The sequence below is a fragment of the Gossypium arboreum genome, chromosome 3 (assembly GCF_025698485.1).
Source record: "Gossypium arboreum isolate Shixiya-1 chromosome 3, ASM2569848v2, whole genome shotgun sequence".
Taxonomy (NCBI): Eukaryota; Viridiplantae; Streptophyta; class Magnoliopsida; order Malvales; family Malvaceae; genus Gossypium; species Gossypium arboreum.
The window spans coordinates 133,856,122-133,928,210 of record NC_069072.1 but is presented as its reverse complement, the minus strand read 5'-3'; the positions used below and the strand labels follow the sequence as shown (position 1 = coordinate 133,928,210).

Genomic DNA, 72,089 nt, shown 5'->3' with positions numbered 1-72,089 from the left:
CAATGAAAAATATAAATTCTTGGACTTTAAATGTGTTAATGGTACCGATATCTTATGATTGTCGTGTCTAAGTTTTGTTTGAGAGCAAATGTTTTAATTAAATAAAATAATAATAACAATAATTGTTGAAATTTGAATTTGTTAAATGTTGCTATTTAAAAATTGAATCTTAATTTAGGCATAGGTGTGAAAGAATTTTTTTATTTATGAGTTAAAGAAAAAGACAAAATTAGGTACCTTAAAGTAAGCATACCTGTCGGTAATGACTAATGAGAAATGATTGAATACCCTTTTTCCCTTGCCATTTTGCTTTCCATTACCAATTTCTGTCTCGTTGGGACTAAGCACTTAAACTTTTTTCTGTCGTGTAATGATAATTTCTTTTTAAATGACAATACAATAAAAAGTTTGTGTGGTACCAAATTAAAATGAAAATGTAACCCGCTAAATACTTGTAATTAATTACAAATTGGAACAAACATCAAATTAACAAAAAAAAACTAGACAAAAATGAAATTTAAAACAAAAAAAAACTAGACAAAAATGAAATTTGAAACTACCTGTTCTCATCGTTGTAATAATTATATGTCGTGACTGTCATAAAAGTTCAATGAAAGAGAAATATACATTCGAATGATTGCTAAATTTGTAGTACCGATAAACTAGAAAAGATGCATAAAGTTGAGCGCAATCGCTAATAACAGCATCTTAGTCTTGCTAACATGGGAAAATTGAGCTCCCACTGGTGTCAACTCCTCTTTCTTAGTATTGATCCCTAAGTGTGACTACCCCACTGGGATTAAAGACTATCGTCCCATAACCCTCGTTAATTCGCTGTACAAAATTCTTGCTACATTGCTTGCTTGCAGGTTAAAACTGGTGATTGGGAAGCTGATCGGTGACACGCAAATTGCCTTCTTGACAGGGTTTCGATAGCAAACGAGATTATGCACACAATGAAATCGAATAAGGGCAGCCAGGGATCTATTATCTTGAAACTAGACTTCAAAAAAGCCTTCGATAGCGTCAATTGATAATTTAATTTTTACTTCATATCTTTGATCGCATGGGGTTTGGCGAGAAATGGCGAATGTGGATTAAAGAATGTATCTCTAGGGTACATTTCTCTATCCTCCTTTTTATTATTGCTGTTGTTGTACAGCTTAAGGTTTATTCCAAATAAATAAATTCGAACGGTTTTCACCAACCAAATCTCCATGCACCAAAAAACCAAACAAAATCTCTTTGAATTTGTCGGTTATTTAAAAATACGATTTACTCATAAGCTAAGAAAAGAGAGAGAGAGAGAGCTAACAACTCCAGAAAAATTAATCAAATTTATAATTATTAAACATAAAACTCATTCACATACTCAAATCCAAAATAATATTTATATCTATACACTCATATCTAAATACCCAATACTCATATAAAAACCCAACTCAACTAAAAAACTACCCAAATAAATACACAATAAAAATTTTAAATGATAATATTATTACTTTTGCAGGTAACCTTTGTCAATATTATTCTAACAACCTCTTAACCTAGTGGTAAGAATATTATGTTGTAGCTATGAGAGTTTAGATTCAATCTCCAGCAATTCTATTCCGTTCCCATAATTAAAAAAATAGGGTAAGTATTCTCGGCTTTAGAGGAGGTGTTCATGAGTTGAGCAGCCTGCCTAGCCCGATTTGGGTTGGGTTTGGGTTTGAATCCCTAATCCAATTTACCGTTAAAAATTAAAAATATATATAATGTCGAAACCCTTTTGAAATCGACTTTTTATTTTTTAAAATGAAACTGAAGTCGCCACCAATCTCTTTTTATTTAGGTGTGATCAGGTCACCTTGATTCGATCATTTTAATAAAAGGTTAAATTTACTAAAACGATGATTTTTGGTCGACAAACCTGGGAAATAGGTTCGGGAGTCGGTTACGCATGAGGAAGGATTAGCACCCTCATAATACCGAAAATTGGTACCTAGTTGATTACTTGATGTCTTAACATCGAGACTAGAAGAAAATTTACAGTACGATCCCCTTCTTCTTTTTTTTTTTTTTGCATGATGTTATTTGATTAAAATATCGCTAATTAAATCCAATTTTATAAAAAATGCCCTTGTATTTCAAGTTAATCGGGAAGAAAATCATGTGTCGTAAGTTAGGGCACGATGTCTCGAATTCCCAAAAATAAGAAATTAAATCAAATTTTATGAAGAATGTCTTCGTATTTTGAGTTAATCTGGAAGAAAATCATGCCCTATAAATTAGGGCACGATGTCTCAAATTCCCGAATATAAGAATACTCATTTTTTAATTATTTCCCAAATCTTATATATTTTTAATTACTATTTCTTCCAAAAAAAAGGAGGGACGTTCGATTATTTTGGTTCGAGGAGAAAATTGTACCCCGTAAGTTAGCGGCACAATTTCTCGAATCCTCAAAATAAAGAATATCACCCTACTCTTTATTCTTTTATGCGATTATGCCGAAAAACAAATGTATGTAGCAATTGTTTACAATGTATGATAATGGAGAAAATTATGGTAAGATAACATAAATAATAAAATATAATGATAATAATATAATGAGTACAAATGAAAAACAATAAAATTATTCAATTAATAATATTATCTAATAATACTAATAATGAAATAATATAAAAATGCATGATAATAATAAAATTAAGTTCATAAAATATTGGTTCTTTGAGCGAATTTTAACAAAATTAATATCAATTAACAACAATAATTACTTAATAATGTTAGTAATATCAATAATTGATCAAAATAAAATAATAAAAAATCAAATGGTAAAAAAAATGAAAAAAAAAGTAAATATATGGACTTAATTAAATGTGTAACACCTTAAACCCGGCCTAAACATGATGACCAAATCTGGCGATGTCACATGAATTAGAATTTGAAATCAATTGTATCAAGTTAAAACCGTTTCTATTCATTAGCTTTTATTTATCTTTCATCCATCTCAAAACTACTTTCTCGTTAATTGATTCGTTTAAAAATACATTTTGTAGCGAAAGCATTTAAAATCATGATATTTAAAGAAAATCATTCGCGTTTAGGAAAATGTCTTTTTGAATTAAACCGAGCTTTTGTTGAGTTTGCAGTTTAAAAATCCATGAAAATAGTGAAAATTCAAAGTAAAAGCAACAGTCCAAAAGTCCAATTTACATAAAAAAAACCCAAAAGATAAATAGGAAATAAATACCATAACTGAAATTAAAATAGTTCAATAATCATGTGATCACCTTTGAGTCCTCCACCACTCCGATCCGTCTAAGTCTGGGATTACCTATACAGGTAAAACAGAAAGGGGTGAGTTTATGTAAACTCAGTGTGTAATCCTCACAAAAAACATGCATATAGTCAAGCAACAGTTATCAGTCAAATGAAGTCTGGGCCTAAGCCCATTTAAGTTTCAGTAGCAATTCGGGCCTTAGCCCATTTTAGTTTCGGTATTAGATATACATTAATCAGTAAACAGAATCCTACCCAACCAGCCTCTATACACCATCTCCGTCTATCCATACACTCTATGTAGGGTTTAAAACACCCACCCATCCCTACACTCCAAGTAATACCAGATGTGGCACAAAATCAATAAATTGTAGCTGAGCTGCCAGATAATAGGCTTAAGAGCCTTTCAGTACACTTCCTCCAAATGTCAACATCTCAATCCCATGCAATGCAACATACAATATATGACATGCTAATACATGAATATTAGTTATAAATACAGTTTAGTATTCATTCATATAATCATCATGCTCAGTACATACATCATACATACAGTTCACGCATTTAAGGGTCTAAGTAGTGCTTACCGACCCTACAATAGGTCCACAGTCTACTTGGGCAACCCATGCAACCTTAGAAAACATTTCTGTTAAATGGACTCACACACCCATGTGGCCCGCCCGTGTGGCCTATACGGCACAATTTGGCCTTGATTGTGGGGATCACACGGCCTGGCCTAGAATCTCACACGCTTGTGTAGACTTCCCGTGTGGACCCACACTCCAGCGTAGCCCACACGGCCAAAATCAGTCTAGCCCGTGTGTTGTACACGGCCTACCTGGCCATCACACGATCGTGTCTTGTGTGCACGGCCTGGCCTTGTCGATCACACGCCTATGTTATGGCACACGACCTACCACACGGGCAACCGCACGCCCGTGTGGCGTCGACAATGGGGTTTTTGGCTTTCACTGAAACCCCTTTTTTGCATTTTTGGGTACACACCTGGATCGTTTACACAAACTTAGAAATTGACATTCCAGTGCCCGAATTATTAACACTTACGAAATCACAACCGAACTTAATTTACAATCGACCTTATATTATTAATCAACACGTGCGAAAACTTACTGCTATCGATCAACACCTCAAACACTTAAATCGTTGCAGGAACCCCAGCCAAATCTTACCCTTCACCTAAATCGAGAGTAATCAATACAAAACCCCATTTAGAAAACTATCCACGAAACAAGAAGATAGAAAGAAAACCACTACTTACCGAATGAACGCAGCCCACTGTTGTACAAAAAAATGATTTGGATTCAAAAAAGAGATCAAAATGTTTCGAAAAGAAGTGGAGGAGGGGAACACAAAATTTGAAAAAAAGAATAAATCGAATTATCCCCAAATCCCCTAATTCACTCCATTACCCCACTTCTGATAACCTTCTCAGAATTCTTGTTTCACCGAAACTCTCTCGGTCAAACAAGCAAAAATATATCCCTACGCTTGCGCAGGGATTCGAACACAAAATCTCCAACAAACTTACACTTTACTTAATCACCAGACCAGCAGGCCCATTCTGATATGGTTCTACAAATAGTTAAACATAAGCTCAATCCCCAAACATAAGGCTTAGTTCAGAAAAAATATCAAAACTTGCCAAAGGTAGAGCTTGAACTTAGGACCTCCCACGCACACCTAGAACACTTAACCATTGAAGTAGATACACAGTTGTGTCCCATTCTAATAGAAATAAAAAATAAAATTTTGGGGAGTTACAAAATGAATGGAGGATTAAATTAAAATTCAAACAAAACTTAAAGCACAAATTGCAAGAAAAAAAATAAAGGAAAGGGGAATAAAGGACTAAATTAAAAATATAACAAAACAAAAAGCCTAAATTATAAAGAAATAGAACTTAAAGGATAAATTAAAATAAGATGAAAACTTTAAGGGGTCAAATGGAAATTATCCCCATCATATTGACACGTGTCACTCCTCAAGGGGTTCATAGTGAATCAAGGGACTAAATTGCACAGGAATTTAAATTATGGGGAAAAATTTAAAACAAATAAAATGAGCAGGACTAAATCAAAAATATGAAAATACGGAAGGACCAAAGCTGTAAATTTCCCCTCCCTTAAAAAACACGCGATCCTCGGGGAAAAACGGGTCAGTTTTTTGGTTGAGTTCAAAACGACGTCGTTTTGGGGTTTCTAAAGCCAGGCCAAAACGACGTCGTTTTAATAAGTCTATATGAGTTAAAATTTTGAAAAAAAATCATTTTAGCCTGTTCTTTTAAAAAAAAACTCCGTTCTCCTTTTTTCTCTGAAGTGACTTTAAGTCTGGCCACGGGGCCGGCGAGTCTCCTCTGTGGCAACGGGTCACTGAGATAGAGACCACCGCCTCTTATGTCCAGAGATTGCCTAAAAAAAATTTCGGAATCCTTTTCCGCTTAGATCTCTGATCTGGAGTCAGAATCGCCGAAAACTTAGCCAAAATCCTAGAAAATGAGAGAAACCTATCGGTCTCTACTCTTTCCGACGAGGCCCTCCATGGACCCTAAAGGGTTTAAGGGTTCTCAAGTCAAAGGAGAACTCCGGCAACGGTGCAAATAGGTGAAGTTTCTCCATTTTTATTTTTTGTTTCAAAAAGAGAAAAATCAAAATAATAATAATAATAATAATAATAATAATAATAATGATAATAATAATAATAATAATAATAATAAACAGTAAAATGTTACCTTTTTTAACTTTGTGGTATTTTTATTTCGACTCTTCTAATATTTTTTGTATTTCAATTTCGTTTTTTTATTTCGATGTATTCGATCCCCTTTTTCATGTTACAAAGATCAGTTTTTTATAACCGAAATAATATTACAATATATGTTTTTTTTATTGCTTGTTTCTAGTTCTTTTCCCCTTTTTGTGTTTCTTACAGGGGCGGTGGAAGTCAACAGGGTTGCTGCTGTCGTTTTGGTGCAAGGGGGAAGGTTTTGGTGTCGTGTCAGTTGACATGTTGGGGAGCGGCGCGGCGCGGCAGGGGACTAGGGCAACTAAGATTTCTGTTGAAGGATTAGGATTTTGGGCCATTGGGCCTCTTTTTGTATTTGGGCTTGTAATAATTTTTTTGGGCTCTCGGACCTTGTAAATGGACTGCTATTTTTTGCTGTTAATTTATTATGGGGCCTGGACAAAATTGGACTCTTACATATAATATTATTATATTAATTATATTATAATTAAATTTAAGTAAAAAAAATTAGACAATGAAATGAATTTGATGGACCAGCTAAAACTTAAGCTTAATTTTTTTTTAAATTAGGTTTAAGCTCAAACTAATCAAAACACCTCTAGAAATTAAAATGGCATTAATTAAATTTAGCACTCAATATTTATATATTTTGTTAAAAAATTTAGTTAAATCTAGCCCTAACCTTTTTAAAAAAAGTCAAATTTGACCCCTAACCTTTTAAAAAGAGTCAAATTTCTATTTTTATAATGGAAATACTGACTAAATCTTTAATTTTTTTAAACATGGCATATCGCATGACAATCCACATGTACTTCATGTCTTCTTCTTTTTTAAATTTCTGACGAGCTTTTTATAATTTTTATAATTTTGATTTTTTTAAAAAAAAATTATAAGTTTAATATTTGGGTAAACTTGTAACGCCCCAAAAATTTTAATTTTGAATTGTTAAATCATGTCATGTAAATTTATCTTGTTTCGCAATTAAGTGTTTTGCATATGTGATTGAAGTATTGTGTTCGAATCCCTTTCCTTGATTTTTTTTGTTATTTTTTTCCAACCCCTATTTTTGAACATCTAGCTTATATATTATTTGTGTCCAACTATTGATAAGAATGAGTCTATTGGTTCAATGGTAAGATTTTAGCAAACTTAAAGGTCTTATGTTTGAATCTCATGCCTGTTAAGCAAAATTCTTTTTGCTTCTCCCTAAATGTGCCGCCTATATGTTAGTGGTTAAGTTAGGTTCGAATCTGGACAATTTGATGGGTTATCAGAAAATCAATTCGATTAGGATTTTTTTTTAAAATAATAATAGATTTTTCCCAAAATTCTCCCTTTCACTCTCTCACGTCCCACACTTCCTCTCATTCTTTCCACATTCTGTTTTCCAATTTTTATTGATTGACTTTTCTGTCATTTTCTCTTTTGGCTTTCCTCCCTTTCCACTCTCCTTCTACTCTCTCTTTTCGTTCATTCTTTGTTCCACTTTCTTTGCTGCCATTTGTGTTGCTAAACGTTTGTGATTAAGGTGCTTCTACTTAGTACGGTATTTTCTCTGTAAGCTTCTACTTAGTACGGTATTTTCTCTGTAAGTAGATTTTGTTTACTTTTAGGTGATGTTGTTGTTCTCGTTTCATGTGGAAGGTATGGAACTGTGTGTGTGTGTGTGTGTGTGTGTGTGTGTGTGTGTGTGTGTGTGTGTGTGTGTGTGTGTGTGTGTGTGTGTGTGTGTGTGTGTGTGTGTGTGTTTGTGTTTGTGAGTTTCAATCTAACTGATGGTTTTGATGTATTGTTAGGAGAAGTTCATAAGGCGCACGATGTTCTTCTAGCGAGTTAGGAGATTTTTAGGACTGTTGTTACTATCTGGGTAAGTAATCGAATGCCGAAGGGCTGATTCTCGGAGTTAAAGTCGAATGTTTAATCGTTCGTAGCCGAATTAGTGACTCAATTTCGTATATTGTTACTAATTAGTTCATTTTTAATGTTGCTTTTAGGGTCTACAGGTGTGTCATATCATCGTTTTCCAGAAACAGTAAGGTGTGTGACTCGAACTCGTAAAAATGGTGAACGGTGCGAAGCCAAAAAATCCCACTGTCGATGCCACACAAGCTGGGTTAAGTGGGTTGTGTAGGCTACACTAGTGTGTGTTAAGCCATGTATTAGACTGTGTGGGCAACATGGGCTGGGCCAGATAGGCCGTGTGGGTCCATTTTCTATAAATTTCGATTAAGGATGTAATCAAAGTGCAATTCGAGGTTAGTCACTTTGTAGGTCTGTTGTGTGATATGTATGGCTTCTGTATATGAAATATGATATTTAGCCTCTGTATGTACAACTTTTAATAGCAAGTTAGCATGTTCTGATGTCTAAAGCATGTATGTATATATGTATATGGATATCTGATTAGTGTTTGCATGTGTATTGGGGTGGGATAAGGATGTGACAGAGGAAGTGTGATAGTTTAATAATTTGCCTTCTCTGGTGGTTTTAACCACATATCTGTTCTGGTGGCTTGACCACATTTATCTGATTCTAGCAGTTTATCGCACTATTTCTAGCAGCCTAACTACAATATCCTAAAAAGTGACATACATTCACTCATAGGTGTGTGGGGTTAGATAAGTATTCATTAACCTAATTGGTGAGTCGAAATAGACTGAAATGATGTGTAGCAGATAGGGGTAGGATACGTATTTGTTCTGAAATAAAGTGTTACATCGCATGATATGTCATGCCATCTGTATTTGATATGATTATGATGTTGCATTGCTGATAGGAGCTAAAAGTAACATGTTTTAATCATGTTAATGCATTTCTAGGTGATTATTCGATGTAAATTGTGAATTTTATGCTCTCCATTCTTTAAATTCATGTTTTTAAACTTAGGAGAGCATTTTGTAGCAACAGGAGTGAAAAATGAGCGAAAACCCAAAAATCAGAGCAAGTTACAAGAGCCACACGAGCTGACCCTTTCCACACGACTGTGTAAGCCACACGTGCTGCCACATGACCATGTGGCAAGTTATGTCGATTTCACAAATTGCACTCTGAACAGCGAAAAAATGTTATTTTTAGGGTTTTCAGGCATTCTGATACCTATATATGACAAAAGTAAAAAAGATAGGAGGGAGCCATCATAGAATATTCAAGAAAATAACTCAAAAAACACCATTAAAACAGATTCTAAGGCAAATTTTCATCAAGATTGAAGACTCCCTTTTGATTTCTTTGAAGATTATTATAAGTTTCTTTGTTTCTTGTGGTTATTTTGTATTTTGGATGCTTTTATTTGCTAGCATGAACCAATTTTATAAATATCTAGAGAGATGAACCTTATGACGAATTCTGTCGTTTGATTTCTATTTTACGCAATAAATACTTAGATCTTGTTCTCAATTATATGTGCTTAATTCTTGGTTTAATATTTCTAGACTATTAATCCATAGTTAATGTGCTTAAATCAGAAGAGGAATAGACCCTGTTTAAGAGTAGATATAACACCCCTAACCCTTTTCTAGCACATATTCATTGCCTTAACAAGGTTACAGAGCATTTTAGAGTTTACAGATTAAATACAGTTAATTCATATAATTAATAATCATATCTAAAATTAAACATAATCAATCATATTGTTCCTTAAATGGGCGCTCGAAGCCCAATTATGCATTAGAAATAAGTTGGGACTAAACTGAGAACTCAAAGAATTTTTCGCGAAATTTCAAAATTTTGCCTAAGTGTAAGGGACACAAGCCCGTATGGCCAGGCCGTATAGCTCACACAGCCAAGTGACATGCCCGTGTCTCAGGCCATGTGGGCATTCTATATGAAGCACACAGTCATGTCCCAGCCCATGTCCAATTTAGGTTGCTTACTGACTTGGGTCACACAACCAAGCCACATGCCCATATGCTAGGCCGTGTGATCAATTTAATTTTCAATAATTAAGTGCTAGGTTCACATGGCCAAGAGACACGCCTGTGTGCTAGGCTGTGTATCACACACGGCTGAGACACACACCCTTGTCTCTGCCCGTGTGAAGCTACCTGAGCATTCTGTTTCTCAAATTTTAAGATGCAGGGGACACACGACCAAACCACACGCCCGTGTCTCTGCCCGTGTGGACTAAAATTGGCCATTTTCAATGCCATATTTCTCATCCATTTTTCCTTCCACCTACAACAATATTTAAGCATATTCACCAACCAATTCAAGATATTTAACCAAGCTAAATACAAGTATTATGCATGATATGTCATCATATATATGTTCATGTATTCAAACTTACCTCATTGTGTAATCATATAAGTTTACCAAAAATTCAATCCAACCATACTAAATACCCTTATATTCAACATGATATAGCCCCATACATATACATTAAACATGTTATCACTAGCCATTCCAATGGCTAGATACATCCAACCATTTACATAACCCTCATTGGCCAACTTAGTCTATACATGCCATTATACCAAAATAAGTTTGCTATTTATACAAACACGAGCTGAAGGATAGTGTGATGATGCTCCGACCGATTTTCAAACTTTATGAGCTTCCGAGTACTATAAAACAAAGAAAATCGAGTAAGCATTTAATGCTTAGTAAGTTCGTATAACAAGAATTTAACTTACCAATCATATTCATTTAAACTAAGCATACAAAACATGTATCCAAAACAATTTGACCAATTGCCTAAACACATAACCTCACCAACAAGTTAGTCATGTAATCTACATGAGCTTAAGAAAACAGTTATATAACAATTTTCCAGGTATATACAGGATATTAGAGAAATAATTCATTTTAAAACTCATATTTTCTTATATCAAGATTTTACCTGTTGAATCCTTGAAATATCAATGAATTCCAAGGAAGTACATACAAGGTGTACCAATCAGTGATCCATCAATTCATATTTGGGGGTGCTCTTTAAAGCACATAATCGAGAAGCACTCTCTCGAGCATATAACATGAAACTCATGTGAGCCATGTAACGGGAAGCTTATCCAGGCTATATAACAGGAAGCTCATAAGAGCCATAATTGGGAAGCTCATGTGAGCCTATAACGGGTAGCTTCGAAGAGCCATTAATAGAAAGCTCTGATAGCTATATATTGGGAAGTTCAAGCGAGCCATATTAGGAAGCTCATTAAGAACCATTATCGGGAAACTCATAAGAGCTAAGGTGTGTCCATAACACATGTAGGAGCACAACCTATCAGGATGCTCCGAAGAGCTATAACAGGAAGCTCGCAAGAACATATAATGGGAGGCTTGAGAGGGCTAATAACAAGATACTCTTTTGAGCAATGGTGTGTCCGCAACATATGCAAGACCACAACCAATTCGAGAAACTTGTATTCATCGAATTTCATTCATTCATACGAGATTTTACATTTATTAAGTATGTCAGATATAATTTTTTTCATATAAATGACAAATTCATAATTCATATGTATAACATTCAATTCAAATATGAAAATATACACAATTTGGTTACACGAACTTACCTCAACACTTGCTCGTATGTGAAAATCTACTAATCCGACACTTTTTCTTTTCCTCGATCTAACTCCTTATTTGGTCTTTTCGAATCTAAATAGATGAATTTAATCATCAATTTATTACATTTCATATTCAAATCAACTCAATTCACATCTTAGGCAAAAGTACCATTTTGCCCCCATACTTTTAATTAATTCTAATTTCGTCCCTAGGCTCGGAAAATGAAATTCATGCAATTTAGTCCTTATTCCAAGCCTATCCAATTTTTACATATAACATTTACAGCTCATGTATTTCACAAAAATCATAAATTTTCCATGAATTTTACATCTTTACACTTTAGTCCCTAAATCACAATTTCATCAAAATTCACTCTACAGAAGTTGTTTATCTATCAACAACATTTCATTTTCTACCATAAATTTCAAAATTTCAGCATACTCATCCATGGAAAATTTTAATACTTTGATAACTTTGCAAATTAATTCCCAAAATAGATAGATTAGGTTATTACGATCTCGAATGTAAAAATTACTAAAAACGGGACAAGAAAACATACCTAATCAAAGCCAAATAAGTTTTCTATCTTTAACCTCTTCCAATTCGGGTTTCCATGTCTTTAATTTGGGGAAAGATATTATAAAATGATGATATTTTCTATTTAATTAAAATATCATCTTTTATTATTTCATCTTTCCAATTTAGTCCTTTTCTTTATTTAAATTTCCATGGATGAATCATCATAAATATCTACTAACTTCTCTTATTGGTCTATTTGTCTTATAAGTACCTCAAATTTTGAATTCCATAGTTATTTGATCCTTCTAGCTACTAGAATTCAACTTTTGCACTTTATGCAATTTGGTCCGTTCCTCCTAATTAAACATGAAATCGATAAAATTTTCTTAATGAAATTTTCTTACGTTATTCCTATCATAATGTAGGTCATGCAATAATATTAAAATAATTTTTCTTTCTGACTCGGATTTATGGTCCCAAAACCACTGTTCTGATTTCATTGAAAACATACTATTAGAGTAGATCTAGCGTAATTGAGTGGAGTTGCATGCAATCCTAGAAATAGGATGATATAAATCTATAGGATTAGAGTCAAATCTAATAGAGGAATCCATAGACCAAGTTAACGCGATAATAGGTGTCGAAACCTTTTTGAAATAGACTATTTTAAAAAAAAAATGGAGTTGCCACCAATTATTTTATTTAGGTGTGATTGGATCACCTCAAGAATCATTCTAATAAAATGTTAGACTTATTCAAACGATACTTTTTTAGTCTACAAAATCCAAGAAATAGGTTCAGGAGTCAGTTACGCACAAGGAAGGATTAGCACTCTCGTGACACCCAAAATTGGTACCTAGTAGATTACTTGATGTCTTAGTATCGAGAATTAAAAATTTGAAGAGAATTTAAAACACGATCTCTTTTTGTATTAAGACATTATTTAATTAAATTAATTTTCACGAAAAGAGCTTATTTCAAGTTAATCGAGAAGAAAGGATCATGTCCCATAAGTTAGGACACAATGCCTTAAATCCTCGAAGACAAGAACAAACGCCATTTGTTCGTTACTTGAAACTCGTTTTTTTTTTAAATAGATATTCGACTATTTCGGTTTTAAAAAGTAGTCATATTTCGTAAGTTAGGAATATAACTATTCTAATTCCAAAAATAATGAACATCACCTCAGTTTTGAATATTGTATACATTACATAAAAATGAAGAATTAAGGGTTTTCAGTATGCATCTGAACTGATTTCGAAGTAGTAACAACATAGAGCGCTTCCAAAGCCTAAACTGACCACTCAACAACTCAATCAACTCACTTTAATGACAATAACGTACAATTATAAGCAGAATACCGATGTTGAAAGTTTCGACATGAAACTTTCAACGAAACCTACATTTACCAAAAGATCAAAAACGATTGCTCGAATTGGCGATTATCAGAAAAATCACCCGAAAAACACGGAATGCCCAATTCAAAACATACCAAGAAATGCAAGAAGAAACCGTGAATTCAGTCGAATTTAACAAGGAAACTTACTTAATAGTCTTTCGATCGATGCAACTAACAATGTAACTTCAATTAACCCCGTATTCCTTGCGGTAGTGATCAAAAATAAAGGACAAGGAAGAAAAACCGAAAGAAGAAGAAGAAAGAGAAAGAAAGAAGAAAAAAAAACATAAGGAAAGAAGGAAAACAATACAAAAGAAGAACTAACATTAATTATGACTTAACTTCCACTCAAATTCCTAGCATTTAGCAAAAATGTTTCCTACCGTATACTCCGAGACTTGAACATAAGACCAAACAAAATACAAAAACTTTACTAGTGAACCAGTTAGGCGCATTCTTAACATAGAATTACACACAATTAAACTAAAATGTGTCATTCAAGGATAGAAGTTATCTTAAATTAAAATAACAAAATTCCTAAAGATGTGTGTCAAAACCATTTTTGAAAACAGGGTCGACTTTGGTTTCGAAAATGATAAACGAAAATTGGGAGTCGCCACCAATCTTTTTTGATGAGGTGTGATCGGGTCACCTCGAAATTTGGTCATTTTAATAAAACATTTTGATTTACTAAAGCAACGATTTTGGTCTACGAAATTTGAGAAAACGAGTTTGTGAGTCAGTTACGTATGAGGAAGGATTAGCACCCTCGTAACGCCCAAAATTGGTACCTAATTGATTAATTAAAGTCTTAATGTCGAAAGTTGAAAACATTTTGAACTAAATTTTAAAAATACGATCCATTTTTATGAATGTTTGGATAACTCGAAGTGGATATTAAGATTCTCTTGTTCTGAAGAAATAAAATATCACATCCAGCACGTAGGACACGACATTTCAAACCTTCGATACCAAAATAATCTCATGATTTCCAAAACTTACGCATTGAAACTTTAAAAAGGATATTCGGTTGTTCGGTCAAACAATAAATCGAAACCCAACACGTAGGGCACAATTTCTCGAAATTTCCAAACACGAAATATTGTCTTGTTTAAAAAAACTCGAATAAAAATGCAATTGTATGAAACAATTAAGATTATCTTGTTTCAAAGATATAAAATATCACATCTAGCACGTAGGACACAATATTTCAAACCTTCGATTCCAAAATCATCTCATGATTCCCAAAACTTTACATTGAAATTTTGGAAACGACATTCGGTCGTTCGGCCAAACAATAAATCGAAACCCAACACATAAGGCCCAATTTCTCGGAATTTCCAAACGCGAAATATTGCCTTCAACTTTGATTTTTTTTTTTGAATAATAGAGAGTGCAATACGATGTATACTTATCTTGTTTAGAGTATAACAACGAATAAATGTATCTAAATGCGGTTCAAAATATGATTATAATAAAATAAAATGCTAGTATATGAAGGTGGAATAATCATAAAAATAAAATAAATTGACGAGTGCAATTAATGATAATAATATGACATGAGAGAAGGAAATTTGAAATCATCGATATCAACAACAAATTACATGTGGGAATTTTAAAACAAATAATGCATGTGAACATTTAAAATAGATAAAGAAGAAAATAATAATAATAATGATAAATTAAATAGTAACACATGAACAGGTTTTAAGACGAACACTAGGTAAGTAGGAAATTAAAATACATGGTATGCAAAATGATTTAAAGACAAATAATATCGAATAATTTAAACTAAATAATAAAACTGTTTCAAAATAAATAATATGTCAAGACAGATTAAAAAGGGCAATATATACATAAAGTAATTTTAAGTAAATAGTCATGAACAATTTTATATAATAAAACAGTTTGCAATAAATTATATAAGCACAACTTAGAATATATGAAGCAAATTTAAAAGGAATAGGCAATTTATAATGAAATAATGTATAAAAAAATGAAGCGATAAATACGTGAACAAACAAACAAATATTAGATATTAGCTAAATTAATTTAATAGTATAATCATAATAACATTAATAATAAAATAGATAATCCAACACCAATAATAATGAAGATATGAATAAAATGAGTAACTCATGAAAGGGAATAATAAAAATGAACGAATGATGAATGCATAAATAATAAAATAATAATAGGTAATAAAATAGTAATAACAAAAGTAAATGAAAATTGAAAAGAAATAAAGGAATTATGAAATGATTCCAATAATAAAACGAATAATATATATTAATGAATAAATAAATAAATAGATATGTAAAACAAGAGAATAATGGATATACATATGTATAAAGACATAAATGAATGAACGAATAAATAAACAAACAGAAATGACTTAATTGATATCAACATAAGCTTACAAGGTATGAATTGTAAATAAGTAAAAACAGACAAGGGCCAGAATATATTGCGCTGAAATTAGCAAGGACTAAAAGGGTCAATATCCCTAGTCCTTATCCGTTGCGTTTGGCTAACCAGGCCCTGGGTTAAATTACAAATAAAATAAAATTAAAGAGGCGAATTTAAAGAAAAATAAAAAGGAAAATGGGATTAGAATGAAAATCCAAAAAAACGGAAAGGTCAGGGGCATAAATAGCCCAATCTCCGAAAACACGCAGATCCTTTAGCTTGCGGGTCGGGTCACGTACGGGCATGTCGAAAATGACGCCGTTTCGGCGCTGGGATCCCTGGCTCTCAAACGGCACCGTTTTGTGCTTTTATTTAAGTTAAAAAAAAATTTTATTTTGTTCCCATTTCGAAAGATAAAAAGAAAAACCCCCCCACTCTCCATTATTCTCTGCTAGGGTTTGTACCAATCCATCATCGCCGTCGCTATTGAGGCCACCGTGGACGGTGGTTGAGGGCATGCGAAAAGGGGGGTTTTCGCCTCCGTTTAAAGCGCCCGAAGGCTACATCCCCCCTAACCCGAGAGCTTAAGAGAAGAGACCCTCTTTATTCCCTTTGGAATCGGTCTTAAACAACGGAGCCGGGGCTCCAACTACCCGACTTTGGGGTTTGCGGTAAGTCTCCTTTTCTCTTTTCTTCTTGTTTTTTTTTTTTTTTTTGTTTAAAACAAACTTGAAAACAAAAAAAATAAAATAAAATAGAAAACAGGAAATAAAAAGAGAAGATAAGATTCAACCTTTGTTTTTTTTTTGATTACTTAAATCGTCTCTATAAAAAGAAGTTACATTTTTTACTCTTAGCTATATAGCCGAAGTAATATTCATTGTTTATTACTAGCTTGTTACTCTACCTGCCATTGTTGTTTCTGTTCTGTCTTTGTTTTTGCTTTGGTCTGCTGGCTTCCCTTTTTGCGTATTTGCAGGTCTATGTAGGAGGTCAACGAGGCGAAGGTTTCCCTTTTGGTGCAACGAGACAGGAGAGCCGAGCCTTGGGCGTTGGTCTTGCCGATGAAGCACGTGGGTGGCAGAGGACAAGTACGGCGCACTAGGGGAAACTAGGGTTAGACTTGGCTGAGATTTGGGTTTAGGTTGGGCCTATCGGGCCATCCGAGTTTGGGCTTAGTTGGGTTTAGGTTGGGTAATTTAGGCCTATTAATTGTTCACAATTTCGACATTGGACTCTTTAAATTTTTTGGGTTTCATCATTATTATCGGGCCGGGCAAATTTGGGCCCTTACAATGTGACTTGAACTCCTAACCCTAATCACATAAACAAAGCACAGAACTACAGATACAAAGACTCAATTACAACAAAATCTAACAGTCAAACATTAAAATTTTTGGGGTGTTACCTTGCATAAATCAGTGACTTTGACGGCTTAGTCTCATATATCGGTGGTTTCTTTGGAGGCTTATAAATGGTGGTTTGGGTTTTGAATTTTTCGTTCTTCGAAGGTGTATAAATTGATAATTTAGGCTTAAGCTTCCATTTTTTTTTTTGGTGGCTTATATATTGATGATTGGGATTCAGACTTCTTTTTCTTATATATAAATATATATAAATTTGGAAGAATGATTAAATTTTAGTTTTGGTCCTATTAATATGTCAAAAGTTAGATTTAATTTTTAACATAATTTGGTCTCTAAATTTTTATAATGCTATTAATTAGTCTTAAAAATTAACACAATTTGATCATTTTTTTTAAAGTTCGCAGTCACCTTTTTAGACATTATAAAACAATGGTCAAATTTTAACCTCAAGGCTATACTAAAACTTGATATTGAATCTATACTTTAATTTTTGACATAATTTGACTCATCTACTTTTATAATGTCATCAGTTAGCCTAGATAGTTAATATCGTTAATTATTTCAATATAAATCTTGACGTCAATTCTTCTTAAGAACATTATTTCAATAAAAATTTATTTTAACATGACGATTTCAAATGCGTGTTTTTAAGAAAAACATAATTAATATTTTTAATATTTTTTATTGTTACATAACTATCAAGTGATTTTTTAAAATTTTAAAATGTTACACCAAAGAATTTAATAGAAGAATTATAACGGTGGTAACAACTAGACTTGAATCTTTATATCTGAAAAATAGAAGACTATATTCCTAAAAATAAAAGAGGAGAACTAAATTCTAAATATACGAAGCATATAAGAACTTAGAGCATATTTTAATCTTTAAATTTTTATTTTATAATTTAACTCAAACAAATAAACAACGAAGCGTGGACAGAAAACTATACTAATAATTAATTAGCATATATTTATAAAATTTTATTCACTACCATAAATAGAATTCGGAAGACTTCTAACCGTTTTAAAAGTCGGAAGTGAGTGAGGGCATAATTATACATTTTCATTATTATTAGATCTGGTGTAACTAATTATGAGGAAAAATGAGGTCTCAACATAATTCAAATGGATTTAGTCAGCTTAAGGCTTATTCCAAATAAAACAATTTCAACAGTTTTCACCAACCAAATCTCCATGCACCAAAAACACAACAAAATCTCTTTTAACTTGTCGGTTCTAATTATAAAATTAGTCAATTTTAGTCTTAGTACTTCTCAAAATTAATTTTATATTATGTGTACAGTTGTAAATTCGGTCCATATTCTTTAATTAATAATTTAAGTCTCTTTACTTTTCAAATTTTAAAATTTCAGTCTCGATAGAAATGCCAGTTGTTGATCCATCAACTGAATTTTTAGTGAATAATAAATAAAAATAACTAGTTGACATGACATTACACATATGATAATTATGTTCGGAATATCAAATTTTGAAAATAAAAAAACTTAATAAATTTAACAATTATTATTTGATGATTGAAAAAAAATTTAATTAAATTCACACCTTCCACAAAATTTAACTTTTTGGAAACAATAACAAAACAGGAAGACACAGTGCAGGAAATTCAAAGTAAAAGGCTAATTATTTCACAGATTTGACATTAATTTGTATTTACACAAGTCGCCGCAGGTGACTCTGACTCTTGTTTACCATTTTAAACCTCTAAATATTTAATAAGCTGGAATTTTTCAGCATATTCTCAAACGGAATGGTGGGGTTGTGGGGGGGGGCCGTCCATGGATAAATAGCCCACAGTTAGGCATACCCTTGAAGGCAATTTCATAGCCTTGGTAAGATTTGAAAATTTGCCACATAATATTAATATAATTATAAATGAAGTTTTGGTAGTAATAAAAAAAGTTGAGATCCTACAGTTTTGATGTCGTAAGTTTGAATATCATTCTTCGTAAATCATGTTAAATTGTCTTTATATATATATTGAATTAAAATTCACGTATCTGATTATAAATATATGATTACATTAGTTAATAATTTTTTAAATTTTAGTGAATTACAAGAGGAGGATAAAGTCCTAACAGCAATACTTGAAGCTTTGAATACCTTGACCATCAGGCCAACACATGAATTCAATTTTTAACCTATTTTAAGCCCTCATTTAATCCCTCGCACAGCATGTACTAAATATGAATATTTTAAAATTCTTTAATTTTTTTTTTACCTATTTGAAGGATCCTTAGAGTAACATATTTGGTATTTAAGTAAGATAGGAATGGAATACCTTTGATAAATCATTACTATTTTCGTTATCTTAGACCAAAAATCTGCCCTGCACCATTTCTCGATGCATATAGAGTGGAACATATATAACAAAAGTTGAGATGATCTGGAGCTATTTTGGATGACCAAAAAGGACATGCAAATGCATGAGAGTTTAAGAAAAAAATATCTATGATATGATGCATGGCAAATAGAATATATGTTGAAACCATGATATTCTCATTGAGAAACAAGAAGATACAGAATAGGCATTCATTCCAATGATACCGCCATGTGCATTCTTGCAAGTAAAAGAAAACAATACTACATGACATACAAGAAAACAGAACATGAGCCGGCAGCAGCTCTTATTGCAGTGATAGTAATTTATCTATGTAGCCATAGTAGCTCAGTTGTCGGGAATGGTTAGCCGAGGGAATCTCTCTATTGAGGCTTCTCCAATGGAGGGTGTCCTGGATAGTGACCATATGGTGGTTTTTTGGGAGACTCATGTACTGGTGGTTTAGGTTCTGGCTTCTCTTTTTTTGGTGGTGCATAAACCGGTGGCTTTGGTGGCTTAGGCTCATACACTGGTGGCTTCTTTGGAGGCTTATAAACTGGTGGTTTGGGTTCTGGTTTTTCTTTCTTTGGAGGTGCATAAACTGGTGGTTTAGACTCAGGCTTTTCCTTCTTTGGTGGTTCATACATCGTTGGCTTGGGTTCATGCTTTTCTTTCTTTGGTGGTGTATAAACTGGTGGTTTAGGCTCAGGCTTTTCCTTCTTTGGAGGTTCATATACTGGTGGTTTCGGTTCAGGCTTCTCTTTCTTTGGAGGTATATAAACTGGTGGCTTAGGTTCAGGCTTCTCCTTCTTTGGTGGTTCATAGACCGGAGGTTTATGTTCATATGGTGGCGGTTTCAGTTTAGGAGGATTATGAACAGGAGCAGGGGGCTTCCCATAGTTGGGAGACTCGTAGGTACCAAAAGAGGGAGTGGCGAGAGCCACCACTCCAAGTAGCAATATTAGCAAATGGGTAGTAGCCATCATTGAGCTCTTTGCTTTCCATGTGCTATGAGAAGAGCCCTTTTTATAGTGGTAAAGGAGCCTTATTGTTAGCCCCAAGTGTCAAACCATTTTCTAGTTTTAATACCTTTCGAATTAGTCAGCTAGATGTTATTAAATCTTTGAAGTAATTCATAAATGAAATAGGGTCCATTTAGGTCCCACTTAGTTGACATTTTAGAGCATGGATACATGGCCTTACTCATGGTAGAAGAAATTTATACAATTGTGCTAGTAGATATTGAAGAAAAATTAGCTTTTTCTTAAAACGAAATTTATACAAGTGGTTCTATTTTATTATTTCTTTGTTTTTATAATTTTAACTTTTTGATATAATACTTAAAATTATTCATAATCATTTTCTAACTCATAAATAAGAGGATAATGCGTTTTAATGTACTCGAACTTACGTCCTCCTACATTGACAATAATACTCATACCAATCAAATTAAGACTCAATCGACCGACTATACCATTTTAATTTATATAAGCTTTTAGAAATCATATATAGTTTTTAATTTTAAATTCATATCCCTGTAAATATATAGTTCCTAGCGTCCAAGTGGTATCACGTGAGTGAGTGCCCAACATTTCATTCCCACAAGAAAAGAAAAGAAATACATACATACAGACTGTATGAGATATATTTCTTTTTCTTTTTGAAAGAAAATAACAAAATAGGTTTAGGGTTAGTTGTTGAAATGAAATTGTAGGTACAAATTTGTCAATAATGGAGGTGTAAACTTGAACTACCAGTACCACTCTCATTTCCATCATTCAACACCGCTACAGCATGTGAACTAGCACCCTCATTTCCCTTAGCAATTGCGTGTTATCCAAAGTTTAATAATGTGTAATATTGACAATTGTGTACATGTTTTAGAGAAGGGATTATATGCAACTGTGATTTCACGTCATCCCTACCTCTTTTCAATAGGAAATGACAAATCAGATTTTTCTCTTGATTTTTAAGAGAAAAAATCTGATTTGTTATTTTCCTATTAGAAATGGGTAGAGATGACGTGGAATCATAGTTCCATACAATCCCTTCTACATGTTTTGACACCGTAGATTATGAAAATTGTGTAGAAAGCAAATAGAATTTGAATATAAACACTTATATGTTACATATTTAGATAACTATTATAATTAGTGGTATCATTGAAGTGAATATCATTAAAACATTTTAATTACATTCTTTAATTTGTAGAGGAGCGTGAGAATTAAAATAATTACATTGTAATTAACCATCATTAATTTTAAATTGTTTTAAAGATTTTATTTCTTTTAGAGATATAATTACATTTTTTTACAACTACCTCAGTAGAAAAGGATTACGTGGTACGATTGGATCGAATAAACTCTTATATCCAGTCGTCTATGAACCTTTCAATATTGTTTTATTCAATGTTTGCTCAATTAGTCTTTTACCCGCAAAATATTGGGTTCAACAATAATGATATCCTCTAACATATCAAAACTTGCGGTCACTCCACCAATAGCAGAAATCGTAAGAATTAATACATAAAATAACTTTTTATTTAATTAACAATCATATAAAGCGGAAAATATGTTAACCATTAGGATCAAGCTTAAACTTTTTTCTTGACTCTATGTTATTCAAACATGTTAATAACATTTTATCAATTTCAAATAGTTATCGGACTATGGACCTTCATTTTCCATAGAAATGTAGCCATAAAAAAACTAAGGCCTCATTATTGAGCTAGGTTAAAAGAAAGGCCTCTTGGGGGTAGGAGACATACTCAAAAAGGCTTAGAGAAAAAGATTATATGGGCTTTTGACCTTTAAAAATATTGGGTTAGATGATTCTTGATGTTAGCCTAAAAGGCTAAGAAAGATATGGGTTGAATAATGGCTTCATTGGTGAATTGTGATTCAGCTTTTGATCGATACATGGTTAATGACATTTGCATTGACAGTTTGGAAGTTTTGTTGAGTTTTTATTTATGTATCCAATAATTTATGAAAGGAAGTTCACATATGCAAACACTTTGCTTGAAATAGTAAAGTTTAAAGGAAGGAAGATTTTGAGGCATTAAGCTTATACTTCATATTATATGCATGTTTTTTTTTTAAAAATACTCTAAAAATTATATTTGTTGCTTTATAAAAATTTTGATAATTTCACAACTGAGTTGAGACATGATTGAGAGTAAGATTAACTCGAGCAAAGCTTTAAATGATAGTACTGATAGATACTAGTATGAATATAAGTAAAGTAAATCCCTCGTTAATTTGTCAAGACTTGTTTGAAACAGTGGTTAAAGTTTTTGTGAACTTAGATGACAAATCATATAATCCGTTTCCTCTTTCTGATATTGTAATGATAAAAGGTATAATGATTTATTTGACCCTTTAACTTCATAAAAAAAATCATTTTAGTTTTTCATTTATTTTTTTTTTACCTCTTTTAGCCCTTAAACTTGTGTGACTTGTCAAATCACCTCAAAATAGATAGAACTGGCGTGGCACACATGTAGATTGCCACATTTGCGATTAATTAATTGTTTAAATATAAAAATTCAAAGAAAGTATAAAAATTATAAAAAATTTATTTTAATATTTTTAATTTTAAAAAATTAATTATTCGCTAATGTGACATCTACGTGGCAATCTACGTATATGTCACATCAACAAAGTTAACAGATGTTGACTTTTCGATCCATTTTAAGCTGATTTAACAAACAATACAAGTTTAATATTAATAAACAAAAAATTAAAATAATTTTTTTTATAAAATTGAAGAGGCAAATAAATCATGACAAAAAAAAAACACTTAGTCAATTTAAACATGAATGGAACAAATTAAAGCAGCAAGGGAAAATTTACGTACCAGTGATAAGATTTAAATCACAAGCCACGATTGCTTCATCCTGCCTGAAAGGCTGACCAGATTGAAGGATTGGAATCCTTGTTCCATGTCCACTGAAGTAGAAAAACAAGACATCCTTTGGTTTAGCCTTTTTCGCCATTTCATTAAGTGTGCTTAATGCTTGCACCTGTAGCCAGAAGAACCGGCGTCGAGCCTGGTGCATCAGTCAAGACCTGAACATTGCTTGCTTTCATGAAATCCTAATTTTCCCTCAACCACACTTTTGATGCGATTCACATCGTTACGCATCCCTGCAACTTGAATTCGGTGTTGGGACAATTCATCCTACAAGAACAGCTCTCTTCATCCTACAAGGACCAAGACACTGCCTATCTATCCATCACCACCCTGTCTTTACAAGTTACAATTTGAAAATACAATTGACTTGTTTGATAAAATTATTACTTTACACTATTTGTATTAATGTATTTGATTAAATTAGTGTCATTAATCAGGTTTAAATTCAGTTGTAAAATTATCAAAAGTTCATTCTTTTTATTAAGTAACAGATATTATTTTGAGGGTATATAAGTCTTTCTAATATTTCGATGGATCATAAAAATACATATACATGGTAGAAACCATGGGACTTAAGCACAAAACATCCTCAATGTTATCATTTCAACCAAAGCTACATTTAATTTTTATATCAATTTTTTATAAATTTGTTGCATAATTTTTTTACTCATATTGTAAGTGTATCGTAATCTAGTGTATGTATATATATGTATATATATATATATATAATAATCTTATTATAGGTTTTGTTGCTGTCTGAGGGACGTTGGTTCGAGTGAGCTGAAGTGCATTATCCTCTTATTTATGGGCTGGAGAGGGACTATTGGTAGTTTTAAGCATTGTGTCAAAAAGATCAATTATGATCATAGGCTATAATGAGATTATTTTAAAAAAAGTACACAAGAGAAAACAAACATCCCACACACTAAACAAAAAAATAAATTATCCACAAGATTATTTAAAAGATATTACAATAAGATCATCTCAATCTAAATATATAAAACCGAAGTTTAATAAATAAAACATATGCATATAGTTGTGATTGTGAAGCTTTTAAAAATTGTCTTTTTTTTCTTTAATTTGTTTGTTATATAATTTTTTTCTTTTTTTATTTATTAATTTTGGTACTCTAAATTTTAAAGTTTCTCATTTACCTTGTTTAAATTTGGTTAGTAAAAAATTTAATGTGGATCCTTGGTTTTTCTGCTGCAGGTGGTGTGCTGCGTAACAATAAAGGGGAGTGGATCCTTGATTTTTCTCACTTCTTGGGGAAATGTTCTGTCGCGACTACTGAACTATGGGGCTTGCTAGATGGTTTGCTCATCGCTCAAAAACAAGACTATAATGAGGTAATCATTCGTTCAGATAATCTTGAGAATGTGATCTTGATTAGTGGAAGCAAGGCTGGTGGTTCTAATAATGCACTTATTAAGAGGATACAACAAATTTTGGCTTCGGAAGAAAATTGGTTCTTGACTTATGTTCCTAGAGAAACCGATCGGGTTGCTGATGTTTTGGCTAAAATATCCCTATCAAATGGTTCCTCCCTGCGTATCTTCGAGTCTCCTCCTTCCAGGATAAAAGATATTTTGTAGAATGATAATTTTGTTGATAACTCTCTCATGAATCATTTTATGTAATCAATTGTTTTGTTTACCAAAAAAAAATTATGTTGGTTAAAATAATAATTTTATCTATTTTTAACATTATTCATTCACCTATCGGTGCAACCAGAATTTGTTAGAATGAACCAGTGCAATCATCACAAGCCAAAATTTACACCAATGTAAAAAATAGAATCGGTCGTTTCGATTTATTACTGAAATGGTGCGGACCAACTAATGCAACCGAAACCGACTACATTGTTCGGCAAACCTCACGCTAGAAAATTACTAAAAACATATTGGACAAAATAAAAACCACAAAAAAAATGTTACAGAAACCGCAACCAGTAACTTACTCGAAGACCGATGTTGTACATAAAACAAAATTTTAATTTGAAAAAAATTGAGTAGATAAGTTTTTCTACGAAAAGAAAAGGAGAATAAGACTAAATGATTTCAAATTTAAGTAATTTAGATTTGATATTAAAATTATTTGAATTTCAAACTTTGAATTTAAGATATTTCAAATCTAACTTCTTATTATTTTTTAAATCAAATGAGATTAAAATTAAATTCAGTAAAGCATTTGAATGCTTCCTTTTGACACTTTTTTTCTTTTGGATTTTAAGTCTTATAATCCCTATTGTAATTCTCTAATCAAGTTTATTTTTATTGATTAAGTTTAGATTATTCATATGAAAATTGTAATAAATTAGGAAAATGATGATAATATATGTTTTGAAAAACCATATAAAATACAAAAGATCATATTAATTAAACCATGTTGTTATATATACTGTAGTTGAATATTTAATTGAAATTAAAAAACAAATTAGTGCAATTAAATTCATGATCAATGTGGAGTTGACAATTTTAGACCACAAGTCACACAAAGGTGTCGTTAATAATTAGGTAAAGATTATCTTTGACTTAAAATAGAAGGTCGTTCCAAAATAATAAATAAATGAAAAACCCAGTTTTGGTAAAACAATGAACATGTGGGCAACTTCATTGCCTCATATTCTAAATTATTATACTAAGCATTAAACAATTGGAGTCCTTCCTCAGCTTCAACTATCGGCTTTTGCCACTTGCCATTCTGTCCTATGGCCCCGCCTATATGAATATGCATGTTTTATTTTTTATAATCAAGGAATCTTTTGCTTCCGGTTTATAATCTATGAATATTAATCTTTTCCATATTTATGTACAATATTGATTTTTAATAAAAACTAAACTGGGAAATTTTTTTGAAGCGCTTGAAAGTTTAATTTTTATAATTTTTCTATTATCAGTTTATAACGTTATAATTTCAAGAGGGACTAATTACAATCTCGGTTGAAATGTAATTTTACTAATTCAGAGGGACTAAAACACCCCATTTTAAGAGGTCGAAGGCCTTAGCTTCCCCTCTAAATTTGCCTCCGGCTTTTGGTATGGTTTTTGAATCAATTTAGACAAGCCGATCAATCTAGGAATCAGTCCATTGAGGGGCACTAAATTAATTGCCCTGCGAATTAATACGGGCCAATTGAACTTACTTTTTTTAATATTTTTTAATAAATTTTAGTGATTTATTTTACTAAACCCTAAACATTTATAGGGAATATGCATTTATCGGTTGGTAGATTTAATAGATTATAATTAGTTCTATTCAAATTTGGTTTGTATCTATTGAAAAATTAAAAATTATGCTTAAAAAAGTGTTTAATTATACTCCATTCTTTATACTCTTTATAATATTTTTAATTTAATATTTTTAATCGATTTCTTCTGTTAAGTTTAAATATATGTTATCAATTAGATTTTAATTTTTAATATTAAAATACTACATATTCAAAATCTAACTGAAATTGTTATCATAGTAATCAATTGGATTTTCATTTTCAAATCAATCAAACAAGTGACTAAATTATTAAAAATAAAAACAAAGGACTAGATTTCAAAATTCAAAAACTATAGATGCTAAAAATAAAATTAAACCTTTCCAAGCCATGTTTTTTGTGATTACAACAATTCACATATCTATTATATGATTGAACTGTAAATATACCATGGAACTTTCTACATTTAAATCCTAATTTTTCCATTATCATCATCTTCTTCTTCTTCTTTTTATCTAGTGCATTATTTTTTTTTCTTAGGGGTCCATTTTTTCACCTACTTCGCACACTCTTTTGCTTTATCTAGTTTTTCAATTTTGTTTTTGAAATTCTAAGTCATTTTCTTTATATAACCCTCTCTTCTTATTCTTCTTATCAATCCTTTTAGCAAACAACTTTGAAAGAATATATTCTCATGGTTGCTTTTTGATTTCAAGAACCAACAATCAACCATTCTTTTTCTGCACCATGAACAACCATTTTATTCTTTCTTTCTTTTTTTTAATAAAATAAATATTCTTTTTTCACTTTCACTAGAAAATCATAACATGTAATAGGTGGTAGTAGAATGAAACCCTTCTTTGAATTTTAATCTCCTTGTTAGCTTTCTCTTCTTCTTGCTTGGTGACTATGGAAACTAGGGTTCTTGATGGTATAATCAATAGGTTGCTTGAAGTTAGAGGAAAACCAGGGAAGCAAGTCCAACTTTCTGAGCCTGAAATAAGACAGCTTTGCCTTGTTTCTAAAGACATCTTCTTGATGCAGCCCATTTTCTTAGAGCTTGAAGCACCTATTAAGATCTGTGGTATCTCTTTTTCTTTTTACTCTGTTTTTTTCTTCATTTTAATTTTCATTTCTATGTTGATTTTGATCCTTTTTTAGATGGGTTGCTTATAGTTTGTGTTTGAACATGGAAAGTACTTGTCTTTTTGGTGCGTCTTGCTGTGTGTTCACTGAAATGTTCTAAATTAGACACCCTATAACCTGTTTGTTTTCTACTACACCTTTTAAAGGTGACTGCATGAACCAGTTAAACTAAATTTGAGTATCTATGTCTTAAAGGAGACATACATGGCCAGTATTCGGATCTGTTAAGGCTGTTCGAAAATGGCGGCTTCCCTCCTCGTGCCAATTACTTATTCTTAGGAGACTATGTAGATCGTGGCAAGCAAAGCCTGGAAACCATATGTCTTCTCCTTGCATACAAGATCAAATACCCTGAAAACTTCTTCCTTCTAAGGGGCAACCACGAATGCGCGTCCGTGAACCGCATCTACGGATTCTACGACGAGTGTAAACGAAGGTTCAATGTCCGGCTCTGGAAAGCATTCACCGATTGTTTCAACTGCCTTCCCGTCGCGGCCCTGATCGAAGAAAAGATATTCTGCATGCACGGTGGACTGTCCCCAGAGCTTCGCAATTTAGACCAGATTCGAAACTTGAAACGGCCTACTGATGTCCCAGAATCCGGCTTACTATGTGATCTCCTATGGTCTGATCCTAGTAAAGATATCCAAGGCTGGGGGCCTAATGATAGGGGTGTTTCATACATATTTGGTGCTGATAGGGTGCTTGATTGTCTAAAAAAACTTGATCTTGATCTAATATGCCGTGCACACCAGGTTCAATAATGCAGCTCACATCAAATTTATTCAGTATAAACTCGTATAGTCTCTCGCTAAACTGAATCTATATGGTTGTTTGCTTGCAGGTTGTCGAAGACGGATACGAGTTCTTCGCCAACAGGCAACTCGTAACCATATTTTCAGCACCGAATTATTGCGGAGAGTTCGACAATGCTGCCGCCATGATGACTGTAGATGAAACATTGATGTGTTCTTTCCAAATATTAAAGCCTGCAGATAAGAAACCGAAATTCGGGTTCGGGACATTCACATCAACTAAGTCTCCTACACCTCCATCTAGAATCAAGGTATACATAAATTAACGTACTCGTGTCAGATACATATTATATCCGAAATCAATAGTGTCCTTACTTTGTTCTTTGAATCTTTGTTTTGGCAGTCATTTCTTGGAGCCATGGTATAATGATCGCTACAATTGGATATGGGAAGAATTGCAAAGTAAAAACTGGAAATCTGGTGATTTCTAGGAGCATTTTTATGATTGGTATAAGGTAAATTTGAAGTAGTTTTTTTTTTTTTTTTTCAGCGTATTGACCCTTTTGTAAAATAATAGTTTAACAGAGTCCCCCTCTGTTCCTCTTCTTTCATCTCTGTATTTAAGCTTTTGGGTTTTTGTATTGTAATCAATGAATGAAAATGAAAAGAGGCATTGGTGACTATTTGCAGCAGTTAGTAAATCCATAAGCTTCTTGATCTTTTTGTCTCTATATTTTGATTTAGTTAATCTTTTTCAAATTTTGAAAATTTAGTCTTTAACTCAAATGGTAGCATTTAAATAAGTTAGATCAAATTTTACTATTTGTCTCATACTATATATAAATTGGAGATTTAGTCTTTGTTCTCTAAATTTATTATTTTTTATTTTTATACTTTTTCGAATTTTAAAATTTTAGTCCTGATTCAAACGATCATTGTTAAATTCGTTAACTAAAATGATGTGGCTTTTATATGAGAATTATGTAAAAATAGCAATATGGCATGGCATTACACATGTGATGATATATATTTGTCGAATAAGATTTTGAAAATAGTAGAATTTAGGGATAATATATGCAGAGGTACCTAAATTTAATAACTTGTACTTACTTGGTACCTAAACTTGGAAACCGTAAGTCAGTTTGATATTTTTTTAGGTATCTGACTAACATGGTTAAAAAAGTTGGTGTGGCACTTAACCAATAATACAGTAACACATAATAACCTCACATTTTTACATGTGACAACTTTTCTAAAAGAAACTAAACTTCAATTTTTTTTTGCACATGTTAAATTGTGAGACTGACACGTGTTATCATATTATTGGTCATTTGTGTCATGTCAACATATTTTAACGGTATTAGTTAGGTCACTAAAAAAAGTATGAACTCGGATTGCGATTTTCAAGTTTAGGTCAAACAAAAAGTTTAGGTAGCAAATAAATACAAGTTGCCAAATCCAGGTACCTCAGGATATATTAATCTTAAAATTTAACTTAAAGAATTAATGTCTCTCTTTTGATAAAAGCTGAAATTTCAAATTCGAAAAATACAATAACTAAAAAAAAGGTTGAAAATAGAGTGTAGGGACTAAATTAATAAGAATCAGACGAATAAAAGCATTGAATATGTGTAAATAATGAACACTTTCTTTTCCATTGTGCATTTGGAATGAGTAAGAGGGAACACGAATAAGACTAAATAGCAAGAAAGGGGCAGGCAATTTGGCTGCACTTTCGTTTTCAAGTACATCAATTATTTCTACTAGTGGTTTGATCGAATATCATGATGTCTTGGTCATTCTCATTACCTACTTTTGCTGCTTGATTAACCAATTTGTCTGAATATCAAAGCACAATTTGTTGTTAGTTTATACCATTCATAAATTAGGGTAAACTTCACTCAAGGTCACTAAACTATTTATAAGTTTATGTTATGGTTATTAAATTTTAAAAAGTTACAAATTAATTACTGAACTATTTGAAAACTTTCATTTAAGTCACTAGGTTGTTAAAATTGTTGTTATATAATTTAGTTTATTTTTCACGAAATAGTTTGAATGTCATGAATCTACGAACTAAAATTCCAAACAGTTTTATACTCCAATCTCTGACACTAACCGTCAAATCGACTTGGATCTAATGAATGTTATTCTACTCACCGATGGGTACTGATCCATCGTACCGATTGTCAAATCGTCGCTTGGAGCTCACTAACCAAAATTTTTTTAGAAAAATAAACTTAACATTCCAATGATTTAAATAGAATTTTTTTAAATATTTCAATGTATTAAATGAAAACTTTTGAATAGTTTAATGTCCATTTTATAATTTTATTAAAGTTGAGTGACTGAAACATAAATTTACTAACAGTTTAATGACCTTGGGTGTAGTTTAGTTTTTAAATTATTTGTTTAATACATAATTTGATATTTGACTCACACTTTTTTTTCTAATATGGAATTTATGTTTTTTTCTTCCAATGCGATACATGTATTTAGCAAAAGCTATACATTTTGGTACCATAATTGTATTAAATTTTTTAGCGATTAATTCCGGTTTTAGAGTTGATTTGATAAAAATTCATACTTAGCTAATAATATTAGCAATTAACTTTCATCAAATTAACCCTAAAACTGAATTAAGTCACATTCATCAAACGTATTTGACAAATTAAACAAAGTCATAATTAATACTAAATTAATTCTATTTACAAAATGATGAAAAATTCAAATCTAGTAATATTGACAATTAACTTTTATCAAATTAACTCTAAAACCCAAATTAAACACTAAAAAGTTAACAGTGCTACATTTGGATACCAAAATATATAACTCTTTTTATTTAAAAATATCAACTGAATCATTAGTATTGCTAGCATTTCTCGTCAAAATTTATCAACTTGGCACATGGATTAGGTTGCCTTCATATTATGTAGCATATGATATTTTTTATACAAATTATGTAACATATTGTTGACAAAAATAAATATGTTAAGTTTGAAAAATTTTAACAAAACTACCAATTAATATAATGATTGGACTGTAATTTTAATTTGAAAAATAGGAAGATAAATATTTAACTTTTAAAGTACAATGGCTAAATCTCAAATTCTATTAAAGCATATGGACTAATAGCATATTTTAAGCTTTTAAAATTCATTAGTGCTAGTGCTAATATATTTGTACTTATTATAAAGGCATTGATTGAGTTAGTATCACGAGTTAAACCGAAAGAAAAAGATGAAAATATATTTACTTTACAAAGTAAATTGTATTATTTTAATGGTGTTTTATCATTTTATTTTTATAGAGAAAAATAGACACATATAATAGAATTTAAATGCTATAAATAAATTATTTAAAATTTGAATGCTAATAATAATAACAACAATAATAATAATAATAATAATAATAATAATAATAATAATTTATTTGAACAATATCAAATGATAGTTTTATTTATCTTTTGTGTAATATATAGTATATTTTATTTAAAATTAATGAAAAATATTATAAATAAAAATTTAAAAACCAATAAACCAAACTTATCCAAATAGATGAAATTCAATCTAAAAAATCAATTATATATGAAATTTATTTTTTAAAAATTAAATAAATATTACACCTTAATAATATTTTTCAATTTTTTTGGTAAAATAAGTTCCAAGTCCTTATACTTTTGTATATTTACAATTTAGTCTATTTTTACTTTTAACAATTTAGCTCCTCTACAATTCAGATTTTAAAATTTAAGTCCAGTTATTAATACTATTAAAATTCTTCTATTAAATCTAAAAATAGAAAGATTAAATTCCTTAAAATGAAAATCATACTTTTGTAAAAGAAATATTTAGAAAAAATCAAAGAGTCTAGATACGTAACCAACTCTTTTCTCCTTCATCCCAATCCTCAGTTCCTCATTATCTCTATATTTCTATTGTAATTTCATCCTTTACTTATTGAACCATTAGAAAGGAAAGTTTATTTTTATTTTTATTTTCTTCATTATTAGAGTTGTTTAAAAATTATTTTAGTGATGGCAAAGGATCAATTACAAGTTCTTAATGCACTTGATGTAGCTAAAACACAATGGTACCATTTCACAGCAATTATAATTGCTGGCATGGGATTCTTCACTGATGCATATGACCTTTTTTGCATTTCATTAGTCACCAAATTGCTTGGTGGCATATATTATCACAAGGAAGGTGATTCTACCCCCGGAACACTTCCGTCCAATGTCTCGGCTGCCATTAATGGTGTCGCGTTTTGCGGTACTCTTGCAGGACAGCTCTTTTTCGGTTGGCTTGGTGATAAGATGGGACGAAAACGTGTCTATGGCATGACACTATTGCTCATGGTTATCAGTTCGGTTGCCTCTGGTCTTTCTTTTGGCAGTGGCTCTAAATCCGTGATGGCTACACTTTGCTTCTTTCGGTTTTGGCTTGGTTTCGGTATCGGTGGTGACTATCCTCTTTCTGCTACAATCATGTCCAAATACGCTAATAAAAATACTCGTGGTGCCTTTATTGCTTCTGTTTTCGGGATGCAAGGTTTAGGGATATTGGCTGGAGGGATGATTGCCATTATAGTTTCTGCAGTATTTAAGGCTTATTACCCTGCACCAAGTTATGAAATTGATGCTAACCTATCGACTGTGCCTGAAGCTGATTATATTTGGAGGATTATCTTGATGTTCGGAGCATTCCCGGCTTTGCTCACATATTATTGGCACACCAAGATGCCCGAAACCTCTCGTTACACTGCCTTGGTCGCCAAGAATGCTAAACAAGCAGCAGCAGATATGTCAAAAGTTCTTCAAGTTGATTTGGAATCCTAACCAGAGAAACTACAACAAAAGAAAGGGGACGAATTCGGGTTGTTCACCACACGGTTTCTCAGTCGGCACGGACATCACTTGCTCGGTACCACAAGCACTTGGTCCTTACTAGACATTGCTTTCTATAGCCAAAACCTGTTCCAAAAAGACATCTTTAGTGCCATTGGTTGGATACCAAAAGACAAAAACCATGAATGCCATTGAAGAAGTTTATAAAATTGCAAGAGCTCAAACTCTCATTGCACTATGCAGCACTGTTCCTGGATATTGGTTCACAGTGGCATTAATTGATAAAATAGGAAGATTCAAGATCCAATTGATGGGATTCTTTTTCATGACAATTTTCATGTTTGCATTAGCAATCCCATACCATCATTGGACACTACCCAACAACCAGATCGGATTCGTTATCATGTACCCGCTAACGTTCTTTTTTGCAAATTTTGGACCGAATGCCACTACGTTTGTAGTCCCTGCAGAGATTTTCCCAGCAAGGTTGAGATCAACATGCCATGGAATATCAGCTGCATCAGGCAAAGCGGGGGCAATGGTGGGTGCTTTCGGGTTTTTGTATGCTTCAGACGCTATCGGAGTGAAGAAATCACTAATGATTCTGGGTTTCATTAACTTTCTGGGAATGTTGTTCACATTTTTGGTGCCTCAATCTAAAGGAAAATCACTGGAAGAGATATCTGGGGAAGCTGATCAAGAAAAAGGAACTGAAACACAATCTGGGTAGCTAAATTGATGGATTTTGCTAGCAATTGTTGCCATTTTTTTTCTGGTTTATCTTTGTTTTAAGTTAATGCTATGTTGTCTTCTGAGATTTTTTGTTAATTCTTACCTGATCGGGAAAAACCGACTAATCCACCCAAATTTAAGCCTAATAAAATCCTATTTAATCTGAAAAATTCAGTAACACATATACATATAATGCTATCGTTCCTCATAAACCAACAATAGAAGTAATAGTTTCATTTCATCAAATGTACTACAAGATGTGACCCTGATTGCATAACCGTAACTCAATTGTTTCCAAGAACACGAAAACATAAGTTGAAACCCTAGTTATTTAGTCGATTTCTCTATGCTTGGAACAATATCTAAAAGGGAATACAAACACATATACCATATGCATATGAGAGGAAACTTTTATGTTAGTCAAGCCCTGATGAAACAGTCTAAAAGGAGGGTATTCGTGAACTGACCATTTCGGTTTTCTTTATCAGAACACTGCTGGGGAATACAAGAGAGATACAGGCGACTATTGTCTTAATACTCCTGCAATGCTAATAGTATAAGTGTCAAATCTGACATTAGAAACCAAAGTTCAAACGTCGTAAAAATCCATAGCACAAATAGTACTAACCATTTTTGTTGGAAGTCTGTTCCAAGTCAATCTTTTCATGCCATGTTAGGTTGAGACTGGAAGATTCGTGGTCCTGAAAAGGTCTGCCATTGGATGAGGAGCAATACTGTGGTACTGTGAATGAAATTATGCCAGTGCTAGTACTAATAGTACTCTTCTGCCTCTTAGATGCCGAAGATTCAGCCGTCGAGCATAAGTCTTCTCTTCCTGAGGTCCCTGCTTCTTTATTCTGCTTATTTGGTTTATCCATATGCAACTTTTCTTCATCTACAGGTAATGGTCTCTTCCTAGGCAACAAACCATTGTTGAAGTTTTGAAATGATGGCACCCTTTGATCATTAGATGAATACGTCAGGCATGAAGACTTTTCCTTTGGGATAACTTTCAGGATGGCAGAGGTTTTGATACTATCAGAATTATCAAAAACATCTTCATTCATCTGATCTGAAGTTGCGGATTTTGCAGCTGCTTCCATTTCCCACATTTTAAATATAGCTTCTCTTAGATTTTCTCGAGCTGTATCTATATCTATTATGGGTTTCGGATAGTTTAACCCCAACTCCACACCTGCAGCTTTAAGCACGGTAAGAGGTGCATCCCATGGATGATGGATCCACTCAATCGGCATCCTTGCTAACTCTGGCAGCCATTGCCTTACGCATTCACCTTCAGGGTCAAATTTGGAGCCTTGAATCTGACTCGAAAAACCAACACAATATAAGGTCCAAAGACGGGAGAGTACTGGATTAGATACTTATTTTGCATTTAATAAATTAACTAGTGTACTCAACGCACCTGAGGGCAGTCTAATTGTTCTAGCTCTTGACCATCTGGTAAACTCCCGGAGATGTACTGCCAACCAAGAATATCACATTCCAAATCTGCATCCAAAAGTGTGTCCCAGAAATATTTCATTCCCCACTTCCATGGAAGAAGTAGAAACTTCACCGCGAAACTCGAAACAATCACTCTTATTCTGTTGTGTATCCAACCGGTTGCCCAAAGCTCCCTCATTCCTGCATCCACTAATGGATATCCTGTCCGACCTTGTCTCCATACCTTAAAATGGTTCGCATCAGCATTCCAAGGAAAATACTTCATGTTGCTCAATATTGATCTCTCGTGAGTGAACGGATAGTTGAAACAAAGATAACGAGAGTATTCTCTAAGCCCGATAGCCTTTAAAAATAGTGTCACACTCTCTTCCCCTTGAGACTTCCATTCTCTTCGCCATAGTATCTGTTTCATACGTACACACCGGAAAACTTTCCTCACACTTATCTCTCCAAAATGAAGATATGGCGACAAAAGTGATGTTGAGCTGGCCCCAACCTTGAATCTACGTTTCGAATAGTCAAATAAATTCTGTTCGACAAACTCAGTTAGAGCCCTATCGGCATTGCTCCAACCTGGAGAACATCCTCTTCCTAACAACGCATTGCTAGATTTTTCCAATTCATTGTCAAGGCCCAAACCTTCAATTGTGCACCTTTCAACCGTCCCTGTAACTAATAACAATTCAGCAACAAGTTATTCAGTTTGCAATGAGAATATACATATATATGTACACAAGCAGATCATTCATCTACACTCCATCTTTCCTTTTCATCAAAATCTATGTGCATAGATACGTATAAACTTACATTGTGCATGTTTTGTAGGCTATAACAAGCAAACAAATGCGTGTATACATATACATATACATGATGTTTGGTTTAAATCTACCTGCAGCTGGCACCAATCTCCACAGGGGGAGAAATGAAACCGGTTCCATTTGCATGTTCAAGCACTTGTCCCAATATGCATCAAAGGTTGAAAAAGCTCATCCCTCCTCATCGTATATCTCCCATGGTTCATACAACAAATCTCCATTATAGCTTTGCACAGAGATGCCAACCTCTGCTAGTTTCTCTTTGATGCTATGATCACGAACCAGAGAAACAGGATCTGGAAGAAAAAGGACAACAAACCGTAATCTCAAGTATTTCAATGCTTTCATATATTAACCACAAACATTGCACTGCAATTAGCATTAGTTCAATTCTCAAACTATTTAACCATGTCTAACTCGCCATTTCAGTATAAACAAATTAGAATTCATATTGGTTTAAGAAAGCAGCACTTGATCTGTAGATCGGAATATATACCGTAAAGACGGTTGACTACAACTCTCGTCGCCTCGGTAGCTTTGATGCAATCTAAAAGAGCTGAAAGGGTACTTTGGGTCTTAATCATCACAAGTTCAGCCCCAAGAGACTTCAATGACTGCTCCAAATGAGCAAGAGATTGCTTAAGCCACCATCGCGAAACTCGACCAGGGTAAAACTGCCCTTCCTCTTCAGGACACCATATATAAACTGGAAATACACTACCGTCCCTCGCAGCAGCTGCTAAAGCAGGATTGTCTTCAATCCTGAGGTCCCTCCTGAACCAAACTATCGTCTTACCGCTACTCATGTCAAACTAACAAGATCTTTCGCATAACACCGAAGTATTTGAATTCATACAAAGGCCTAAAAATTCTCACAAAACTTGATACAAACACTTGATGAACATCCCAATTAGATAATTACAATATGCATCCATGATATCCAACCATACCCTAACTTCAATAAAACCTTCCCTACCTGTCTCGTCGTCTGTCCCCAATTCGATCAATCAAAAAACACCATAACTTTCCCAAAATATCTCCAAAATCCAAGACCTTGATGCAGACCTGTACTAGAATTAATAAACCTTAAAACCACACTATGAACTTTCCGGTACAATACAGAATACAGATACAGCCTAATTCCCTTAATAATTGACATTAAAGAATGTTATCTACAAACAATGACAACTAAAACAATTAAATGGACCAAACCCCAATTTTTATTTGATATTAAATTGTTGAAGTTTTACCCCATTGTTGCTAGAAACTCAGAAAGAACAGATAAAAAAAAAAGACCATGAAGGGTTAGGTAAGAAAAAAAGGAAACATGATTGATGATATTTTGTTCATTAATTACAGCGAATTTCCAACAGTGAGATAGAAGAAATGGAACTGCCAATACCCATTTTGCTAAGTGTGGCTTGTATGATATTGATGATGATCGTGGTGGGAGGAGACATGTCTTGTCTGCTTTATTGATCCACTGCAAATTTCTCTCAATGAAAAAATTGGGTAAAAAGAGCTTTTCAATCCCTCTCAATTTCAAAATTGAGCAAATTGATCTCTCTCAATAAAAAATTAAAGTAACTTAATCCTTGTCAGTTCTGAAAGTGAACAACTAAAAATAATTAATCATGATACTAATATTTTTCATCAATTGTACATGATTTTGATTGATATAATAATAATTTAATACCTCAAAGTTTACACATTCTATTAATTTGATCTTGATTTAACAAATTTATCCTTCAAAATTTACGTAAATGTGTAAATATTGAGGCTGAAATTTTAATTTTTTAAATTAAGTCAAAATGACAAAATATATAAACATTAAAGGCTAAATTTATTACTATACCAATCAAAATTATGTATAATTGATGGAAGATATTAACGTCGTGATTAATTATTCTAAGTTGCTCACTTTCGAAATTGACAAAATAAATTGCTCCAATATTTTTTAGCTAGATCAATTTGCTCAATTTTGTAATTTGAGAGGGACTGAAGAGGTTTTTTACCATAAAAATAAGTGATTAATTATCCTAATTTAGTAAGGGTTTTTTTTTCTTTCTTCATATTTGCATGAGCGAAGACTCATTTGTAAAGCTGTTCAATTGAATCATATAATGAATTGGAAATTCCCCAAGTTTTGTAGCTAGTTTTTTTATTGATAAATTACATCAAAGGTCACTAGACTATTAGTAAATTTACGTTTTGGTAACTCAGCTTCAAAAGTTATAAAATGGTCACTAAACTATTCGAAAATTGTCATTAAGTTATTGAGCTATTAAAATCATTGTTATATAATCTTCTCTGTTTGCACCGCCTATACTAATCGAAAACTCTCCTTCCCTTATCTTCTACAATTCAATTCTTTTTTCATAAAACATATTTGAATGTCAAAAATCTGCGAACCAAAATCCAAAGAGCTTTCTTCTTCAATCTCCGACACTAATCGTTCGATCAAAGTTGATCGAACGAGGTATGATCTACTACTTGCCAATAGGTATTGATTCACCGTACCAATCGTTGATTTGTCGCTTGGAACTCACTAAACAAACTTTTTCATTAAAAAAAAAGCAGCTTAATAGCCCAATGTCATAAATAAAAACTTTTGAATAGTTCAATGACTATTTTGTAATTTTTTAAAGTTGAGTGACCAAAACGTAAATTTATTAATAGTTTAATAATCTTAAGTGTAATTTACCCTTTTCTTTTACAAATTGTTTTTATGCCTCGCTTTCGGAAAACAACTTTTCTGGTAGAAGGGACCATAAAAATGGGGGACCTCAAAATTGGGGATATGGAACAAAATAATTTTTTTTAAACAGCTTAGATACATTTAACAAAATGTATTTGGGTCAGATTTATACTTTTTACAGTATATATTTCCATTTCATATATATTTTAAAAATTCCTGATAAAAATTATAGATGATGTAGATCAATCATATAACTCTTTATTTGATTTTTTTGGTATATGTAAATAGCAAGAATTAAACTGTGATCATTTTAGGCACTATAAAATTATCTAAATTTTCATGTAGAGTTCAAAGAATTGTATTTAGTGGTTATGGAAAAACACAAATACTCAATTCAAGATTAAAAGTCATGATCGTCATTCAATCCGCTAATTGATTTCATTCACAAAACACATACTTGAACTCAATTTTTCAATCACAAGCAACTAGTCTTTTTATGCTCCATAGCACAACATTATCATAATCCATCTCACCCTTCATACAGATAAGATCCAAAGTTGTTAACCTGCCCGTATCCCGGAGCACCTGCCTCACTTTCATTTTCCTTGCTAGCATCAATCTATCATAGATACCTCATAATTCAATCTCAACAGTAGTACAGAACCTTATGTCCCGTGCAAAATCAAATTGTCAGACACAAAAACTTTTAAAATTTTGTTGCTTCCATAGCTTCTCTCAATTTGTAATTTGTAAAAATAAAACGGACACAAAAACTTTTAAAATGTCAAGTCATTGTTTAGCTCGATTCAACCTATATAGGAAAGATTAATTTCAAGTTTGAATTTTTATTTTAGATTTAGGTTAGATCAATTCTTCTTAAGGGTATAAATGAGATATTAGTGCTTGCAAATTATTTCAAGTATAACTTGAAAAAATTTCACTTGATTTGATAATTATTGAGTACTCGAGCCAAATTCAAGCTTAATATTAAACTCAAATGGCTTGCAAGCTTTATCGAGTTTTTTATATTTTTATATTATTAAATTACATTATTACCCTATGTATATATTATTAACACTAAGCTTAATTATCGAGTCAAGCTCGAGCTTGAGTACAAAAATAGGTAAATAAACTTAATTGAGATTGGGTTTAAGTAGTTTGATTATATCTCGAATTGAACTCAAGCTTAAAAAATATGTTTGATTAAGCTCGAACCGAGTATTAAGCTCAAATCTAATAGTATTTGGACTCAACTCGACTCGATTACACCTCTGGACTCTTTCTTTATAAAAAAATATTTTAATCGAGATTTATTTAGGTGCTCTTAAATCAATTAAAAATAGTAAAATGGAGAAAATTTTATATTAATTTTATATTAATATTTATATATAATTTTTAAATTAAATATTGATTCAGATCATAAATCTAAATTAAAAATCAAGATTTAATTCCTCTATAAGATTTTAAATCAGAAATTTTATTTTATGTGAGTCGACTTTGCAAGAAAAATTATAACATTTATACTTTTTATTATTTAAAAAATTAAAATTATTTACGGTTTGAAAAAAAAACTTTATGGAAAAGGATTAAAGATACTGTTAAAATCTTCGTTTTCAATTTTCTCTGCTCAAGCTTTTTTATTTTCTTTTTCCTAACGAAAATGTCGTTAGGGCACAAAAGTTCGGGGAATCCAGCCGCCATCCTTTCTTCTCTCATGAACAAAAGAGAAAAGCTTCAAGACGAGCTTCGCAATATCGAAAAGCAGGTAATAGTTTTCCTGCTTCCCCATGGAAAATTTTGCTCTTTCTTTTCCCTCTTTTATGTGTATATATATATTGGTAAAGAAGCTACAAATTCGATGAATTTTGCTATAAGATTAAATTTCTTAATTTAATTCATATTTTTTTTCAGGTTTTTGAGTTAGAAACTAATTATTTGCAAGATTCGAGCCATTTCGGGCATGTTTTGAAAGGATTCGAAGGGTTTCTTTCTTCATCCAAGAACACGGCAAAGTAATTATATTTTTTATTAACCCATATTTTATCTACTGCTGGTAATTTTATATCTGAATTTATTTTTAATCATTTAATTGCCAATTTGCACATTATTGTCAATTGTATGAATTTGAACTTCTTCTCTGGAAAATTTTCTAGTTCTATTGAAAAATTAGGGTGAAAATTGTTACATAAGCTTGTATTTTCATAATAGCTTAGGTTACAATAACAATACTTTGCTTGATTAATGAAAATTTTGTACCTGTTTTTATCATAATTATATGTTAATTGAGACTCCTACTGAATACTCTGCTGGTTGTTAATTTTTTTTATTTTTTATTTTTTTTTTTTTTTGGTGACGGAAAATTCATGTGAACTTGTTTTTGTATGTAGCTTGAAGAGGTCTAGGAAATTTCAGCCTGAAGATAGATTGTTTTCTTTGTCATCAGTCACGTCACCAGTGGTATGTGATGGAATAAGCTTCGGTATTTATACATTAACTGTTCCTTTTACCTCTTTCTAGTTCGTTCTCATGGAGCAGAGGCAACACTTGCGAATTTAGTGTTAGGTAGTTAGAGTTAGGAATGCTAATTTGGTACGTCGAGTTGCTTTTGGCATAGACATATTTGGATGTTACATTTTATTGTGCGGACAGACACTAGGAGAACTTGCAGCGTAATGTAATAGCAACAAGGCATGCTGAGATGGTTAGTGGAAGTTTGGTATTAGGGTTTCGCTCAAAACTTGATTAAACTCAAAGCATAAAGGAGCTTTTTCAGTAATATACCCTTCTAGGACTCATATGCTCTATTTCTACTATCTGTGATCATATTAGAACATAAAAGCATTTATTGAGTGACGAAATGTAAAGTCAGTACCGTTGATTCTCATCTTTAGATTTTCTTCTAGCGTATCTTTCTCAAAAGAATATCCGTTTGCTTATTGTGTTGAGACAAACCGTTATTTACAGTTGGTGAATGAAATTGTTGCTGTTTATATTATCCCAGCCTTACCATGATTGTGCAATTGTGCTGCACCTTCGATTTGTTTGAGCAGAAATCAATTGTGCAAAAATGGACATGTAGTTGAGATATTTATTCAGGTTTAATAAAGACTGCTTTGTTCACTTTGCTTCTTTATGTTCAGGCTGACGAACTTGGAGTTAGACAAGATGGTAAACCTTGTTCACTAAGATACCAATGTTACCCCCCCCCCCCCCAACTTAAAATGCTATTTTTGACATTGTGTGATACGGAATCTTCTCTGTTGCAGATGGAAGATCTGACTTTGGCTCAGCTCGGTCTAAGGGTGGAGGCTTAGCTGCCAATGGCCAGTGAGAGTGCTCATCCATCTTTACTATTTGGGTTTCTATTTAAACAAGTTAAAGACTGAGTTGGTTCATTTATTTATTTTACTTTCAGAGGGAAACAGAAGAAGGGAAGGACCGCCTCATCAGCAAGAGATGGAAAGAGAACGAGGCCATCAAGCGAACAAGATTTTGATGATGAAGATGACCCTGATATGAGCTTGAGATAAGTTATAAAACAACCACTTAAAATGTAATTTTAAATGTAGGTTTGTAGGTGTTCTTTTTATTACAATTGAAGGGAATTCTGAGTATTAGTCTTAGGTAGCCTTGATGTTGAAAGCAGTCGTTAGGGTAGCTTGTATTACTTTTTGGAATGTTGCAAATCTAGGTGTCATGTATCATGTATAATTATTGTATAATTTCCACTTTCCTGTATCTTGATTGATTTCATTGTATTATGTTGTTGAATATTCGCATAGAATTATGTATACTCTAAGCTCAACTCCAGTTGTATTTTTTTAGACATCTTAATTCATGTCGTAGCTGTTCATTGTTTTCAGATTTTGTCGTGTTTTAATTGTGTTTTAAATAATCATTAGTTTAACAAGAGGGGAAAATTTTTAATTTTGCCCTCACTCGTCCTTTACGTATTAGCTATGCATCTGTATATCGTAGTAGGAATTTGGGAACCATTACTACTGTACGGGCCTAAATTTGTCCGGCCCTTTAGAAAACCCAATAATAACAACAAAACCCTAAACCCGAGAGGCCCAAAATCAAAAAAAGTTTTTACCCTAATGCCCATGTGCGCCGTACCCCTCCTCGATCACGTCGCCTATACCTCGTCCCATGGATTCTCGCCCCGAGGCCTGCCCTTCCTGTCTCCATTTCACCGAAACGGCAAAGGGTTGGCCTCTTTTATTCGTTGACCCTCTAAAAACACCTGCAAGAAGAAAAAAAGGACAACAGAAACGAAAGCAGAGAAGTAGAGATAAAATGCATAAACAATAGTAACAGTAGCGAATACAAAGTGTTGTAAAAGCTATAAGAGCCAGAATCGACAATGTAATTTTTTACACGGATACAAAGCAATAAAAAAAAAAAGGCTGAGTCTCGTTGTTCTCTCGTTTTTACTTCTTGTTTCTTTATTTTATTTTCAGTTCTCAAATAAGTTTTTAATAAAAACATATAAAAGAAAAGAGAAAAGAGGATTTACCTAAAGCCCGGAGTCGGTCGTCGAAGTCCCTGCTCCGTCGTTGAGACTGATTCCCAAAAGGAAAATGAGGTCTCTTTTCTCGGGTTCTCAAGCCAAGGAAAGCACCGTCTTCGGGTGCTCCAAACCGGGGTTAAAAAGAACCCCTCACACGGCCTCAACCACTGCCCTCCTGGCGTTGTGCAATGACGGTGATGATGGGTTTCTTTTGAAACCCTAGCAAAGCATAAACCAGGGGGAGGGGTGTTCTGTTTTAGAAGATGAAGCAAAATAAGAAAAAAAAGTAATAAAAATTGGTTTAAATGGTGCAGCAAAACGGTGTCGTTCTGGTACTAAGGTCACCAGTAACTAAAACAGCGCCTTTTCAGTGAAATAACCTGCGACCTGACCCATGAACGGCCTAAGATCCGCGCGTTTTGGACTGAGGGTATATTTGCGCCCTCAGTCCTTCCGTTTTTGAGGCTTAGTTCAATAGGGTCCAATTCTACTTTTTTTTATTTCTAATTTTACCCCTGAAATTTCCTTATTATTTTATTCGGGCCCCTGATAAGACTGTGCGTTTTGAGGAACGGGTTTATTACCCATCTGGTCCTCCCATATTATTCGCGTGTGCAAATTGACCCTTTTCTCTTTTATTTTCTTTCAAATTTGCCCCCGAATTTCTGTTTAAAGTTCAAATTGGCCTCTTTTCGTCCCTTTTGTTATTTTATTATTTAATATTATTGTTACTATAATTGTATTTTATTTTCGCGCTTATTATTTGCTATTATTATTATTACCTTCATTCCATTATTATTATTGTTCTTGCTATTTTTTTTGTTTGTATTATTGTTTATATTATTGTTAGTATCATTGTTATTCCTTAGTTTATTATTATTATTTCATCATTTTTTTGTATTTATCTATATTATTATAACTATTATTATTGTAATTACTTTTGAATATATCATGCATTTTAAATTATTATCAATTTTAAATATTTATCATATATCATTTCTTTTAAATCATCACATGTAGTATTTATTTTGAGACTTTTATATGTATCTTTGTATTTTAAATTATTACATGTATACATATATTTCTTTTATATTTATTTATTTAAACGTTTTTTATACATCATTTTACCTCGAACTTCTCTTTTCACATTATTTATTCTAAATATTTTACACGTCATTTAAGTTAAACCATCTTATATATTATCTATTTTTAATTTTTATATGCTATTTTATTTAAACCATTTTAAACTCTTTTATTATTCTTTCGATTATTATCTCAAGATGTCGTATATTGCTAAACTATTTGGTGAATTTTTTATTGTTTTGTCATTTATTTTAAATTATTCATATTATCTATTCCATTTTTTCTTTAATTGTTGATATTGGTATTTAAATAATATTCATTGTATGTCGCCTTTGCATGCCTTAGAAATTATTTGTTAGTATCTTCATTGACCTTCAATAACATAGCATCTAATTCAACTATCACTATTCCATGCTCCATATTACCTTTCATTTTAACTAGTTTAAATCATATCGTGTGTGAAACGTTACGTTTTAGTTCAAACAAAATTACACTCATCGTTAAATGTCATACTCATTATATTTCAAAAAATAAATTTTCTAAATAAGGCAATATTTGGCGTTTGGAAATTTCGAGAAATCGTGCCCTACATGTTGGGTTTCGACTTATCGTTTGACCGAACAACCAAATATCCCTTTTCAAATTTTCAATATATGAGTTTCGGGAATCATGAGATGATTTTGGTATCGAAGGTTTAAAATATCGTGTCCTACGTGCTGGATGTGATATTTCATTTCTTTGAAACAAGATAATCTTAATTGTTTCATACTATTGCATTTTTATTCGAGATTTTTTAAACAAGGCAATATCTGGCGTTTGGAAATTTTGAGAAATTGTGCCCTACGTGTTGGGTTTTGATTTGTTGTTTGACCAAATGACCGAATATCCTTTTTAGATTTTCAATGCATAAGTTTTGGAAATTATGAGACGATTTTGGTATCGAAGGTTGAAATATCGTGTCCTACATGTTGGATGTGATATTGTATTTCTTCGAAACAAGAGAATCTTATTATCCACTTCAAGTTTTTCAAACATTCATAACAAGGGATTGTATTTTAAATTTTATTTCAAAATCTTTTAAATTTTCGACATTAAGACGTTAATTAATCAATTAGATACCAATTTTGGGCGTTACGAGGGTGCTAATCCTTCCTCGTACGTAACCAACTCCCAAACCCGTTTTCTCAAATTTCGTAGACCAAAATCGTTTTTTTAATAAAATAAAATATTTTATTAAAACAATCAAAATATTAGGTGATCCGTTCACACCTAAGCAAAAAGGATTGGTGGCGACTCCCTTTTTTTCGTTTTCATTTTCAAAACCAAAGTTGATCCCCTTTTTTTTTAAAAAAATAGTTTCGACAGCTTGGCGACTCCACTGGGGACTTAAGAGTCGAGCCATAAATTGATTAATTTTTTTCCTTTGTCGAAAATTAAAATTCGTTTTAAACTTACGATCCCTTCATTGCATTTCATCCGTTTTTCTTATGGTTTTCATCATTTTGTTCCTATTTTCTTTGTTGCTTCGAGTTTTTTTATGTATATATCCTCGCATATTGCATTGCATGACCGTTATGGTCACACCTCTTAAGTGGGAGTGAGAAACTATTCCTTCGTGAGGTTTTCACCTCCGTGTAGGATAGTGAATTACTTTCGGGATATATCCGTACCTATGTCTTCGTGAGATTTTCATCTCCGTGTAGCCATAGGAAAATGTATTTCCCTGAACTAAACTCGGTCTATATGAGCCTATAATGGGTGAGGATTGAGGAATCTACTAGTCCGAGTACCCTTACTCTAGAACCGAACCACATATAATGAGCCCTAAGAGCCTACTCTAGGTAGAACCGCACCAGACCCTAGTGATTACCCGATTAGGTACTTAATATTTCCTGTTTGCTTTAAGTTTTGTTATACAATACTGACTTGTTGTGTTTTGTTGTTATTGCATGGCATTTCATCATAAAAAGGTGTTGATTCCCATTCGGTTACTAAGTAGAAGAGCTTAGCATGGAAAAAGGGTTTCTTGATAGAGTGGAGGATAATGCGGCAGTCCGAGTATGGTCCGAGACGACACAACAAGAGAAAGATGATAGTTTGACCGAAGGATATGAATCAGAATTGTGGGATTTCACTAGCATCGTTGTAACTCAAAGTGACCTACAAGAACTAAAGGAGATATGGGGTCAATGAAGTGACGAGGTCAAGCAACTCTTTTATTGTAATTACGGTGACCTACCCTATTTGCTCGATACAAAGGTGGACAAGCATCTATTTCGAGCCTTCGTGTAATTTTGGAATCCCACCTACAGTTGCTTCATTTTCGGAAAACTTGATTTCGTACCAACTGTGGAGGAGTACATGGCTTTACTTCGTTGCCCGAAGATTCAGGTCAACAAAGCCTATTCAAGAGCTACTAATGTCACAGCCTTCGTAAAAAATTTAGTGAGTATCATGGGGATGAGCGAACAGTGGGTTGCAAGCCGAATTAAGCAGAAAGGAAACAGTAAGTGTATTCCTTGGAAGAACTTGAGAGATCTAATCCTAGCGCATCCGGATATAAGAAAGAGGGTTGACGTGTTCGCCTTGAGCATCTACGGTTTGGTTGTCTTTCCTAATACATTAGGATATGTAGATGAAGCAGTCTCAGACCTTTTCGATCGACTTGATAAATGGGTCACACCCGTCTCGACAATCCTAGAGGAAACTTTCAGGCCCTTGAACGCATGTCGGAGAGCAGGTGAAGGAAGATCCATAGGGTGTGCTCAGTTATTGTTGGCTTGGTTTCATAGCCACTTTTGGAAAGTAGAAAAGGTCTCCTATCAAGTTTTCTCAGAGAACTACTCCCCACTAAAAGAATTAGTGGGTACGACAAGGCAGGATAACCTTTCTAAAGAAAAGTGGATGGCGATTCTCCAGAATCTACAAGCTGAAGATTTCGAGTAGAGAGCCCCATGGATGATCCCTGGCGAGATCTTATATCGGTATGGAGACTTTAACTGGGTCCCCTTACTCGGGATATAGGGAGCCATTGGGTATGCTCCACTACTTGTTTTAAGACAGTATCGCTCAAGGCAGTTCGTACTAGCAACACAAGGGTTAGCTCAATGTGAGTTCTCTTATCAGGACGACAATTATAGGAAAAATGTTTGTGATATGTCAAATGCTTGGAAACGAACCCGAAGAATGAAAGGATTCACGATAGGTCCAATAACGACCCCCGAGTATGACCGATGGTAGATTAAAAGAGTCAATGACAACATCCCAATGTCAAGTCAGGAAAATGCCCGACCAATAGAAGAGCATTTACAAGTAGTCCCATCCGAGTTAAAGATCATCAAACAAGACTTTGAAAAAAGGAGCTCGGAATTGAGAAAGAAAATAAAACAATTAGAGGAGGAAAAGATGCGGCTAGGATTAGATGTCGACATCCACAAGCTAGAGGGTGAAAAGCTAAGGAAAGGGACGAATAAAGTCGAAGAGGACTTAGATAGTCTGAAAACTGATTATAAGAAGCTGCGTATGTCAATAAGAACTGCCGGTTTGGGTAAAACGTTGGATCAGTGGCGTCAAGAAATTGAAAAAGAAAAGGCTAGAGCCGATTACTGGGAGAAGAAGTTTCAAGATGTTCGAGTGTGAGAAGATGTTTTGAAAAAGAGTTCGTCAGAAAGCCAAAGCGAAAAAGAAAGGTTAAAAGCTCGAATAGCTAAATTGGAAAAATCGCTATATCTACATCGTAGCCGTAACTCTGTAACCGAGTTGAAGGCCAGCCTGAGCAAGATCGATGAGATAAAAGGGAAAATAGAAGAACTCGAGACGACACTACAAGATAGCAAAAGTCGAGTGGAATTTCTTGAGGTAAACAATGAACATTACAAAACACAACTTTACCATTCTCAAGATCAGATCAGAAATAGAGATTATATCATGGGTGAAGCTGTGGCCCAAGTTAGAGTGATAGCCGATCATTTGCAAACCTTGGCAGTTTAGGCTGATATATTAAGCCTAAAATACGAGTCAGAATCAAATCGAGGCCGGGACTTAGCTTGGCTTCTTAGGAAAGTTAAAGCTTTGGGCATTAGGGCAAAGTCGTATATATAATTATCCGTTCTGTGTAAATAAATTTTGTTTCTAGTAAAGTTGTTCTAATGAAATTGAATCAGAATCAACGCCTCTTTTTGCATTCATCCATTCCTTTGCATTCATGCATTTGCATTACATTACATCATATGTATTAAAGGCCATAAAAAGATTCTAATTAATTAAAAATATTTCAGTAATCTGGAAACCGACAAAAATCTCCCAAATACACATCCCTACTGTACAAGAAGAAAAACTAAAGCAATGGATAAAAAACTAGAGAGACTGGAGCAAATGCAGAAAGAGATGCAGAAGCAGATGCAAGCACAAGTGCAAGAACAGTTAGCAAAAATCCAGCAAGAAATGAGGGACCAGATGCTGGAATCCCAAAGAAATATGATGGAAGAGCTAACCCAACTACTGACTAGTAGACCAGACAAAGGAAATGGCCCTATAGCCGATATGGGAAATAACAATGGAGATTCCCTTTACCCCCTAGTTTTACCCCGACAAACGCTCAAACGCAGCATGAGACACACACGCAGAGGCCATCCATTACTGAAGATCTCCTCTATCCCCCTGGTTTCACCCCAACGAATGCTCAAATGCAACCCGAACTACACATGTGAAGATCGTCCATTACGATCAGGCCTTAGCAATTTCAGACTGATACCTCAATGCCAATCAATTATCAAACAGGCTCAGGCTCTAATCCTAAGGATAACCCTATTAATCCTACAATCCCTGATCTAGATAATATGGCAGAAGAAGAAAGAGTGAGAACAGGGCTTTCGAAAGAATTGGAAGACTGATGCAAGTGGTTAGAGGAAAAGTTTAAAGTGATGGAAAGTACTGACTATTATTGTGGGATCGACACTAAAGATCTGAGCTTAGTCCCAGACTTAATCCTCCCTCCTAAGTTCAAAATCCCAGACTTTGAAAAATACAATGGAACTAGCTGTCCAGAGGCTCACATCATCATGTTTTGGCATGGTATGTTCATAATGATCAATTATTGATCCACTGCTTCCAAAACAGTTTGGTCAGGTCTGCGTCCAAATGGTACAACTAATTAAGTCGCGCGCAAATCCATTCATGGAAAGACTTGGCACAAGCTTTCATGAAGCAATACGGCCATGTGACAGACATAGCATCCTATCGAATCATGTTACAAAACATGAAGAAGAAACAAAATAAGAGTTTCAAGCAGCACACCTAAAGATGGAGAGAGGTGGCGACGCAAGTCCAACCACCTCTTCTAGAGAAAGAAATGACTATGCTCTTTATCAACATTCTGGAAGCTCCGTTTATTAACCACATGCTGGGAAGTGCTACTAAGAGCTTCTCAGACATAGTAATGTTAGGAGAGATGATAGAGAACACGATAAGATACGGGAAGATCAAAACAGGGGAAAATGCCAAGAAATCAGCTCCGAAAAGGAAAGAAAATGAGGTGACCAACGCGGGCGTATACAATAAGAGTTACTCCAAGCCAGTCACTGTGAGCCAACCAAAAACAGTGACTACCAGCCATCAGGGCTCTAAAAAACAATATTTAAACCCGAGGCCTAACACGGAAAGGGTCCAGTTTACGCCTATCCCAATGTCATACAGGGAGTTGTATCAGAATTTATTCGATGTCCATGTGGTGTTACATTACTACTTGAAACCCCTGCAACCTCCGTTCCCTAAGTGGTATGACGCAAATGCTCAATGCGAATACCATGCAGGAATCTCGGGACACACGATTGAGAATTGTACTGCCTTTAAAAAAGTAGTCGAATGGTTCATAGCTATGGGCGTTGTGAAGTTCGACAAGCCCTCAAGACCTAATGTGGCCGGGAATCCGTTACCTAATCATTCAGACAAAGGGATAAATGCGATAATTGAAAATGGAAGGAGAAGAACCAAGATGGATGTATTAGAGGTAAAAACTCCATTGAAATAGGTTTGGAAGAGGATGGTGGAAAGAGGTTTAGTCACACAAGATTTAAGGGAAAGGCCTAGAGAAGCGAGAAGATACTGTGAGTTTAATACTGATGAAGGCCATGACATCCAAGAGTGCAATAAGTTCAGGTCCATATGCAAAATCTGATGGACAATAAGGAGATAGAATTTTATGAAGAAATAGAAGGATCAGATGAATGAGAGGTTTGCGCCTCAGAGGAAGGAACGAGGGAAGGGGTCCAAAGAGTTAATCATCCTGTGGTGATAATTTCGCGACCGAGGAATAATGAAGCAGGAGTACAAATGGCGCCGAGAGTCATAATCCATAAGTCGGTATCCTTCCCTTACAAAGATAGTAAAAGGGTTTCCTGGAATTACGACTGCAATGTGATGATCCCGGGTATGGAAAACTCGGCTAGCACTTCAAAGGAGAACCAAAATATAGGTTTCTATACACGTAGTGGGAGACGTTATGACCCTACGGGTACAGGAACTGAAACAGTTAAAAGAAAGACCCCAATAGTTGAGCAAAGGAAAGAAAAAACGATCAGGCTTAAGTCGCCAATCAACGAGCCAGTAACCGAGAATAAAGCTAGAGAATTCTTGAAATTCTTAAAGTATAGTGAGTACAGCGTGGTTGAACAGTTACACAAGCAACCGGCTCGCATCTCAGTGCCAGCTTTGCTCTTGAGTTCGGAGACACATCGGAGCGCGTTAATGAAGGTACTAAACGAAACTTACGTCGCGGATGATATTTCTGTCAACAAGCTGGACCATCTCGTCAATAATATAAGTGCCGATAATTTCATATTTTTCAATGACGATAAAATACCGCCAGGGGGAATGGGGTCAACAAAAGCGCTACACATCACCACCCGCTGTAAAAGATACACACTACCGGGAGTGTTGATTGACAATGGGTCTGCACTAATGTCCTACCCCTATCTACGCTGAATAGGTTGCCAGTGGATAGTTCCCATATGAAGACATGCCAAAATGTAGTGAGGGCATTTGATGGTACTGAAAGTAAGGTAATGGGGAGGATTGAAATACCCTTTTTAATCGGTCCAAGCACATACAAGATAGATTTCTTAGTGATGGACATCAAGCTCTCTTACAATTACTTGTTGGGAAGGCCATGGATTCACTCAACAGGAGTGGTGCCATCGTCGTTACATCAAAAGCTCAAATTTGTAACGGAAGGCCGATTGGTGACCGTAAACGCAGAAGAAGATATCATTGCATCTGTTACCAACGAGGCACCATATGTGGGGACAGATGATGAAGTAATAGAATGCTCTTTCGATCATTAGAATTTGTGAATGCAACCTTTATTGTCGAAGGGAACAAGGTCCCGGTGCCCAAAATTCCAAAACTACCAGGATAGGCTTGCAACTGACAATTGGAATAGGAGCTTTATCCGGAAAGGGGCTTGGAAGAAATCTACAAAGAAGGATCAAGGCACCTATGCTCACAAACAAATGAGACCGTTTTGGTTTAAGGTACAAGCCAGATGCAAGGCAGAAGAAAAAGGAGATAGATAAGAAACAAGAGAGGAGAAGAGCGCGTTTAAATGGAGAATAGGTCAAATGGGAGCCAATGACATTTCCTCACATATCCAGAACATTCATGTCAGAAGGGACTATTTACTCTGAAGGAAGATCGACGAGGAAGGGGTCTGCCGAAGAAATGTTGAAAAAATTGAGCATTAACGCCATATCCAAGGAAGAAACAAAAGACGAAGATCATGTAGGCATTTGCCCGTACATGCCCGGGAGTGTTTTAAACAATTAGACCGCAGAGAAGATCCCTGTAACCTTTAAGATTAATTCAGAGTAATTTCCAAAACAAGCTTATTGCTTTAAGCCTAGGGGCAATAAGAATCCTTTTATAAAATAGGCATATGTCCAAATATCGTTATTTCAATAAAAATGCACTTTTGCGTATCATCTTGAGCAAATATTCTTTTATTCTTTCCATTTCATTCATAATCATACCACCAATAAATATTCTTAGATTCTTTTGTTCTCTGGACTTTTCTTCATCTCTATAACAGGTCTTCAGATATCAATGATATAAATAACGCTGCTACTGACTCAGAGTCTCCTTTTGAGCAAGATATTTGTACGGAAGATTCTCAAGATTTTGAAGATAACCGAAACTGTAACCTATCTCCGGATTTGTTAAGGATGGTAGAACAAGATGAAAAACAAATCCTACCTCACAATGAGTCAGTGGAAATTGTGAGCTTAGGAGAAGGAAAATAGGTGAAGATTGGAGCCTGTATTACCGTGGAGACAAAACGAGATCTCATTTAGCTACTACAAGAATTTAAAGATGTCTTCGCATGGTCATATCAAGACATGCCCGAGTTAAATACCGATATTGTGGTACACCGACTCCCCATAAAGGAAGAGAGTAAGCCAGTCCAACAGAAACTCCGAAGAATGAGACCTGATGTTCTGTTGAAGATAAAGAAGGAGGTCAAGAAATAATTTGATGTCGGTTTCTTACGAGTGGTTAAATATTCAGAATGGGTAGCCAATATAGTCCCAGTTCCTAAGAAAGATAGAAAAGTACGGATGTGCGTAAACTATCGAGATCTGAACAAAGCCAGCCCAAAAGACAATTTCCCGTTGCATCACATTGATATATTAGTGGATAACACGGCAGGTTACTCACTTTTCTCCTTCATGGATGGTTTTTTGGGATACAACCAGATAAAGATGCACCTCGGAGACATGGAAAAAACCACATTCGTGACCATGTGGGGAACGTTTTGTTATAAGTTGATGTCATTCAGACTGAAGAACGCAAGAGCGATATATCAGAGAGCCATTGTAACTCTGTTTCATGATATGATGCACAAGGAGATCGAAGTTTACGTCGATGACATGATTGCAAAATCCAGGACAAAAAAAGAGCACATACAAGTCTTGAATAAATTGTTCTTAAGGTTAAGAAAGTTTCATTTAAAGCTCAATCCCGTAAAATGTACATTCGAGGCCAGGTCAAGAAAGCTGTTAGGATTCATAGTCAGTGAAAAAGGGATCAAAATCGACCCAGATAAAGTCAAAGCCATACAAGAGTTACCTCTGCCACGCACTCAAAAAGAAGTTCGAGGCTTCCTAGGAAGGCTAAACTACATCACCCGGTTTATTTCACAACTAACAGAGAAGTGTGACCCGATATTCTGTCTCCTTAAGAAACATAACCCAAGTGTATGGGATGAGGAGTGCCTAAGAACTTTTGATAAGGTCAAGCATTATCTGTCCAATCCCCTAGTGCTAATGCCACCTTGCCCAGATAAGCCACTGATATTGTATTTGGCAGTGTTCGAAAACTCCATGGGATGCGTGTTAGGCCAACATAATGAGTCGGGAAGAAAAGAGAAAGCGATATATTATCTCAGTAAGAAATTCACCGAATGTGAGAAAATATATTCGCCGATCGAGAAATTGTGTTGTGCTTTGATTTGGACAACCTGGAGACTGAGACAGTATATGTTGTACCACACAACTTGGCTCATCTCAAAATTAGACCCTCTGAAGTACATGATGGAGTCAAATGCTTTGAAAGGAAGAATGGCTCGTTGACAAATTTTACTTTCAGAGTTAGACATAGTCTACGTGAACCAAATAGCCATAAAAGGAAGTGCAATAGCAGATTTTTTGGCCAGCAGGGCTTTAGAAGATTATGAACCTTTGAGCTTCGATTTCCCAAACGAAGATCTAATGTATGTTACAACCACTGAAGAAGACTCTCAAGAAGATCATCCCTGAAGACTGAATTTTGACGGAGCCTCGAATGCTGTGGGTAACGGAATCGGGGCAGTTTTGGTATCCCCAAATGAAGATCATTATCCCTTTACTAGTAAATTGGATTTTGATTGCACAAATAACATGGCGGAGTATGAAGCATGCATCATGGGTATCCGTGCAGCTATTGAACGCAAAATTAAGGTGCTAGAAGTATATGGGGATTCTGCATTAATGATCTATCAGCTCAAAGGTGAATGGAAGACGAGAGACTATAAATTGATTAATTACCGAAAGTTAGTTTTGGAGTTAATGGAGGAGTTTGACGACATCACTTTTTGCTATCTCCCACGAGATGAAAACCAGATGGTTGACGCCTTGGCAACTTTAGCTTCTATGATCAAAGTAAACAAGCAGGAGGATATAAAGCCTATCCAGATGAGTATCTATGAGGCTCTGGCTCATTGCTACAACATTGACGAAAAAGAAGAAAAAGATGATCACCCTTGGTATCAAGATATATTACGATATGTGAAAAGTCGTGAATACCCTGACCAAGCGATTGAGAATGATAAAAGGACAATTATAAGGCTGGCTAGTGATTATGTCTTGGATGGAGAGATCCTATATAAAAGAAGGAAGGTCAGGTGTTGCTAAGGTGTGTGGACGCCGTTGAGGCAAAATAAATCTTAGAGGAGGTTCATGAGGGTGTCTGTAGAACGCACGCTAATGGTTTCATAATGGCCAGACAAATCATGAAATTCGGGTATTATTGGTCCACTATGGAAATGGATTGCATCAGCTATGCCAAAAAGTGTCATAAATGCCAAATTTACGGAGATAAAATTCATGTACCTCCTTCACCTTTTCATGTCATGACTTCTCCATGGCCTTTCTCCATATGGGGGATGGATGTCATTGGGCCGATCTCACCGAAGGCATCTAACAGACATCAATTTATCTTTGTGGTTATCGATTACTTCACCAAGTGGGTAGAGGCCACATTTTATGCCAACGTTACAAAATTGGTAATCAGCAAGTTCCGAAAAAAAGAGATCATATGTCAATACGGGATGCCTAAGAGGATCATATCTGACAATATACTGAACTTGAACAATAGCACGATAGCAGAGGTCTGTAGCCAATTCAAGATCAAACACCATAACTCGTCACCATATCGCCCAAAAATGAATGGTGCGATGGAAGCAGCCAATAAGAATATCAAGAAAATCATGAGAAAAATGACTGAGACTTATAAAGATTGGCATGAGAAATTACCATTCGCCCTCTACGCCTACCGAACGTCAGTCAGAACCTCCACCGGGGTAACACCTTTCTCTTTGGTTTATGAAATGGAGGCGGTCTTGCCTATTGAGGTTGAAATTCCTTCTCTACAAGTCCTGTCAGAACTAAAGTTAGATGAAGCAGAATGGATCCAGTCACGATACGATCAGCTAAACCTAATTGATGAAAAGAGGCTGAAAGCTATTCACCACGGTCAAATGTACCAAAAGCAAATGATGTGGGCTTATAACAAGAAGGTATGCCCTAGAGAATAACATAAGGGAGACCTTGTTTTGAAAAAGATCCTCCCCATACAAAAGGACTTTAGAGGAAAATGGATGCCAAATTGGGAAAGACCATATGTGGTGAAGAAGGCTTTCTCTGGAGGAGCTCTAATTTTGACCGAAATGGATGGAAAAAGCCTGCCTAATCCCATAAATTTGGATTCAGTTAAGAGGTACTTTACCGAAAAAACGGAGAAGCCAAGGCGGAAACCCGTAAAAGGGCGCTTTGAGACTAAAAGGGGTTTTGAATTGAAAACCCAAGAATGGGCAATTCAAATTTTGATCGAAGTTGGGGCATGCGGTAGTCTTGTTTTTCTCTGAATTAACAAGGAGGGATGCTACATCTTGGGGCATCAACAAAAGACTCTTGGTCTTCTAAACGCATATCAAGTTCAAAGGGTCCTCGAGAAGCTCTGTGCAGAGAAGCTCATGCTACGATATCTGGGGCACCTATTTTCATGTTATTCGTTTTGTACCCTAGCAAAATTTGCTATCTTGATTGCTTATTCATTTTGAGCTTTTTCTCAATAAAATTTCGTCTTGTCCATTACGATAATCTTTTTCAAGCACTTTTCATTGAAATAACGATTAACGGACTAATGACATTCAAAAGGAGTTCTGCATATTACTCTGAAATGATTTTAAATGATACAAAGACCTGAAACGGGACTAATTAGTTTGAATTACCTAAATTCAAGGAAACATTGGGAAAAGAATAGCCTAAATTGTGATTGTTCTTCAAAAGATACCAGCTAAAGAAAAAAGGGAGAGTAATACGTCAATGATAAAACTTCGATGAACAGTGAGTAATATCAAATTAGACATTAAAAATAACATTTTTGCATTCACGCCAACATCATCCATGCACATCTAGTTAGGAGCATTTGATTCATTCATGACATCCTAATCATTTGGCATATGCATAGGCTCAAGAAATCGATTCTACAGGTCATGTCCCTCAGAGGACGATGTAGCAAGATCGATTGTAACTACGAATTTTGGCAAATCTTATCTTCCTAAAGTTGCAGTGAAGCTGATTGAAACCACTAACTTTATCTCCCTGAAGATACGGTGGAGTAGACTGAAGTTACAAGTCTTATCTTCCTGAAGTTGCAGTGAAGCAGATCGAAGCCACTAACCTTATCTCCCTGAAGATACGGTGGAGTAGGTTAAAGTTACAAGTCTTATCTTCCTGAAGTTGCAGTGGAGCAGGCTGAAGGTAGCGAATCTTGTTTTCCTGAAGTTGCAGTGGAACAGATTGAAGCTATAAATTGTAGATCTTATCTCTCTGAAGTTACAGTAGAGTAGATCAAAACAAGTCTTATCTCCCTGAAGTTGCAGTGAAGCAGGCTGAAGATAGCAAATTTTGTTTCCCTGAAGTTGCAGTGGAATAGATTGAAGCTATAAATCACAGATCTTATCCCCCCAAAATGGCAATAGAGCAGGTCGAAAGTAAAAACCTCATCTTCTTGAAGTTGCAGTGGAGCAGGTTAAAAGAGCAAGATTTATATCCCCAAAGTTGCAGTAGAGCATATTAAAGCTACTTAAAGAAAAGAAGCGCCAAAAAAAGTCAGGACTCAGCAGGTCCTGGCAAAACGGGCCCTTTTATGGTCTTTGCTCTATTCCCGTTACACAACAATGAGCAAAGAGGGGCAGCTGTACGGGCCCAAATTTGCCCGGCCCTTTAGAAAACCCAATAATAACAACAAAACCCTAAACCCGAGAGGCTCAAAATCTAAAAAAAAATTTACCCTAATGCCCATGTGCGCCGTACCCCTCCTCGATCACGTCGCCTATACCTCGTCCCGAGGCTCACCCTTCCTGTCTCCATTTCACCGAAATGGTAAAGGGTTGGCTTCCTTTCTTCGTTGACCCTCCAAAAACACCTGCAAAAAGAAAAAAGGACAACAGAAACGAAAACAGAAAAGCAGAGATAAAATGCATAAACAATAGTAACAGTAGCGAATACACAGTGTTGTAAAAGCTATAAGAGCCAAAATCGACAATGTAATTTTTTACACGGATACAAAGCAATAAAAAAAACAAACAAAAAAGGTTGAGTCTCGTTGTTCTCTCGTTTTTACTTCTCGTTTCTTTATTTTATTTTCAGTTCTCAAATAAGTTTTTAATAAAAACATATAAAAGAAAAGAGAAAAGAGGATTTACCTGAAGCCCGGAGTCGGTCGTCGGAGTCCCTGCTCCGTCGTTGAGACCGATTCCCAAAAAGAAAATTAGGTCTCTTTTTTCGGGTTCTCAAGCCAAGGAAAGCACCGTCTTCGGGTGCTCTAAACCGAGGTTAAAAAGAACCCCTCACACAGCCTCAACCACTACCCTCAGTGGCGTTGTGCGATGACGGCGATGATGGGTTTCTTTTGAAACCCTAGCAAAGCACAAACCGGGGGGGTGTTCTGTTTTAGAAGATGAAGCAAAATAAGAAAAAAAGTAATAAAAATTGGTTTAAATGGTGCAGCAAAACGGTGCTGTTCTGGTGCTAAGGTCACCAGCGACTAAAACGGTGCCATTTCAGTGAAATAACCCGCGACCCGACCCATGAACGGCCTAGGATCGGCGCATTTTGGACTGAGGGTATATTTGCGCCCTCAGTCCTTCCGCTTTTGAGGCTTGGTTCAATAGGGTCCAATTCTATTTTTTTATTTCTAATTTTACCGCTGAAATTTCCTTATTATTTTATTCAGGCCCCTGATAAGACTGTGCGTTTTGAGGAACGGGTTTATTACCCATCTGGTCCTCCCATATTATTCGCATGTGCAAATTGGCCCTTTTCTCTTTTATTTTCTTTCAAATTTGCCACCAAATTTCTGTTTAAAGTTCAAATTGGCCCATTTTCGTCCCTTTTGTTATTTTATTATTTAATATTATTATTCTTGTGTTTTATTTTCGCTTATTATTTGCTATTATTATTACCTTCATTCCATTATTATTATTGTTGTTGCTATTTTTTTTGTTTGTATTATTATTTATATTATTGTTAGTATCATTGTTATTCCTTAGTTTATTATTATTTCATCTTTTTTGTATTTATCTATATTATTATTACTATTATTATTGTAATTACTTTTGAATATATCATGCATTTTAAATTATTATCGATTTTAAATATTTATCATATATCATTTCTTTTAAATCATCACATGTAGTATTTATTTTGAGATTTTTATATGTACCTTTGTATTTTAAATTATTAGATGTATACATATATTTCTTTTATATTTATTTATTTAAACCTTTTTTATACATCATTTTACCTCAAACTTCTCTTTTCACATTATTTATTCTAAATATTTTACACGTCATTTAAGTTAAACCATTTTATATATTATCTATTTTTAATTTTTATATGCTATTTTATTTAAACCATTTTAAACTCTTTTATTATTCTTTCGATTATTATATCAAGATGTCGTATATTGCTAAATTATTTGGTGAATGTTTTTTATTGTCTTGTCATTTATTTTAAATTATTCATACTATCTATTCCATTTTTCTTTAATTGTTGATATTGGTATTTAAATAATATTCATTGTATGTCGCCTTTGCATGCCTTAAAATTATTTGTTAGTATCTTCATTGACCTTCAATAACATAGTATCTAATTCAAGTATCACTATTCCATGCTCCATGTTACCTTTCATTTTAACTAGTTTAAATCATATCGTGTGTGAAACGTTACGTTTTAATTCAAACAAAATTACACTCATCGTTAAATGTCATACTCACTATATTTCAAAAAATAAATTTTCTAAATAAAGCAATATTTGGCGTTTGAAAATTTTGAGAAATCGTGCCCTACGTGTTGGGTTTCGACTTATCGATTGACCGAACAACCGAATATCCCTTTTCAAAATTTCAATATATGAGTTTCGGGAATCATGAGATGATTTTGGTATCGAAGGTTTAAAATATCGTGTCCTACGTGCTGGATATGATATTTCATTTCTTTGGAACAAGATAATCTTAATTGTTTCATACTATTGCATTTTTATTCAAGATTTTTTAAACAATGCAATATCTGGCATTTGAAAATTTCGAGAAATTGTGCCCTACGTGTTGGGTTTCGATTTATCGTTTGACCAAACAACCGAATATCCTTTTTAGATTTTCAATGCATAAGTTTTGGAAATTATGAGACAATTTTGGTATCGAAGGTTGAAATATCGTGTCCTACGTGTTGGATGCGATAGTGTATTTCTTCGAAACAAGAGAATCTTATTATCCACTTCAAGTTTTTCAAACATTCATAACAATGGATTGTATTTTAAAATTTATTTCAAAATCTTTTAAATTTTCGACATTAAGACGTTAATTAATCAATTAAGTACCAATTAGGTGCCAATCTTATTAATCAAATTTCGTAGACCAAAATCGTTGTTTTAATAAAATAAAATATTTTATTAAAACAATCAAAATATTAGATAATCCGTTCACACCTAAACAAAAAAGATTGATGACAACTCCCTTTTTTTCGTTTTCATTTTCAAAATCAAAGTCAATCCCTGTTTTTTTTTTTAAAAATAGTTTCGACAACTATCAAAATCGAATCATATCATCAAAGTAACGTGACAGCAGAAAACTTCAGAATAACTTCAGAATTATGGGTATTAATGAGACATTAGTTCACAAGCTACTCGAATTTGATTAAAAAATTACAACTCAATTCAATAATGAGCTGTCATTAAGTCAAATTCGAGGTTAACAAGCCTTATTCAACTTCTCACTTTTAATATATTTTTTTAACTACATTTTTATGAAATTATTTTGTTACCTTTAATATATATTATGAACTCTAAACTTAATTGCCCGAACTCAAATATGAAAATTTATAAACAAGCTTAATCAAACTTAAACTCAATTAGCTTGCTTATAATTGAGTTTGAGTTGTAAAAATAGATATTCAATCAAGCTCGAGTCAAGTATCAAGTTCCGAACTGCAAGTCAGGATCAAGCTCGACTCGACTCAATTATACCCTAATTGAGATTCACAGTAAACAATACACTAGATAGACAAAAAAAAGTCACCAACAGTGTCGATTATCCCATTTAAAATTGGAGCTTAAAATCCGAGATTACCGGTAAAATATCCAAAATATCCATGAACAAGTGACAAGTATAATGAAGATCTCGATCAGAGGACGTCGCTTACCAATCACTAACAGTTCATCTAGAACGGTTTTTTATTCAAAACTGCAGCTAATCCTATTAAGGCAAACCACTCCTCTTCCAAACAGATTATGGAAATGATGAATGCATTCATGAGAGGCATGAGTAAGCCAATTCCTTCTCCTCGGTCAGCTCCTGTCCGGTCAAGTCCAACTTCTTCCTCGAGAATTCATCAATTGCCAGTCCTAAGACAAAAGAAGAAATAAGGAAACTCACCAATGAGCATATACAATAAGATTTCACTTCAGCAATAAGTGATGGTTTCATCCTCTTAGGGAATCCCAAGGTGTGGGAGGGGAGGAGAAAGCATCAATATCTTGTTCTTCGTATTAGTTTAACACACACTGAACAAGACTACATACAACTAACACGTAATGGGATCATATTTTCCTGTATTCTTACCTTGGACAATTGTCCATTCTCCATTCTTACAAGTTACAGGGAAAGAATAGATGACCCCAGCTGGTGCATTGTATGAACCATCAGAGTAAACCCCCATGGAAACCCATGTACCCTACCAGTGCAACCAAATAAAGTAAAAAATGAGATCATGACCGTATGAAATATCATATAAAACATAACAGATTAACAACATTGCCAACCTCGGGAGTTCCAAGGACCCAATCACGAATGTGATCACAAGCAGCACTAGCAGCAGATAGTGCACTTGAGAGTTTCCTAGCTTTGATGATTGCAGCACCACGTTGTTGGACAGTGGTTATGAATTCTCCATTCAACCTTTAATGAATCAATAATTTCAAAATAATGTTTCAAAAATCTCATTTCAAATAAATTTATTTCATCAGACAACAGATGCTGTTTGTATTATTTTATTTACCATGCATCATCCTTAACAAGCTCGCGAACCGGCTTTTCTCCAGATGGAGTCATAACAGTTGCATGGTTGACATCAGGATATTGAGATGATGAATGATTACCCCAAATAATCACATTCTTAACATCAGAAACTTGGACATTTAGTTTCTCTGAGATTTGACCTAGTGCCCTGTTATGATCCAGCCTTGTCAAACAGGTAATGTTCTTTGCAGGGATTGAAGGTGCAAATTCCTTCAGGATCAATGCATTGGTGTTGGCAGGGTTAGCAACAACCAAAACCTGAAATAAACAGGAAAGTCAAACAAGAAGCGAAATCTTTGAATTGAGCAATTTACTACAATTTTAACAAGTTATAAGACCATACATTTGTCCATTCCGCAAAATCAGTAACAAAACACAAAATACATGACCTTTCTAAGACTTCAAAGACATAGAACTTTAAAATTTCAACAATATATGCTCTGATCTATATAGGTGGAGTTGAAACAATTTTTTCTCACCTTGCAGTTAGGAGCTGCATGCTGTTCCAAGGCAGAAGCCTGAGACTTGTAAATAGACACATTCTTTGACATAACATCTTTCCTCTCCATTCCTTCCTTCCTTGGGAAACCACCAACCATGACAGCAACATTGACTCCAGTGCATGCCTCAACAACATCAGTTGTAGCAACAACACCTGACAAAACAACAAGAGGTTAAAATCCAAACCATACAACATATTCATACTAATTCAGTAGAATCTAAAATACAGCTCGAGAACACCATTCAAAACTTAAACAACATGATAATGACCATATATATACCCTTTAGAAGAGGAAAAGCAGCATCCACCAACTCCATTTTGACACCATTCAAAGTCTCCGCAGCAGGTGGGATATCAAGCATGTGAAGGATCACGGGCTGGTCAGCACCCAACATGACTCCCCTAGCAATCATGGGTACAAGAGCATACCCGATTTGTCCTGCAAATACAACAATAACTCTTTAACAAGTCCTTTCGAAGGGATAAAAAAAGAGAACACCAAGTCTGAGCTAAGTTAGTCCGACTCAGGTGCAAGTATTTGATACAGTATACGGATATCTTCAAGTACTTTAAGGAACTTTTGTGAAAGTCAATCGCAGGTACTCCAAAATAAATAAGGAATCAAATTTAATTCAACTCCTAAGCACTAACTTTTTTAATGTCGATTCCAAACATACTTATTTTCATTAGCATAAAATTCAAAAAATTTCAAAATCTTAAATCACCTCTTCCATCATTTATCATATAAACTTCTACGATCAATACTTTGAGCTACTAAGCACAGATCCATGGCAGATCAAAATTACTTTTCAGTAAAATCCGACTTCTAGAGCAATTTGTGTTCTAATCTAAACAATAATCAGTCCAATCAAAACATCCAAAATAAGAACAGTTGAAATCTAGACCGCTATTAACTAGATCTGAAAGGAGAGATCTGATTCATCCAAAAGGAAAACTAGATCTACAGATACGATTTAAGCTGAGAAATGTTTTTAAGTACAGGATCTGACCAATGGAACATAACAGTACCTGCAGCTCCAGTAACGAGGACGCGAACTGGTTCTTTCGCCATTGATGAAAGACTGACTAAAACGATACCGTTTAGCAAGAGTTCAGTGGCGAGAGAGTGAGAATCAAGAAGACTTAGAGCAGAGAGACAACGAAGCAGAAAACGCTAAGAATCGGAGGTATTTATAGGCCAAAGGAGATGATATTTCCGAGGAAAAATTGATGATAAAAACAAGTGGGCTTTTTGAGTTTTGCAAAAAAATGAGTGGAACGCCGTCGTTTGGAGATGAGAGAGAATATATATGACGTTGAGATGCATGCGAGCAACGTTTATTGAGCCCACACCGCATAGATGCGTGAGAGTAGTGGACAGTACCATGCGTGCCGGAACGTCAGTTATATTTTTTTGGTAAATTTACTTTTTTAGTCCCTATGCCTATACTTAGGATAGAAAAAATTCAAATCCAACTATAGGAATGGCAAAACTTGAACTGTCTGATAGATTTCAAAATGAATCCCTACGAAATGGAATGTTTTTTTTGAAAAGTGGATATGGAGCGAGGCAAAGTAAATTTTTTTTATAGTAAGTATGGAGCAGCTATAGTAATTGTTTGTCCCACCTCATCTCACCCTACTTCACTACATAAAATTATTATTTTGTCCTTTTATATATAAAACTATTAAAAGGGTAAAAATATTATGATGTTTCTATAATATTAATAAAATTTTTGACTTAGTTGGTGTCACGAGTCAATCGAGTATTAACTCGATTAAAAAAATTACAAAAATATCTTCTTGTAATTAAAATAAATTATATTATTTTGAGAGTACTTTAATTTTTTATTTTAACAAAACTCAATAAAAATAAATATATACATTATAAGATTTGAACTCACGCCAATTAAATTAATAAAATCTTAAATTTATCATTCAATCAAAGTTTAATTTTAATATGTTTTATACATTTTCATTTAATATGCAGTTTATTATCTCAATCAATTGTATATATTAATAATATTATTAATTGAGTTTGTGTCATAAGTCAACTTAACAATACCTTACAATTGATGACAACATCATGATAAATAATTGTAATGTGTTTAGTATTGTTAATTTGATGTATTTATGTGTTTAAATTTCGTTTTACTCACAATTTAATTTATTTTATTTTAATATAATACATATTTCATGTGTTGTTATGATTAATTACTTTCAAACTATACGTTTCATTATTTATTGTATGTTATTTTAAACACATTTATGTTTTAAATTTATAGTTTTGCACACAAACGCATGTGATAGGATTTCAAGTTATAGAAAAATAGTTAAATATTTTTATGAATAATTATATTTAAATATTTGCATGACTTCAAAAATATTAAAGATAAGTAGCAAAACTAAATTGTAGCATATCGGGTGAGAAATGTATCAATGAATCTAACATTCATAAAGGTAATAGAGTTTTTCAAGATTACATATCTATGATGAAATAGAACATACAATAGAACAAAGTGTGTCTATTGTGAAATGATGATGAATTATCAACATTTATCCCCACCCCCACTCCATTGCCATCCCTACTCGATGAGTCCCAAGCAGCCTTAATACTATTTTTTATCATAAAATTTCAAGATGGGATGGGTTGATTTTTCACTCTCTATTTAAAAATTAGGGATCGGGATTAGATGAAATTTACTAATCTCGATATATTCATGGAAATACTCCTATATTAATATTATAAATTTTTATATTTTTATTATAATTTATTATTTTTATACTAATTTAAAACATATATTTTACTTTTTATAATTATTTCTATATATTTCATTATAATTTCTTAATATATTATAAGATTTTATAATTTGATATAATTTAATTTCATACTATTATTAATTATATGTTTTAGTTATAGTTGAAATCTAAAAATAAAAGTCTAAATTATGTGGTTGAGTTAATTTTTAAAATGAGAAATTAATTTTAAAACATTTATTTTAATTTTTATAATTATGTGAATTTAACTGTGTCAATTATTTGCCTTATAAAGTATGACCTTAGTAATATTATGGAGTTAATGATAATGCGAGAGTTAAATTATGTAAAATTAAAATAAGGGTAAAAATATTAAGTTGAAAATAGTATAGGGACTGCAACTGGAATTTAACTTAAAATTTAAATTTAAAAAATAAATAATTTTTGCTTGCTAGACTAAAGAAAAAGAAAAAGTAATGGCTATAAATTAGTGTAGCAGAAGGCCCATTGATATTAAATTATAGCCACAAATGTCAAATATTCCACCAGATATTATTTAAAATTACTTTTTTAAAGATTTTATTAAATAACTACAATTTGTCAACGGTCCTATACAAGATATATTTTTAAAATTTTGTCCAAAACTGATTTTTTAGATAATTAAATTAAACTTATTTTAAACATGTTTATATTATTTTTAAAATTTTAAATATAATTTAACATATTTTTTAATGGTTATATAGTATTATATTATTATATATTTAATTTATGCGATGTGTAATACACTATAAAATATGTTATAAAAATATAAAATGGGTCAAGCTTCGATATTAAATATAAAAGTTCAAGTTTGACACATATTTTAAATAAATTTTTTGCTTAAATTTATTTTTCAAATATCATATTTTTGCCTAATTTTTCTAATACTTTCAACTAACTTTTGGGCTCAAACATATAATCCTATCTCTAAACATGTTTAGTTGTGATTTAACGGAAAAATATGCCCAAATTAATCATAATAATATTTTTTAATAAAATATTTTATAAAATCATATATCATATATATTATAATTTTAATATTATTCTAAGTAGGCTGATACCTAAAGCTTTCAAATGTTAGTTTTAGGTTCGAGTCTCACTGCATGTAATTTTTAAGATTTATTTTAATTTGAATTTTATCATGTACAAGTTATGTTTAAATTTATTTCAATTTAAGTTTGAATATATTTTAATTATCAAATTTATCACATATTGCAATGATTAATTTTAATTGGAATTATCCGAATGTATTATTTTACTTATAATTTTACTTTTAACTTAAAAAAAAAGACAAGGACTGATTATACATGGAGTTTTGCATGGAGAGGGTAAATTACATCTAAGGTTATTAAATTTCTGATAAATTTATATTTTGGTCATTTAACTTTAAAAAGTTACACAATAGTTAATGAACAATTCAAAAGTTCTTTTAAGTTATCAGGCTATTAAAATCAACATCATATTGCCTTTTCTATTTGCACTGGTGGCACAAATAGAAAATTTAACAACCTAAATAAAAACTTTCGAATAAGTTAGGGACTATTTTATAACATTTTTGTAATTAAGTGATCAGAATGTAAATTTATTAATAGTTGAATAACTTTAAATTTGGTTTACCTTTTTTTAAAGGATTTTTCAAATTGAGTAGGCTAGAGCTAGACCGGGCCGAATTGCCTTTGACAATATGGGCCAAGCTTAATCCATCAAATGTTTCAATATTTCAAAACAACAAGTACGAACCTGCCCAAACTCATTCCGGTCGGACCCAACCCAATAAACCGTTCTCTACTCATAGAGTCATAGTTAATTTAGGATTTTCATTTGTCGGTTTAGATATTGGGGCAGGTGCGTCTGTAACTCTGTATATCTAATTATCCAGTAACGTAATCATTAATTATCAGGAAGAAAAAAAAAAGGAAAAACTAGCAAAATCCGCAAGGCAATTAGGGTTCTTCGATTCCGAATTTACAGAACTTCTTTTATCGAATTTGTGAAATTTCATCTTCAAAACCCTAGTTTCTGCTAATATCTTATTGATTCAACATGGCTACTGCATCAGGTACGTTCTCTATTCTTTTTCCTCCAATTTCTTTCTTCCGTTTTCTTTCTATGCCGAAAGAGAGTTAAAATTTTAAATTTTATCTTATAACTGTTTTGGAATTTCAGTGGCGTTTAAATCAAGAGAGGATCACCGAAAACAGCTGGAATTAGAGGAAGCTCGAAAGGCGGGGCTTGCTCCGGCTGAGGTTGACGAGGATGGAAAAGAAATTAACCCTCATATTCCTCAGTATATGTCATCAGCACCTTGGTATCTTAACGCTGAAAGACCTAGTTTGAAGCATCAACGGAAGTGGAAATCTGATCCCAATTATACCAAATCTTGGTACGATAGAGGCGCGAAGATATTTCAAGCTGAAAAATATCGAAAAGGAGCCTGCGAGAAGTAAGCGAACCTCTTGTTCTCTTTTTCTGTTATGGTGCACCATACTTGTTCGCGTGTCTATGAATGCCTTGTTTCGTGTTTTATGTGTATTTTAAATTTTAGATCGCACTTCTTATAGATTTTAATCATTTGGGGTAGAAAAGGGAATTAGAATTCTGGTCAATAAAGAAGGATTCTTGGCTAATGTGAAGCTAAAATTGTAGGTTAAAATGTCGTGCAATATGACTTGTTGCTAATGTTCTTCCTCTTGCTGGTTCTTTGAATTTTTCTGTTTAGCAAACAAGAATAAGGTCGTATTTTTTTTTTTATATGTTCCGTTTCTAACTATTCATTTGGAAGTGATGCAATAGATGTTCAGTTGTACTGTTAATGGAATTTCTCTCTAATGAGTGACGAGCCTATTTATTAATTATCAAATTTATTGACATATTGAGATAGAAGTCGTTTAGGTATTTTTGTAGCTAACCATATAGGGATAGATCCCAATGATAGAAATTTTTTCTGCCACATCAGACACTTGCTGGGTTATGATAACTAATGAAGTTCATGCTTTCTTTCGAACACAAGGCATGGCTCATGGAAGATACTTATTTATTGATCGAGTTGAAAGTCAGAGATTAATTCTGTAGCTTATGTGTTCTATACTTGTAATATGGGATTAAATAGTTTTACTTTAGATGGTGATACTAGTTTGTGACTTTGTGCTTCAAACTCTTATTATGCCATAATTCATAATTTTTTATTTCCTTTAATTGTTTGTTATAGCTGTGGAGCCATGACACATGATGCAAAGTCATGCATGGAGAGGCCTCGTAAAAAGGGCGCAAAATGGACGAACATGCACATTGCACCTGATGAAAAGATAGAGACTTTCGAACTGGATTATGATGGCAAGCGTGATAGATGGAATGGTTATGATGCATCTACATATGCTCGTGTCATTGAAAGGTATGAGGCAAGGGATGAGGCTAGAAGGAAGTATCTGAAAGAACAGCAGCTGAAAAAGTTGGAGGAGAAAAATAGTAAAAACGAGGGAGAGGGAGAGGGGGAGGGAGGAGAGATTAGTGACGAAGAAGATGATGATGATGCTCTGAAGGTTGATGAAGCGAAGGTTGATGAGAGCAAACAGATGGACTTTGCTAAGGTTGAGAAGCGTGTTCGTACCACTGGCGGAGGGAGCACGGGAACTGTGAGGTACATTTATTATACCATTCCTGAGCTGTATCTTATTTTTTATGTATTATTTTTACTTATTTTGGTTTCTAAAGAACATTTCTTCCGTGCAATACAAAAAAAGTATTCTTATTTCATATTTGCCTTTTTCTTTTAGGAACTTGCGTATTCGGGAAGACACAGCAAAATATCTTTTGAATCTTGATGTCAATTCCGCATATTACGATCCCAAAACTCGATCAATGCGTGAAGATCCACTTCCTGATGCTGATCCTAATGAGAAGTTCTATGAAGTGAGTATCATGCAGAATTTTCCCCTTTAATTGCTTTCATATCTATATGCCACAAAGTTAATTAAATAATGAATTTTGACTTGTTTATTTTTATCTTGCAGGGTGATAATCAATATAGGATGAGTGGGCAAGCATTGGAGTTCAAGCAGCTCAATATTCATGCGTGGGAAGCATTTGATAAAGGTCAAGATATTCACATGCAGGCTGCTCCATCCCAAGCTGAACTCCTCTTCAAGAATTACAAGGTCATTAAAGAGAAGTTGAAATCAAAGACGAAAGATACCATAATGGAAAAGTATGGCAATGCAGCGACTGAAGAAGAGATACCCATGGAGCTTCTCTTAGGGCAAAGTGAGAGGCAGGTCGAATATGATCGTGCTGGAAGGATTATTAAGGGAATGGTATGTATGGAACTTTCTGCTTATTCTAGTTAGTTTGTGGTTCTCCCTTTCTGTTAATTTGTAAGAATTTCTCGTACAGAACTATATTTTCACATGCTGATGTTGGTTGCCTTAAAGACTATCTAAATTAAACAACAATATTGTTCTTTTGTTCTTCTTGCTAAAAGTATCATGATATCTTCATGCTCTTACTAATGCTAGAATGCATTGCAGTAGATGAAAACTGTCTCGAGTGGTTAATGACCTTTAAAAGTGAGATGCATCTGGAAAATATTGGCTATGCATGTCATCCTGGTCTTTATTTTTCCCTTTATTTTCATGATTAAAGCCATTTAATTTTGTTTCTGACTTGTTTGAAATAATCTTCTTATGTGCTTCTTTATAGTTATATGAAATTAGTAGTTTAGTCCTAATTTATATTATAATTTTACATAGGCTCTTCTTTGAAAATTGAGTGCTAAGTCCTGTAATTCCTTTCTCCTTGCAACCATTTTTGTAGGAAACTTCTCTTCCAAAAAGTAAGTATGAAGAAGATGTTTTCATTAATAATCACACTAGTGTCTGGGGCTCTTGGTGGAAGGATCACCAATGGGGGTACAAGTGTTGCAAGCAGACCATTCGCAATAGTTACTGTACTGGTGCAGCCGGTATTGAAGCTGCAGAAGCAGCCACAGACTTGATGAAGTCAAACATTGCTCGTAAAGCATCCTCCGAAGGTGGGTTCTTCATATTGATCACATACATACTTCAAATTAGTTCTTTGAGTCGGACTCATTCTTCTAAGTGATGGTCTTTAAGTTCATATTATGTTGCAAATAATTTTGGTTTTTACATAAATCATCTAAAAGAAGCCTAGATGGTGAGCTAACTTCTATTTTATATCCCTGAATTTCAAAGAATCTGCTCCTTTTAGTTCCTAGATTTTTCGCACTTCCCTCATTTTTAATCCTTTACCTATCTTCTCTGATTGGACTGCCAACTTGAATGCAGATGCCCCAGCTCCTGCACGGGAGAAGAAACACGTTACTTGGGGAACTGATGTTCCTGAGGACTTGGTTCTCGATGAAAAACTTCTCACTGAGGCTCTTAAGAAGGTAAATGGGATGCATAACATTTACTTAACAATCTGGTTGTGTACCAAAACGATATATTGCTTATTTTTATGCATCTTCAATCTGACAGGAGGAGGAGAAGAGGAGAGAGGAGAAAGATGAAAGAAAACGGAAGTATAATGTCAGATGGAATGATGAGGTAATGGTCTCCTATCAAAGCTAAATTCTCCAGAAATTCTTTGCGGAGATATCTTGTCATGTTATTAAATCATCGTGTTGGTGGATGTCTTTTGTAGGTAACTGCTGAGGAAATGGAGGCATATCGGATGAAAAGGGTACACCACGATGATCCAATGAAGGATTTCTTAAATTGAAAAGCATGTTGATAAATGTAAGAACAAATCAAATGGATACTTTTAGCTATTATGATATCGTCATTGAGTTGTGATGAAAATCATATGTTCTTTTGTTTTGTTTGTGCGATACACCATGTATTTTCATTCTACATCAATGACATAGGTTTCCCCTAATATCATGTTCTCTGACGGTACAACCGTTTAAAATTTCTCATCCATGCTTTATTTAAGAGCTTGAAAGGTTTTACTGATATGGTCATTGTGTTGTTACCTCTGGAAATCTCACGTGACCGTCAAAGGTTGATGTGGCTCCTATGTCAGGGCCACATTTTTTTATTTTTTTTTTGTTTTTTATTTATTTTTCCTTTTATTCTTCAATTGTGATCCCTACTCTCTTGAACCTCACCACACTACCTTTATTATGATCCCTTAACCGAGACACCCTCAATATCCACATTCTCCAATCCATTGCCTAAGCCAAATTCAACACCATCTCTCCTCATCATTTCCCCGAACATAAACAGCAACTTAAAACTCTCCCATACATTACCCAAGCAGTCGCTATATTCGTCACTATTGGCCTCTCCATCATCACCTCACCATATACTCTTAAATGAACTATTTATTGTTATAGTCATTAACTATGACCAAAACCCTCTAATCTCCATCCCGTTGGCATATCTAATCAACTAATAAGTTTCATCGTGTCAAGTTCCTATACAGCCCCAGCAATACAACCCCGTTTACAACAAAAAAAAAACCCTGAAAAACCAAGCCCTAAAGCACTAATATCAAAGCCAAACTAGACCTAAAAAGGGAAGCAAAGCAAAAAGTCGAGAGAATAAAGAAAGGAAAGAAAAAATACTTAAAAATCTAAATTAATAATTTTTCTTTTTTATCCTTTTAAAATTGATGTTTTAATGTTACAAATAAAAGTAAAATTGTA

At 33.6% G+C, this 72,089-nt stretch overlaps 5 protein-coding genes and 3 pseudogenes across 5 annotated transcripts; 5 read left to right on the top strand and 3 right to left on the bottom strand.

Moving 5' to 3' along the window:
* Positions 1–19,718: 19,718 nt before the first annotated feature.
* On the bottom strand, positions 19,719–20,598 carry LOC108474764 (early nodulin-75-like; annotated as a pseudogene).
* A 6,530-nt stretch (positions 20,599–27,128) lies between these two features.
* Positions 27,129–29,285, top strand: LOC108474824 (serine/threonine-protein phosphatase PP1 isozyme 2-like). Its single transcript, XM_017776847.2, has 4 exons — positions 27,129–27,767; positions 28,025–28,584; positions 28,674–28,895; positions 28,988–29,285. The coding sequence occupies exons 1-4, from the start codon at positions 27,593–27,595 to the stop codon at positions 29,009–29,011; spliced, it is 981 nt and encodes a 326-aa protein (XP_017632336.1). The 5' UTR covers positions 27,129–27,592; the 3' UTR covers positions 29,012–29,285.
* A 3,335-nt stretch (positions 29,286–32,620) lies between these two features.
* Positions 32,621–34,261, top strand: LOC108476443 (low affinity inorganic phosphate transporter 1-like; annotated as a pseudogene).
* A 39-nt stretch (positions 34,262–34,300) lies between these two features.
* Positions 34,301–38,010, bottom strand: LOC108476442 (cryptochrome-1-like; annotated as a pseudogene).
* A 2,697-nt stretch (positions 38,011–40,707) lies between these two features.
* On the top strand, positions 40,708–42,926 carry LOC108474833 (chromatin modification-related protein eaf6). Its single transcript, XM_053025964.1, has 6 exons — positions 40,708–40,907; positions 41,054–41,154; positions 41,530–41,599; positions 42,283–42,310; positions 42,409–42,469; positions 42,558–42,926. The coding sequence occupies exons 1-6, from the start codon at positions 40,803–40,805 to the stop codon at positions 42,670–42,672; spliced, it is 480 nt and encodes a 159-aa protein (XP_052881924.1). The 5' UTR covers positions 40,708–40,802; the 3' UTR covers positions 42,673–42,926.
* A 12,796-nt stretch (positions 42,927–55,722) lies between these two features.
* On the top strand, positions 55,723–57,065 carry LOC108475076 (uncharacterized). Its single transcript, XM_017777078.1, has 2 exons — positions 55,723–56,064; positions 57,018–57,065. The coding sequence occupies exons 1-2, from the start codon at positions 55,723–55,725 to the stop codon at positions 57,063–57,065; spliced, it is 390 nt and encodes a 129-aa protein (XP_017632567.1).
* Positions 57,066–61,124: 4,059 nt separating this feature from the next.
* LOC108476189 (malate dehydrogenase) lies at positions 61,125–63,790 on the bottom strand. The gene is made up of 7 exons (XM_017778314.2): positions 63,659–63,790; positions 62,910–63,068; positions 62,607–62,782; positions 62,108–62,385; positions 61,872–62,007; positions 61,672–61,783; positions 61,125–61,454 (listed from the first exon to the last, which is right to left on the bottom strand). Exons 1-7 carry the CDS (start codon positions 63,699–63,701, stop codon positions 61,360–61,362), a joined length of 999 nt encoding a protein of 332 aa, XP_017633803.1. The 5' UTR covers positions 63,702–63,790; the 3' UTR covers positions 61,125–61,359.
* A 3,429-nt stretch (positions 63,791–67,219) lies between these two features.
* Positions 67,220–71,317, top strand: LOC108476400 (pre-mRNA-splicing factor SLU7-like). Its single transcript, XM_017778614.2, has 9 exons — positions 67,220–67,484; positions 67,592–67,868; positions 68,634–69,062; positions 69,199–69,334; positions 69,436–69,735; positions 70,235–70,451; positions 70,726–70,829; positions 70,918–70,986; positions 71,084–71,317. Exons 1-9 carry the CDS (start codon positions 67,469–67,471, stop codon positions 71,159–71,161), a joined length of 1,626 nt encoding a protein of 541 aa, XP_017634103.1. The 5' UTR covers positions 67,220–67,468; the 3' UTR covers positions 71,162–71,317.
* Positions 71,318–72,089: the final 772 nt, after the last annotated feature.

Coding starts and splice junctions, on each gene's coding strand:
- LOC108474824 (XM_017776847.2), top strand. CDS start 27,593: ATGGAAACTAGGGTTCTTGATGGTATAATCAATAGGTTGCTTGAAGTT. Junction 27,768..28,024: donor AGCACCTATTAAGATCTGTG/GTATCTCTTTTT, acceptor TATGTCTTAAAG/GAGACATACATGGCCAGTAT. Junction 28,585..28,673: donor TAATATGCCGTGCACACCAG/GTTCAATAATGC, acceptor GTTTGCTTGCAG/GTTGTCGAAGACGGATACGA.
- LOC108476189 (XM_017778314.2), bottom strand. CDS start 63,701: ATGGCGAAAGAACCAGTTCGCGTCCTCGTTACTGGAGCTGCAG. Junction 62,008..62,107: donor CTTGTTAAGGATGATGCATG/GTAAATAAAATA, acceptor GATTCATTAAAG/GTTGAATGGAGAATTCATAA. Junction 61,455..61,671: donor AGAATGGACAATTGTCCAAG/GTAAGAATACAG, acceptor CTTTTGTCTTAG/GACTGGCAATTGATGAATTC.
- LOC108476400 (XM_017778614.2), top strand. Junction 70,452..70,725: donor TCGTAAAGCATCCTCCGAAG/GTGGGTTCTTCA, acceptor ACTTGAATGCAG/ATGCCCCAGCTCCTGCACGG. Junction 70,987..71,083: donor ATGTCAGATGGAATGATGAG/GTAATGGTCTCC, acceptor TGTCTTTTGTAG/GTAACTGCTGAGGAAATGGA.
- LOC108474833 (XM_053025964.1), top strand. CDS start 40,803: ATGTCGTTAGGGCACAAAAGTTCGGGGAATCCAGCCGCCATCCTTTCT. Junction 40,908..41,053: donor TTCGCAATATCGAAAAGCAG/GTAATAGTTTTC, acceptor ATTTTTTTTCAG/GTTTTTGAGTTAGAAACTAA. Junction 41,600..42,282: donor CATCAGTCACGTCACCAGTG/GTATGTGATGGA, acceptor CTTTATGTTCAG/GCTGACGAACTTGGAGTTAG.
- LOC108475076 (XM_017777078.1), top strand. CDS start 55,723: ATGGAAGCAGCCAATAAGAATATCAAGAAAATCATGAGAAAAATGACT. Junction 56,065..57,017: donor TGTGGGCTTATAACAAGAAG/GTATGCCCTAGA, acceptor GCATATGCATAG/GCTCAAGAAATCGATTCTAC.